Source organism: Staurois parvus, unplaced genomic scaffold (assembly GCF_062004578.1).
Source record: "Staurois parvus isolate SC_StPar_1 unplaced genomic scaffold, SC_StPar_1.0 ptg000096l, whole genome shotgun sequence".
Classification (NCBI taxonomy): Eukaryota; Metazoa; Chordata; class Amphibia; order Anura; family Ranidae; genus Staurois; species Staurois parvus.
The window spans coordinates 4,663,688-4,735,776 of NW_028317892.1; the positions used below are offsets into that span (position 1 = coordinate 4,663,688).

Here is a 72,089-nt window from a genome sequence, read left to right on the forward strand (position 1 = left end):
CTTGAAGTGGATGAACTTGACTGGCTTGCACAGAGTCCTGACCTCAACCCGATAGAACACCTTTTGGGATGATTTAGAAAGGAGAGAGCGAGACAGGCCTTCTCGTCCGACATCAGTGCCTGATCTCACAAATGCACTTCTGGAAGAATGGTCAAACATTCCCATAGACACACTGCTAGACCTTGTGGGCAGCCTTCCCAGAAGAGTTGAAGCTGTTATAGCTGCAAAGGGTGGGCCAACTCAATATTGAACCCTATAGACTAAGGCTGGCCATACATTATACAATTATCTGCAGATTTTTTGCCCAATTTCCTTTAGATTTACCTTCAACTATGTAGTGCAAGGGCCTGCCTAATTGGATACAACTGAAAGTGTTGTTTAGGTTTGTCCTCCTATTATATGGTTTTTGGTAAATCTAAACCAAAAATCTGCAGATAATTGTATAATGTATGGCCAGCCTAAGACTGGGATGCCATTAAATTCCATGTAAGTGTAAAGGCAGGCGTCCCAATACTTTTGGCAATATAGTGTAGATTTCATTGGTAATTGTACTTGGAAAAAGACAGTTTGGTTATGCCTTCTTTGTCAGTGACATGTACTGATGATTCTTTTACAAGACTTGTTTCATTGTTTTGGAATGCCCAGTGTACAATGCTCTAAATTTAAACAAATAATATATTTTTTTAAAAGCATCTACAGCATGGGTAGAAAAGCTTTTCTCCTGGCAGCATGCTGTATAGAAGGAAACATGCTGATTGGAGAGCCTGCAGCAGGGGACATGTACTGTAAGGCTGGCCATACAGTATACAATTTTCATTTAGATTTACCAAAACCATATAAAAAGAGGTCAGACCTAAACACTTCCAATTTGCAAGCAATTAGGCAGGCCATTGCACTACATAGTTGAAGGTAGTTCTAAAGGAAATTGAACAAGAAAATTGTATAATGTATGGCCTGCATAAGACTTTGCCACACCTTTTTGTTTTGCTACACCTGGATGGTATTTGCACTTTAAGGGCTCATGTACATATGCATACAAAAGGCTACTTTTGGATCTGTAATGTATACAGATATGCAAGCAGTAGTATTGTATGCTACAGCCCCAATTTTAGCTCATAGCGTTTAAATGTGTAAATCAAAATGAGAAAAAAATTGTGTCTATGGCTCAATTTTGACCATATTCATATTGTAGGCATTTAAACAGTTAAGCTATACATTTGTGCAGCGTAAATGGATGTGGCTGCTGCCTAGTGAATTCAGGGCCAGGGTGGGTTTTAAATGTAGTTAGTGGAAGTGTTGCAGGTGCACAGTGAACAGTCATTAACACAGTGACAATGGAACAGGCATAGAAGAACTATACCTGTACATAATACGCATCTCATCTCATACACGTATAAGTATGTTTATGTCCATATGAGTTGAACTGCAGTATGGACCACAGTTTATGCATCTACAGTAGCTGTATACATTTTACTTAGCCATGGCAATGAAATCTAAAGCCCTAGTCCTACAATATCTTTTGGTCTGTTAGTGTCAGGACTGTTGCAAAGATTGCTACAAATTTCTCTGATCCTATTTTCTGAGGCTGCTACACTACATTGCTATTCTGTGCAACTGCAAATCATTGCTGTGTCACCATCATAGAGGACAAACTGTAGTGCCAGTGGCCACTGGAGCGGACATCACCAATTCTCTCACACTGCATGATAATGCTAAACAGGAGCAATGAGATAGATAACTATCAGAGTACAGCTTGATTCAAAACTTCTTCCTTTTGCTCAAGGCCGGATCTAGGGGGGTGCTGGGGTGGGCTGTACACCCCAGATTTTAGTTGTGCCCCCCTCCAGGTCTCTGAGAGCACATCCACTGATCCAAGAGCCAGTCTGATGAAGACAGCTGATGTAAAGAGGCACTCTGAGGGGGACAATCCATGTAAAGGGGGCACTCTGATGAGAGCACCTTATGTAATGGGGCAGTCTGCTGGGGACACCTCATGTCAAGAGGCACTCTGATCGGGATAATTGATCATATGTCAGAGCTAATTTGCACGTGTGCGATGTGGATTGAAGCTCAGATTTCACAGCTAATTGATACAGTAGTTCATGTCAGGTTTACGTCAGGTTCAGGACAGGATTAGCTCAGGATCTTATCTTGTTCCCACATATGTGGTTCAAAAACGGTTCCCATAAAAGTCAATAGCCTATTATCCACACCTAAACCAGACCGCACTGCTCAGAAATCGGACATGACTCTTTTTAAAATCGCACTGAATCTGCAGTGAATCTGCACCACCAGTGAACCAGATATATGTGAACAGGCACCATAGGAAGCAATGTTATTTCACATGTCATGCAGGTTGGATGCAGTTCAAACTGCATCCAATCCACATTTATGTGAACAGGCACTAAAGGGACACTCTGATGGGGACAACTGATGTAAGGATAGACTCTATTAGGGACACTAATGTAAGGGAGGACTCTGATGGGCACTCTTGATGTAAGGGGGCATTCTGATGGGGACACTTGATGTAAGGATGCGCACAAATGGGAACACCTGATGTAAGGGGGCACTCTGATGGGGATACCTGATATAAGGGGGCTCTCTCATGGGCACCTGCTGTAAAAGGGGACTCTTCTGAGTAGTCATGATGTAAAGAGGAACTCTGATGAGGACTCATACTGTAAAGGAGGACTTTGCTAGGGACTTAAGAGTTAAGTGGGCACAGTTTCTGTTTAATCACCCTAATCTGATGACAACCTAATACATAATAAAGTTTCCCAGGTCATGACACTATGTGACAGTCAGTGACTCACACATAATGTTGCCATTATGCCCCCTGACATATTTTTACTGCACCCCCAGATCAAATAAGCTTGATCCAGCCCTGCTTTTGCTGCTCCAAAGTAGCACTGTGTCAGGAATGGACTTGCCAGTAATGGTGGGACTCACCTGCCTTGTGGGCTGCAGTACCAGGGCTGGCCAGCGGGTGCTCCCGGCAATCAGAGACTCAACCCTGCAGCCAGCCAAACATCTGAAACTGATCATGCAGGTGTATTTAAGGGATGGCCAGACCTGCAGTCTCTGCCTTGGTGTGTGTTTTTCCTGGGCCCTGTATCTTGTTCCTGCATTCCTGTTCCTGTCTCTGTCTCTGTCTGATTCGTTGCTGACCCTGCCTGATTCCGGACCTCTGCTGACTTCTCCTGTTTCATCCCTGGCTTGTGACCCCGACCATTCTCTGCCTGACCCCCTGTTCCTACCTGCCCGATTGGTATTGACCCGGCCTGCCTGACGACGCTTGCATTGTATATATTGTTATCTGTGGGTGGTTTGGTTCGTTTGCACTGTGTTATGTTTTAGTATTGCACTGCGTTTATGTTTGTATTGTTAGTCTTTAATAAATTGTCTTATTGTTTATAACATATCTGAAGCCTGCGTTTCCCTGCGTCAGTCACATACCTCTGGTCACACCCCGGAGCCCTGACATTACACCAAGGACAATCCTGACCAGAAGTGGCTGCACAGGGATGGGAAGGATGGATCTTGATGAGGTTGTGTATTTATATCTGCTAGTGTTTGATGACAGAGAGTATGCTTATCAGATAAGTATGCTTATCAGACTCTGAAGGAGTATCCCAGGGATGAACTGCTAGAATGTATACGGATCGCTCATGTTCTAGTAGATCAGGGCACAGAATTCTCTGAGGTGCAGCCATTGATTCAGGTTTGTGCTGAGTTGGTTTCATCTGGTACCCCCGAATGCAGGGATGAATTTTTGCTGCCATTTAGTGCAGACCAGGTAGAGTCCCTGGTATGGTTATTAGAGGATGATGTGGATTACTTCTTGGAGCATTATGCTGCATGTTCACCACAGGTATTAAGGGATTGTATAAACGCAGTGCAGTCTTTGGTCAGACAGGCTTTGTGTAAGCTGAGCTTTGTTCAACCCATACTGCAGACATGGTCAGACTTGTTGCACCCAGCCTCAGTCAGCTTGCAAAAACCCAGTCCTGCTTCAAATCTATTTCTTCAAAGCTCTATTCCTGCTTTCCCAACAGCACCTCCAGTTACAGCCCAGTATACCCTGCTATCTACCGCATGTCAGTACCCTGTTCCCACTCGCTGCACCTATCCTGCCTTTAACCCTGTAAAGAAGCCCTCTGTAGCAACTGTTCCCTCCCCTGTTCCATCCTCCAGCTCTTCTCTGTCTCCAGCTGCTCCATCCATTTACAAGCCTGCGCTTACTTACAGTACTCCGGTAACTAAAACCAGGAAAAGGCGAAAGTTCTTTCCAACCAATACCATCCTGCCAGTATCCAAACCGGTCAGCCTCCCATCTGAGAACCTGCCTTCCATGGTGCAGCCTGGCGCCTCGGCGCCCACAATTCAGCCTGATGCCTCTACCCAGCCTGATGCCTCCATTCAGCCTGATGCCTCCATTCAGCCTGATGCCTCCACCCAGCCTGTTGCCTCCACCCAGCCTGATGCCTCCACCCAGCCTGATGCCTCCATTCAGCATGATGTTTCTACCCAGCCTGATGAACTGATCCAGCCTGATGATCCTATTATGCCAGACGACTCGGTGCCCGCTGTTCCGCCAGTTGACTCAGTGCCCGCAGTCTTGCGAGGCGACTCGATACCCGCTGTTCCGCCAGTTGACTCGATGACCGCTGTTCCGCCAGTTGACTCGATGCCCGCTGTTCCGCCAGTTGACTCGGTGCCCGCTGTTCCGCCAGTTGACTCGGTGCCCGCTGTTCCGCCAGTTGACTCGGTGCCCGCAGTCTTGCCAGACGACTCGGTGCCCACAGTCTTGCCAGACGACTCGGTGCCCGCAGTCTTGCCAGACGACTCGGTGCCCGCAGTTCCGCCAGTTGACTCGGTGCCCGCAGTTCCGCCAGTTGACTCGGTGCCCGCAGTTCCACCAGTTGACTCGGTGCCCGCAGTCTTGCCAGTTGACTCGGTGCCCGCAGTCTTGCCAGACGACTCGATGCCCGCTGTTCCGCCAGTTGACTCGATGCCCGCTGTTCCGCCAGTTGACTCGATGCCCGCTGTTCCGCCAGTTGACTCGGTGCCCGCGGTCTTGCCAGACGACTCGGTGCCCGCAGTCTTGCCAGACGACTCGGTGCCCGCAGTCTTGCCAGACGATTCAATGCCTGATGACCCAGTGCCCGCGGTCATGCCAGTTGACTCGGTGCCCGCGGTCTTGCCAGACGACTCGGTGCCCACGGTCTTGCCAGACGACTCGGTGCCCGCAGTCTTGCCAGACGACTCGGTGCCCGCAGTCTTGCCAGACGATTCAATGCCTGATGACCCAGTGCCCGCGGTCATGCCAGTTGACTCGGAGCCCACTGTCGTGCCTGGTGACTCGGTGCCCACTGCCTTGCCAGATGACGCGGTGCCTGCTGGCGAGCCAAATGACCTGATGCCTGGTGACCCAGTGCCCGCTGTCATACCTGGTGAACCGATGCCCACTGTCGAGCCAGACAATCCCATGCCTGATGACCCAGTGCCCGCTGTCATGTCTGGTGACCAGATGCCCGCTGTCGGGCCAGACGATCCAATGTCTGACCCAGTGCCCGCGGTCATGCCAGTTGACTCGGAGCCCACTGTCGTGCCTGGTGACTCGGTGCCCACTGCCTTGCCAGATGACGCGGTGCCCACTGGCGAGCCAAATGACCTGATGTCTGGTGACCCGATGCCCATTGTGGTGCCTGATGACCCGGTGCCCGCCGCTCCCCCTGGGGGCCCGGTGTCTGCCGCCCCTCCTGGGGGCCCGGTGCCCGCCGCTCCGCCTGGGGGCCTGATGCCTGTCGCCCCACCTGGGGGCCCGGTGCCTGTCGCCCTGCCTGGGGGCCCGGTGCCTGTCGCCCCGCCTGGGGGCCCGGTGCCTGTCGCCCCTCCTGGGGGCCCTATGCCTGTCGCCCCTCCTGGGGGCCCGGTGCCCGCCGCTCCGCCTGGGGGCCCGATGCCCGTCGCCCCGCCTGGGGGCCCGATGCCCATCGCCCCGCCTGGGGGCCCGATGCCTGTCGCCCGCCTGGGGGCCCGATGCCTGTCGCCCCTCCTGGGGGCCCAGCGCCCGCCGCTCCACCTGGGGGCCCGATGCCTGTCGCCCCTCCTGGGGGCCCGGCGCCCGCCGCTCCACCTGGGGGCCCGATGCCTGTCGCTCCGCCTGGGGGCCCGATGCCTGTCGCCCTGCCTGGGGGCCCGATGCCTGTCGCCCCGCCTGGTGGCCCGGTGCCCGCTGCTCCACCTGGTGATCCGGTGTCCAGCTCGATGTGCCGCTGCCCGGAGTCCTGCCCGATGTGCCGCTGCCCGGAGTCCTGCCCGATGTGCTGCTGCCCGGAGTCCTGCCCGGTGTGCCGCTGCCTGGAGTCCTGCCCGATGTGCCGCTGCCCGGAGTCCTGGCCGATGTGCCGCTGCCCGGAGTCCTGCCCGATGTGCCGCTGCCCGGAGTCCAGCTCGATGTGCCTCTGCTCGGAGTCCTGCCCGATGTGCCAGTCTTTGATATCCCGCCAGTTACCAGACCCGGGCAGTGGAACATTTCGCCCAGCTAGGACTGTTTGGAGCGTCCTGAGGCCGCTCCTTGAGGGGGGAATACTGTCAGGAATGGACTTGCCAGTAATGGTGGGACTCACCTGCCTTGTGGGCTGCAGTACCAGGGCTGGCCAGCGGGTGCTCCCGGCAATCAGAGACTCAACCCTGCAGCCAGCCAAACATCTGAAACTGATCATGCAGGTGTATTTAAGGGATGGCCAGACCTGCAGTCTCTGCCTTGGTGTGTGTTTTTCCTGGGCCCTGTATCTTGTTCCTGCATTCCTGTTCCTGTCTCTGTCTGATTCGTTGCTGACCCTGCCTGATTCCGGACCTCTGCTGACTTCTCCTGTTTCATCCCTGGCTTGTGACCCCGACCATTCTCTGCCTGACCCCCTGTTCCTACCTGCCCGATTGTTATTGACCCGGCCTGCCTGACGACGCTTGCATTGTATATATTGTTATCTGTGGGTGGTTTGGTTCGTTTGCACTGTTATGTTTTAGTATTGCACTGCGTTTATGTTTGTATTGTTAGTCTTTAATAAATTGTCTTATTGTTTATAACATATCTGAAGCCTGCGTTTCCCTGCGTCAGTCACATACCTCTGGTCACACCCCGGAGCCCTGACACACTGCAACAACAAAAAAACCTGGCCCTGACCACTTCTTAATTGCTCCTGTGTTTGAGTGAAAATAACTCATCTACAGTGGAAAATCTGTCTGAGACAGAGGTGTACTTACAGGGGTCTCAATTGCGACCCAGTCCCATGCTGCAGGGGGTCCATGTGGCGCCCCTATACACCTGGTTAGGAGGAGTGGTGGGGGTGGCTGCATATAAAGGAACCAATCTCACCATGTACTTCCTGCAGCTGCTGAATGCCTGCAGGAGGGAAAGGAAAAGCCAGCATTCAATGATTGCAGGAGGAACATGGAGAGATTAATTCCTCTGTATGTTCATGTGCGCTCTCCAGCTGCCCTGAGATCTTTCCTGGCCCCCCATGCATCAGGATGGAGAGCACTGAAGGTGGTTGCAAATGTGTCATTCACTATCTTCTTCATTTTCTGAATGGAGAGTCAGTGATTTGTATCGATCACTGACTCTGTCTATTCATAACTGAAACATAGTAAACTGTATTTACTATGTTTCAGTTTGTGAATAGAGGGCAAGCTCTGTACAGTTATTCCTATCCATTTATTCAGTGCAGTTGTAGCTGTAGAGATGGAGATTGGAGATTAGAGGTGGAACAACAGAGGTCTGTAAAAAATGATTAAAAAAATAAAATAACAAGAATAAAAAAACTATTGACACCAGTGGCAGAACTACCAGGGTCACAAAGGTCAAAGGCATTCTGCCACAGGGCTCAGGGAGAAGGACCCTGGCCGAGGGTCAGGGGGGCCCTTCACAGTTTCTTGCACTGGGACCCTGAAGGTTCTAATCTTGCCACTGGTCTCAGACCAGTTGGCAGCCCAGTATTACTCATAAAAAAAACAACTGTATTATATTTTGCTAAATGAAAGGCAGCCTGATTTGTAACTGATGTGTATCTAATTTTGTCACTGATGTACTTGAATGTCTTATTTACTTAAATAAGCTATATTACATTTTCCATACAATTGTATGAGGACATTGAGAGCTAAAAAAGAAAGACAAAGCTTCCAATCCTATCCAGTTATTTAAATATGAGACTGCTCACACAAATCAATCTGCTTAAAGGAAATGTACAGTTTTTTCAATGTTGTGTTATTAGATAAACATATATAAGAAATCATACTTATGTGTACTTAGAATATGTAATAATTTACAGATTTAAAAAAAAAACAGAAATGTCTTTTTCAAATGATTGGATAATTGAAGCAAATCTTTGTTCATTTTACTGAGTGAAGAGTCCCAAGTCCTTTATTATATCAGTTTTCCTGATTTGTGTTTTCTTGTTCTTGCAGTTAACGGATTCATTGAAAACAATACACTCCTTATGTAGCTGATATCACAACAGTTGTTTAAAAAGAGATAAGAGTATGGAAGGCCATACATTATGCAATTTTTTTGTTTCCCCATCAACAATGACTGTGTTGATGGGAAATTTAGCAATTTTCTTTCCTTTAACCTATGGTTGCTCGATTTCCCCATCAACCTTTCCAAAGCTCTACTGAGCCTTCCCCACCGGCAGAATACGATGATCACTGCCGGCAGCTATAGCTGCCGGAAGAATACGAGGATCACTACTGACAGCTCTAGCTTCCGGCAGTGATCGGGCAGAAAAACAGACAGGCTGATTGTACTCAAGTTGATTGATGGCTAGACTTCAGCACAACCAGCCAGCCAAATTTTGATCCGTCTATGGCTGGCCTAATTATACATAGTCACATAGTTAGTAAGGTTGAATAAAGACACCAGTCCATCCAATTCAACCTATGTGGGTAGGTATGTGTTCATAATTGTGTTGAGTAACTCTGCCTCTAATTAACAATCTCTATATTTATTACAATAACAAATTCTGTTAGCCTGGTGATCTGGATTGTATATTACCCATATCGTTTTGCAATTGTTGTCCAGTACAATTTTGAATCCACTGCCAGCAGACAAGCCCCGATGAAGGGTGGATTCTTTTCCCCGAAACATGTTCGCCTTTTTGATTACCGTTTGGTGAAAAACATAACTATTACTGAATTGAATCAAGCTGTGTGGGGCTTCCTTCTAATACTCTACAGCAGCGTTTCTCAACCTTTTTCCAATCAAGGCACCCTTTAAAATTCCACACAATGAGGCACCACATGATAAATTGTAAAGAACTAAACTAATAGTTTTACATAACACAGCTGCATTCACTCATGTAGGACACCCAAGGTTAGAGGTGATTGCTTCTTACAAAGCAAATACACCTTTTCACACTGGCACTGACTAGTATTCCAATGTTCTTCTTCTCCCTCGCTCAGTTAAAGTGATCCCAGTGTTGATGGAGAGGGGCAAACAAGGATGCAAGCACCTGACATCCTCTTTATCAAGAAATTACATCATCCCTTGCTAGGATGCCAGTGGCTGGCCCTCACAGTGCCCAAGGTTGTAATGCACAATAAAACCTGTGGTTTGTGCAGCAAAAAGGCAAGTTTAATCCACTTGCTGGCTTGTTGACAATTTTTGGGCAGTTTGGGGCAATTTTTAGGCATTTTGCCAAGGCACCCCTGAAGAACCCAGAAGGCACCCCAGGGTGCCCGGGCACCCTGGCGGAAAAACACTGCTCTACAAACTGCTTCAGGGACTGTATGGCACACCCTGGTTGAAAAATAGCTGCCTCTGGAAAATAGATTTTGACTTCTGATTTTCTGCCTAGTTTGGAGTTCACTGCTCCACCAACACAAATCTAATAGAAAATGAAAGAAAGAGCATGTTTGAAAAAAGTCATATGATTACTGAATATGAAGTGATGCTGTGCTTTACGCATGCAGGGCATAGCAACAATTTCACATAAAGTGACCTATACCATTCCTCGTTATTGCCATCTCACAATACGTGTGCATAGAGCTTGCTGTCAACTTTTTATTGTTCTTTCTCTCATGTCACAACTCTTTAACAATCCATGGATAGCAGCTGTATACATCTGATTTACCAACTGTCACTTTAGCTCACTGTTCACTGTGACAGCGGATCACGGTGGTCACATGACCCTAAAACCCTGCCCCGCCTCCTGGCATCTGAAACCCCTTAAACATTTCAATACCGGGCAATTTTCCCCCTTCCTGCCCAGGCCAGTTTTCAGGTTTCAGTGCTCTCACACTAGTGACAATTGCGCGGTCATACAACATTGTACCCAAACTAAAATGTCATCATTTTCTTCACACAACTAGAGCTTTCTTTTGGTGGTATTTAATCACCGCTGGGGTTTTTATGTTTTGCTAAATTATCAAAAAAAGACAGAAAATGTTGAAAAAAAACACGTTTTTCTTTGTTTCTGTTATAAAAGTTTGCAAATAAATAATTGTTCTTCATAAATTTTGGCCAAGATGTATTCTACTACATGTCTTTGGTGAAAATAACCCAAATTAGGATGTATTTTTTAGTTTGTAGGAAAGTTATAGAGTTCACAAACTATGGTATAGATCTGAATATTGATCAATCTTGAAGTACTGACAGCCAATCTAATTTCTTGAGGTCCAAGAATGTCAGAAAAGTACAGATATCCCCAAATGACCCCTTTATGCAAAGTAGACAGTCCGACGTACTTCATAAGAGGCATGGCGAGTTTTTTGAAGTTGTATTTTTTTGTCATACTTTTTCGGAAAATGAAAAAATGCAAAAAATAATTTTCACTATTTCTTTTTTACATACTGTCACCAGTGCAGTAAGCGTCATCATATAACTGGCATGGCAGTGATCAGGGACACTGATTGGTGACAGTATGAAAAAAAATAAATATATATATATATATATATATATTTTTTTTTTTATTATTATTTTTAATTTTTTATTATTTTTTTTATTTTTTTTAAGATTTGTTTTTCATATTTCACTATGACCAAAGTAGTACAATGTTACCATAGTAACATTGTACTACTTGGGGGAAGTGATCAGTATTTTTTTTTTTTTTTACACAATTTGCTTATAGCAAAGAATTACTTTGCTATAAGCAAGCATTTACCTGAATGACATCAATTCACTCAGGGGTTTTTTTTGTTTTGTTTTTTTTGTGCTTAGCTGTGATTTGGCCACAGCTAATCACATGACGTATGCATGTGATCGCTGTGACCATTCACAGCTAGACACTAGTATATAATGGATGTCATGAATGAAGCCATCCATTGTATATAACTGTCATGTGACCTGCTGTGATTGGTCGATTTCGCAAGCGCGAAAAGTGCGCATGTGCGGGACGACGCCATTTGGCATCCACCAGAAATCTGATACATTTTGCCAGCCGCCTTTTGGCTATTGGCCGGGCGTCTTTTGGTTAAAGGGCGGGGAGGCACCGGCGTGAAGAGGTTAAGCACTCAGGGACCGGAGATTGTCTGTGAGGATGCCCTGGAGGGGTGAAACACGTTGACGCAATTTCCACTTCCGGTGGTTTGTGTGACGTCACTTCCGGTGAGTGGAGCACACGTGAATTAGTGGCTCTCTGGAGCCATCTTTGTTATCACTGTATACCTTTGAGGCCAAATAGGGAATATGATCATAAGGCTGATATATTGCTGATCAAATGTGAGTGTAATATGTATCGTTGGTTTTATTGAATAAATAGCTCAACAGTATTACACTATTAGTGTCCTTTCTGCTTCCCTCTGTTGCCTGCATGGTGAATCATGGAACATATTAATGAATTACATCTACCATGGGTCTGACACTCTATTGAATCTTGGATATCTCTGTGAGCACATTCCGCCAGAAATAAGCGTTTTTGACTCTTAAGCCCAAAAAACTAGGAGATCATCATATATTCTGAGTGTGGAAAACACAAGGGAAGGTCCATTGAGCACTACGTGTTGAAATTATTCTTATTTTAAAGAAACAGGATATACAATTTTTGGACTTTCTTTTCTTTGCATGTATTTCTTATATGTTTGGATATACTTTGAGTCTTTTGTGAATAATCTTCATCTGTTGTATTTCTCACAAATGTGATTAGTAGGTGGATTTGGGAAGTGCTACAAGTAGGTTGCCTCAGGGGCTCAGAGATAGGATTGCGCATTGTACATAGGTAAAGCTTTGCTTGGTCAGATGGGACACAGGACATACATCAGAATTAGATCACAGTCTGGGGAATATGAATGAAACCGGTCTCACATCTTGTGTTTTCATTGGGTCATCAGTGCCGCCTCATCAGTGCAGCTTATCAGTTCCCATCTGTGCTGCCTATCAGTGCAGCTTCATCAGTGCCCATCAATGCTGCCTTTCAGTGCCCATCAGTGCTGCCTATCAGTGCAGCTTCATCAATGCACATCCGTGAAGGAGAAAAATTACCTGTTTGCAAAATTATATAATAGAAACAAAGTAAACTTTTTTTTTTAATTTTTCAATTTTTTTGTTTATAGTGCAAACAATAAAAACCCAGTGGTGATTACCAAAAGAAAGCTCTATTTCTGTGAAAAAAATTATTAAAATTTCATATGGGTACAGTGTTGCATGACCATGCAATTGTCATTCAAAGTGTGAAAGCTCTGAAAATTGGCCTGGGCAGGAAGGGGGTAAAAGTGCCCAGTAGGCAAGTGGCTAAAGTGTATGTAATCTCTAACTGTGAACTTCTCTTATTTGCTCCAGTTTGCGCTCTTATATCAGTGTTTCTCAAGTAATGGGGGTGGACTGGGCAGTGGGGCAAGTTTCAATGTCTTGGTGTGCTCTCTAATGCCCCTATCATCACCCGAGACTTTGAGACACTTATCAACAGCAAGAAGCATCCCCAGTTTTCCCCATGGTTCAAATTAATTTCATATGTTTCAATTGCCGTTTATTTTATTGGGTTTTTAGCTCAACAGTACTTTCATTTTCACTAGCGCTGTGATTATTATACTATCCATGTGGGAAGGAAGCCATTTATTTACTGTTTGAAAAGTGTATATACACTGTAAAATACTGTACAAGTTGTTTTGTGAAATAAATTATAATGCTTCAATTATTTTTGGGTGGTGACTTAATGGCCAAGGACAAATGTAGGTCCTGAGGTTCCACAGATTGAGGACCACTGTCTTATATATACAGTTGGAAGCATTTTATTTCATCTGTTTGATAAGTCCAAAAAAACTCCTCCCACAGTTTTTACACTACAAAGACAAGTAATATATCAAAACGTGCGGATTGTTCCCGATCGGATTGCTATTACTTTGTGGAACGTTTCGCCAAATGGTTCACAAAATATCGCGGTTTTTGTGGTGAAATTTTCCCATAGGAATGAATGGAGCAATTAGAGTGGCAGCAGAGCAAAGCTACAGTGTGGAAGGAATTTTTGAAAAAGCTTGTCAAAAATTCAGTGCACACTTCCTGTGTTATATCAAATAGCCTTCCTAGTTCTTATCTTAGACTACAGAAAATGTAGTCTTTATGTAGTTGAGTGTAGAGTTTAGCAACAGACAAATAGGAGGGTCTACAAGCATATTGGATGTTGTCAGCCCACAACAGGCAAAATAGAGTGCATTTCTGGCAGATCAACAAATATTCCAATACCTGTATGTATGAGTTTTTTTTCTGTGACATATGCTTTAATTAATGACACTTAAATCATGTGTGCTAAAAACAGCTTTCCGTTTACACTTTAAAGCACATGTTGTCCAGAACCCTCCCCTCCACTATTCACTTGTGTGCTTCCAAAACAGTTTTTCACTCATCCAACTTTAATGTCATGGGTCTCTTGCCGAAGAGCAGTGATCCATCTCTGCAGTCCATCCATGCCACTGACTGGTCTTGTTACCCCTCTTGTGACATCATCATACTACTTTAGTCTTCAGGACCCTACCTTTGGATAGCCAATAGAAGGATCCATGTCACCAGGCATCGACTTGGGCCTTTGAAGAAACACGCCCTTACTCTGAAGTCCAGAAGTTAGAAGACTTGGGATCTACCATATCACAATACCATAGGTCCAGGTCAGGGGCGGACTGACAACTCAAGGGGCCCCCAGGCAATAGGGGATCATGGGGCCCCTGTGTGCTTGCCCAAACTCAAAAAAGCCTATGAAAAAGGTACCAGGGCCATCTCATGAGGCCCCCTACTGACCCCGGGCCCTCGGGCAGTGCCCGAGTTTCCAAATGGTCAGTCCGCCCCTGGTCCAGGTAAGTATCTGGGGCTGACACCCTAAGCGGGCATTTGATTCTTGGGATCAGTGTTGCTTGTGCTTGACACCTGACCTGTCATCCTGCTCTTGCATTTGAGACATGATGGCTATACCCACAGCAGGAGTGTTGGCTGTTTAACATATGGGCTGAGGAACACACTGGATTTCACCTGCACATGTACTTTATGTGAATCTGTAGAACTAATATCAATTGATTACTGTAAAGGTTTTATTTAAAATGTTCTGAGAAAGTTCATCTCTCCCTCCTCCAGAAATTGATTTTGCTTCCTTTCTTTGCTTTATTATGGACCATTGCTTCAAATTGCCTTAGCTTTCATTTCAAATTGAATATGTTATCTTCAAAGTTAACTTTATTATTGCTAATATAGAAAAAAAATCACGTCAGATACCCTTGAGATATTGTGACCTATATGAGATCCATAGGAACAGAGATATTACCTTTCCCAAGATTAGAAATGGTAAATTCTTTTGAGAAAATTATATTTTTATGTACTGTATATCTCTCTTGCTCTGGTAAACAGCCTGATCAGTACTGGGGAGAGACACATCACATACATGAGTTGAGTCCGTTTTCTATAAACATTGTATTCACTGTAAAGTATTGTGTGTATTTATGAACATTAGAAATGTAACATCGTGTATAATTTATAAACATCATGACAACTGTGTATTTGTATGAACTGATACATAACTACCATTCTAGTCTGTGATGAGCAAAATTAAAATACTGACAGCTTATGGCTATATCTACACTTTCATTATTTTATTCAATCAGTTTTGTGTAATAAATATTCAAAATGTGAATTTATTTGCAAAAAAAAGGTTAAGGACAACAAATCACTAATACCTTAACTTGATCTTCTTTCAAAAATCAGTCATTTAGACAGAAGTGTAACTAGAACTTTCAAGGCCCCGGTGCAACAAACTATGAAGGGCCCCCTGGCCGGGGTTCTTACCTCTGAGCATGGTGGTGGAACTCCAGGGTCCAGTTGCAATTGCAGGTTTTTTTTGTCATTTTTTTTTACCATTTGATTATTTTTTTTTACAAAATTTTTTTTTTTTTCTACAATTTTTGTAAGAGCCTTATTGGGGGGGGGGGGGGCTTTGGTGAGATATCAGGGGTCTAAACAGACCTCTGATGTTTCACCATTGAGACAGAGAAAGGAGATTGAGGACACAACCCCCAATCTCCTTCTCTGCAGCCTCAGCTGCACAAAATGATTGGACAGCAATAGCTCTGTACAGCGCTTCCCATCCATTCACAAACTGTAGCATAGTAAACACACTTTATTATACTTCAGTTATGAATGGACACAGTCCATGATCGGTACAGATTACTGACTATATCAATTCAGATAAGGAAGGGCCGGTAAATTACATATTTACTGGCCCCTTCTCTGCTGTCCATCCTGACACAGGAGGGGGGCAAGAGCGAGCACAGGGGCTTGGGAGCAGCAGAAAGATGTTGGATAGGAGGGGAAGCAGGGTGGCATATCAAGAAACCAATCTCTTCCAGGTTCTTCCTAACCTTTAACACAACTAGTATGATTCAGTAAAATGTTTCAAAAAGTGAGCAGTGAACCCGTTAATTTAAAGCGGAACTACACTGCATCTGACCACCACAAAGCAAAAATGCTATTTAGTTCATGTTTAAAATTCAAAGCAAACTCTCCCATCCATCCATTCATCCATGTCTCCATGCTTTAATTTGCTGAGACTTCCTGGAATCCATCTGCCCTTAGTTCAAGCAGGAGGGCGTGCTTAGCTGAGATAACCCCTCCTCCCTTCCAAAAGACTCCTGGGATGTATTACATCATTTGCCTAGGCATGAAACCAGGACGTAACTGAAGAAATGTAACAAATACCTTAAAACAAGTAAATATGATATCAATTCCTATGTATTTACTAATGCTAGCAGCATAAGGATAAAAAATAATCGATGTTGATTGAGAGAGTGAAGTGCCACTTTAACATCAAAAGCACTTGTCATTTAAACAGGATTTATCTCTGAATGCTAGAGAAAATATATTTCTAGAGAAGCTATAATGGCATTTGGTCATTTTTTTTTTTATACATTTCTGAACTGATGTTTTATAATTCAATTTTTTTTTGTAAAAAAATTGTTATGTTATTAATAAACGTTTACTATAGATTTTTTTTGAACGGCAAGTAGTTTATAAGGCATGTTTGAGTTTCTAATAAGAAAGAGCAGAAGTCTCTTTGAACATGTTGCGGGTGATTTAATAAACATGGTGCAAGCAAAATCTGGTGCAGCTGTGCATAGAAACCAATCAGCTTCCAGGTTTTATTTTCAAAGGCTAATTGAACACAATGATTAGAGATGAGCGAAGTATTCAAAAATTCGATTCGACTGATTCGGCGAATTCGTAGAAAAAATTCGATTCGAGTCGAATATATTCGCTGTGAATTTAACTTAAAAAAGGGTGTTTCTAGGCTTCAGAGAGACTTAATATTAGTGCTGAACACTGTACCTTTAATTTAAATGCCCTTGGAGTCTGCTGGGGAAGAGAAATAATACTGTCAGGCAGTATGACATGCAGATGAGTGCCGTCGATCTTAGAATCACCGCACACTTCACTCATTTGGCCAGTCACGGGGCCAAAACCAGAGTGTGGAGCCACAGTGTGGCGGTGGAGGCAGCAGCAATGGGAGGCCATGCAGCACCCTATGACAAAAATGGAAACCACCAGCAGTGTGAGGAGACCTGAAAGTGGCACATGGCAGAGTGTGGCGATAGAGACAGCAGCAATGGGAGGCCGTACAGGGACCCATGACACACTCTGGACCTGGCAGCAGCATGAGGAGGCGGTACAGGGGCCCATGGCAGATTACGGGCCTGGCAGCAGCATGAGGAGTCGGTAGGGGGGCCCATGGCAGATTACAGGCCTGGCAGCAGCAATGGGAGGCCGTACAGGGACCCATGACACAATCTGGACCTGGCAGCAGCATGGGGAGGCGGTACAGGGGCCCATGACAGATTACGGGCCTGGCATCAGCATTTGGAGTCGGTACGGGGGCCCATGACACACTCTGGACCTGGCAGCAGCATGAGGAGGCGGTACAGGGGCGCATGACAGATTACAAGCCTGGCAGCAGCAACTTGGACAGGAGGACGTTCAGTTTCTGCACCGTCTGGTGCGTGCTCGCAAACTGTTGTCTCTTGGAAACGGATTCCAAGAAAGACTGCTGACGGAATCCGTGAAGAGGAGTAGCAGGAGAAGGAGCATCTGAACGAGCGGAATATGCCAACAAGCGACAACAGGGGCCCATGACAGATTACGGGCCTGGCAGCAGCATGAGGAGTCGGTACGGGGGCCCATGGCAGATTAGGGGCCTGGCAGCAGCTATGGGAGGCCCGTAATCTGCCAGCACCCTATGACAAAAAATGGAACCCACCAGCAGTGTGAGGAGACCTGAAAGTGGCACATGGCAGAGTGTGGCGATGGAGACAGCAGCAATGGGAGGCCGTACAGGGACCCATGACACACTCTGGACCTGGCAGCAGCATGAGGAGGCGGTATAGGGGCCCATGGCAGATTAGGGGCCTGGCAGCAGCTATGGGAAGCCCGTAATCTGCCAGCACCCTATGACAAAAAATGGAATACACCAGCAGTGTGAGGAGACCTGAAAGTGGCACATGGCAGAGTGTGGCGATGGAGACAGCAGCAATGGGAGGCCGTACAGGGACCCATGAGAGACTCTGGACTTGGCAGCAGCATGAGGAGGCGGTATAGGGGCCCATGGCAGATTAGGGGCCTGGCAGCAGCTATGGGAGGCCCGTAATCTGCCAGCACCCTATGACAAAAAATGGAACACACCAGCAGTGTGAGGAGACCTGAAAGTGGCACATGTTTGGGGCATGATTCATGGCGGATTTAGTCAGTTGTGTCAGGAACTGGTGGTTTGAAATCCAGACTAATCCACGCCTGATTCATTTTCACAAACGTCAGTCTCTCCACACTTTGGGTGGACAGTCGTGTCCTCCGCGGAGTTGCAATACCTCCTGCCGCACTAAACACGCGCTCCGATGCCACGCTACTGGCCGGGCATGACAGCCTTTCAAGGGCAAATTCAGCTAGTTGGGGCCAAAGGTCAAGTTTCGTTGCCCAGTAGTCAAGGGGATTGTCTACCTCGGTTGGCAGGGTGCTGTCCAAGTAGGCCTAAGCCTGTTGTTTGAGGTCCTGCTCCAGGTCCACCTGATGCTGCTGCTGCTGCTGCTGCTGCGGCTGGTTAGTAGTTTCCTCACTGCGCTGGTGAAGAAAGCTACTCATCATCGACTGCAGACTGAGGCAGCCGCTGCTGGTGGAGCTGCCACTGCTCCTACCACCCCACCCCTCCCCTGCTGCCATCGCAGCGGAACGCGAGCGCACAGGGCCCACAGTGTCTGAGGATGGACGTTGGCGCAGACAGGCAGAGACCAGCTGACTACATAGGTGGTTTTTATAGTACGTTATTTTGGCCTCCCTCTCAGCAGGTGTGAAAAAGGCCACCATTTTGGAACGGTAGCGAGGGTCCAACAAGGTGGACAGCCAAAAGTCATCCCTCTGTCTGATGGTTATTATTCGGCTGTCGCTACGCAAGCAACCGAGCATGCTATGGGCCATTTGTGCCAAGGAATGCGAGGGACTCCCTGCCTCCATCTCCACAGCATACTGCCACGGTGCGTCTGGGTCCTCTGTCTCCTCCTCCTCCTCCTCCTCTACCAGATGCTCCTGCTCCTCCACTCCTGTCCGCTGAGTGGAAAAACCACCCATTTCACTCAATAATTTCTGAGCACCAATGTCCTCCTCTACCTCCTCCTCTTCTTCCTGTCCTGCCCCCACAGGGGTCATGTGGCGTTGAGATCTGTGCGCCACGTCTACCGCACCCTGACCAGCCATTGTTAACAGCATTTGTTCCAGGACGTGCAACAGAGGAATGACGTCGTTCATCCCATAGTCCTGCCGACTCACGAATAGCGTGGCCTCCTCAAAGGGCCTGAGCAAGCGCAGGTGTCACGCATGAGCTGCCAATGGCTGACATCTAAGTTACACAGGGAATACCTTTATCCGCTTTTAACATCAGGAAATCTGTGATGGCCTTTTGCTGTTCGTAAAGGCGGTCTAACATATGTAGGGTTGAATTCCACCTTGTTGCAACGTCACAGCATGAGGAGTCGGTATAGGGGCCCATGGCAGATTAGGGGCCTGGCAGCAGCTATGGGAGGCCCGTAATCTGCCAGCACCCTATGTCAAAAAATTCTACACACCAGCAGTGTGTGAGGAGACCTGAAAGTGGCACATGGCAGAGTGTGGCGATGGAGACAGCAGCAATGGGAGGCCGTACAGGGACCCATGACAGACTCTGGACCTGGCAGCAGCATGAGGAGGCGGTATATAGGGGCCTATGGCAGATTAGGGGCCTGGCAGCAGCTATAGGAGGCCCATAATCTGCCAGCACCCTATGTCAAAAAAATTCTACACACCAGCAGTGTGAGGAGACCTGAAAGTGGCACATGGCATGAGAGACTCTGGACCTGGCAGCAGCATGAGGAAGCGGTATATAGGGGCCTATGGCAGATTAGGGGCCTGGCAGCAGCTATAGGAGGCCCATAATCTGCCAGCACCCTATGTCAAAAAATTCAACACACCAGCAGTGTGTGAGGAGACCTGAAAGTGGCACATGGCAGAGTGTGGCGATGGAGACAGCAGCAATGGGAGGCCGTACAGGGACCCATGACAGACTCTGGACCTGGCAGCAGCATGAGGAGGCGGTATATAGGGGCCTATGGCAGATTAGGGGCCTGGCAGCAGCTATGGGAGGCCCTTAATCTGCCAGCACCCTATGTCAAAAAATTCTACACACCAGCAGTGTGTGAGGAGACCTGAAAGTGGCACATGGCAGAGTGTGGCGATGGAGACAGCAGCAATGGGAGGCCGTACAGGGACCCATGACAGACTCTGGACCTGGCAGCAGCATGAGGAGGCGGTATATAGGGGCCTATGGCAGATTAGGGGCCTGGCAGCAGCTATGGGAGGCCCTTAATCTGCCAGCACCCTATGTCAAAAAATTCTACACACCAGCAGTGTGTGAGGAGACCTGAAAGTGGCACATGGCAGAGTGTGGCGATGGAGACAGCAGCAATGGGAGGCCGTACAGGGACCCATGACAGACTCTGGACCTGGCAGCAACATGAGGAGGCGGTATATAGGGGCCTATGGCAGATTAGGGGCCTGGCAGCAGCTATGGGAGGCCCTTAATCTGCCAGCACCCTATGTCAAAAAATTCTACACACCAGCAGTGTGTGAGGAGACCTGAAAGTGGCACATGGCAGAGTGTGGCGATGGAGACAGCAGCAATGGGAGGCCGTACAGGGACCCATGACAGACTCTGGACCTGGCAGCAGCATGAGGAGGCGGTATATAGGGGCCTATGGCAGATTAGGGGCCTGGCAGCAGCTATGGGAGGCCCTTAATCTGCCAGCACCCTATGTCAAAAAATTCTACACACCAGCAGTGTGTGAGGAGACCTGAAAGTGGCACATGGCAGAGTGTGGCGATGGAGACAGCAGCAATGGGAGGCCGTACAGGGACCCATGACAGACTCTGGACCTGGCAGCAGCATGAGGAGGCGGTATATAGGGGCCTATGGCAGATTAGGGGCCTGGCAGCAGCTATGGGAGGCCCTTAATCTGCCAGCACCCTATGTCAAAAAATTCTACACACCAGCAGTGTGTGAGGAGACCTGAAAGTGGCACATGGCAGAGTGTGGCGATGGAGACAGCAGCAATGGGAGGCCGTACAGGGACCCATGACAGACTCTGGACCTGGCAGCAACATGAGGAGGCGGTATATAGGGGCCTATGGCAGATTAGGGGCCTGGCAGCAGCTATGGGAGGCCCTTAATCTGCCAGCACCCTATGTCAAAAAATTCTACACACCAGCAGTGTGTGAGGAGACCTGAAAGTGGCACATGGCAGAGTGTGGCGATGGAGACAGCAGCAATGGGAGGCCGTACAGGGACCCATGACAGACTCTGGACCTGGCAGCAACATGAGGAGGCGGTATATAGGGGCCTATGGCAGATTAGGGGCCTGGCAGCAGCTATGGGAGGCCCTTAATCTGCCAGCACCCTATGTCAAAAAATTCTACACACCAGCAGTGTGTGAGGAGACCTGAAAGTGGCACATGGCAGAGTGTGGCGATGGAGACAGCAGCAATGGGAGGCCGTACAGGGACCCATGACAGACTCTGGACCTGGCAGCAGCATGAGGAGGCGGTATATAGGGGCCCATGGCAGATTAGGGGCCTGGCAGCAGCTATAGGAGGCCCATAATCTGCCAGCACCCTATGTCAAAAAATTCTACACACCAGCAGTGTGTGAGGAGACCTGAAAGTGGCACATGGCAGAGTGTGGCGATGGAGACAGCAGCAATGGGAGGCCGTACAGGGACCCATGACAGACTCTGGACCTGGCAGCAACATGAGGAGGCGGTATATAGGGGCCTATGGCAGATTAGGGGCCTGGCAGCAGCTATGGGAGGCCCTTAATCTGCCAGCACCCTATGTCAAAAAATTCTACACACCAGCAGTGTGTGAGGAGACCTGAAAGTGGCACATGGCAGAGTGTGGCGATGGAGACAGCAGCAATGGGAGGCCGTACAGGGACCCATGACAGACTCTGGACCTGGCAGCAGCATGAGGAGGCGGTATATAGGGGCCCATGGCAGATTAGGGGCCTGGCAGCAGCTATAGGAGGCCCATAATCTGCCAGCACCCTATGTCAAAAAATTCAACACACCAGCAGTGTGAGGAGACCTGAAAGTGGCACATGGCAGAGTGTGGCGATGGAGACAGCAGCAATGGGAGGCCGTACAGGGACCCATGACAGACTCTGGACCTGGCAGCAGCATGAGGAAGCGGTATATAGGGGCCCATGGCAGATTAGGGGCCTGGCAGCAGCTATAGGAGGCCCATAATCTGCCAGCACCCTATGTCAAAAAATTCTACACACCAGCAGTGTGTGAGGAGACCTGAAAGTGGCACATGGCAGAGTGTGGCGATGGAGACAGCAGCAATGGGAGGCCGTACAGGGACCCATGACAGACTCTGGACCTGGCAGCAGCATGAGGAGGCGGTATATAGGGGCCCATGGCAGATTAGGGGCCTGGCAGCAGCTATAGGAGGCCCATAATCTGCCAGCACCCTATGTCAAAAAATTCAACACACCAGCAGTGTGAGGAGACCTGAAAGTGGCACATGGCAGAGTGTGGCGATGGAGACAGCAGCAATGGGAGGCCGTACAGGGACCCATGACAGACTCTGGACCTGGCAGCAGCATGAGGAAGCGGTATATAGGGGCCTATGGCAGATTAGGGGCCTGGCAGCAGCTATGGGAGGCCCTTAATCTGCCAGCACCCTATGTCAAAAAATTCTACACACCAGCAGTGTGTGAGGAGACCTGAAAGTGGCACATGGCATGAGAGACTCTGGACCTGGCAGCAGCATGAGGAAGCGGTATATAGGGGCCTATGGCAGATTAGGGGCCTGGCAGCAGCAATGGGAGGCCCATAATCTGCCAGCACCCTATGTCAAAAAATTCTACACACCAGCAGTGTGTGAGGAGACCTGAAAGTGGCACATGGCAGAGTGTGGCGATGGAGACAGCAGCAATGGGAGGCCGTACAGGGACCCATGACAGACTCTGGACCTGGCAGCAGCATGAGGAGGCGGTATATAGGGGCCTATGGCAGATTAGGGGCCTGGCAGCAGCTATAGGAGGCCCATAATCTGCCAGCACCCTATGTCAAAAAAATTCTACACACCAGCAGTGTGAGGAGACCTGAAAGTGGCACATGGCATGAGAGACTCTGGACCTAGCAGCAGCATGAGGAAGCGGTATATAGGGGCCTATGGCAGATTAGGGGCCTGGCAGCAGCTATAGGAGGCCCATAATCTGCCAGCACCCTATGTCAAAAAATTCAACACACCAGCAGTGTGTGAGGAGACCTGAAAGTGGCACATGGCAGAGTGTGGCGATGGAGACAGCAGCAATGGGAGGCCGTACAGGGACCCATGACAGACTCTGGACCTGGCAGCAGCATGAGGAGGCGGTATATAGGGGCCCATGGCAGATTAGGGGCCTGGCAGCAGCTATAGGAGGCCCATAATCTGCCAGCACCCTATGTCAAAAAATTCAACACACCAGCAGTGTGAGGAGACCTGAAAGTGGCACATGGCAGAGTGTGGCGATGGAGACAGCAGCAATGGGAGGCCGTACAGGGACCCATGACAGACTCTGGACCTGGCAGCAGCATGAGGAAGCGGTATATAGGGGCCTATGGCAGATTAGGGGCCTGGCAGCAGCTATGGGAGGCCCTTAATCTGCCAGCACCCTATGTCAAAAAATTCTACACACCAGCAGTGTGTGAGGAGACCTGAAAGTGGCACATGGCAGAGTGTGGCGATGGAGACAGCAGCAATGGGAGGCCGTACAGGGACCCATGAGAGACTCTGGACCTGGCAGCAGCATGAGGAGGCGGTATATAGGGGCCTATGGCAGATTAGGGGCCTGGCAGCAGCTATGGGAGGCCCGTAATCTGCCAGCACCCTATGACAAAAAATGGAACACACCAGCAGTGTGAGGAGACCTGAAAGTGGCACATGGCAGAGTGTGGCGATGGAGACAGCAGCAATGGGAGGCCGTACAGGGACCCATGAGAGACTCTGGACCTGGCAGCAGCATGAGGAGGCGGTATATAGGGGCCTATGGCAGATTAGGGGCCTGGCAGCAGCTATGGGAGGCCCGTAATCTGCCAGCACCCTATGACAAAAAATGGAACACACCAGCAGTGTGAGGAGACCTGAAAGTGGCACATGGCAGAGTGTGGCGATGGAGACAGCAGCAATGGGAGGCCGTACAGGGACCCATGACAGACTCTGGACTTGGCAGCAGCATGAGGAGGCGGTATATAGGGGCCTATGGCAGATTAGGGGCCTGGCAGCAGCTATAGGAGGCCCATAATCTGCCAGCACCCTATGTCAAAAAATTCAACACACCAGCAGTGTGTGAGGAGACCTGAAAGTGGCACATGGCAGAGTGTGGCGATGGAGACAGCAGCAATGGGAGGCCGTACAGGGACCCATGACAGACTCTGGACCTGGCAGCAGCATGAGGAGGCGGTATATAGGGGCCCATGGCAGATTAGGGGCCTGGCAGCAGCTATAGGAGGCCCATAATCTGCCAGCACCCTATGTCAAAAAATTCAACACACCAGCAGTGTGAGGAGACCTGAAAGTGGCACATGGCAGAGTGTGGCGATGGAGACAGCAGCAATGGGAGGCCGTACAGGGACCCATGACAGACTCTGGACCTGGCAGCAGCATGAGGAAGCGGTATATAGGGGCCTATGGCAGATTAGGGGCCTGGCAGCAGCTATGGGAGGCCCTTAATCTGCCAGCACCCTATGTCAAAAAATTCTACACACCAGCAGTGTGTGAGGAGACCTGAAAGTGGCACATGGCAGAGTGTGGCGATGGAGACAGCAGCAATGGGAGGCCGTACAGGGACCCATGAGAGACTCTGGACCTGGCAGCAGCATGAGGAGGCGGTATATAGGGGCCTATGGCAGATTAGGGGCCTGGCAGCAGCTATGGGAGGCCCGTAATCTGCCAGCACCCTATGACAAAAAATGGAACACACCAGCAGTGTGAGGAGACCTGAAAGTGGCACATGGCAGAGTGTGGCGATGGAGACAGCAGCAATGGGAGGCCGTACAGGGACCCATGAGAGACTCTGGACCTGGCAGCAGCATGAGGAGGCGGTATATAGGGGCCTATGGCAGATTAGGGGCCTGGCAGCAGCTATGGGAGGCCCGTAATCTGCCAGCACCCTATGACAAAAAATGGAACACACCAGCAGTGTGAGGAGACCTGAAAGTGGCACATGGCAGAGTGTGGCGATGGAGACAGCAGCAATGGGAGGCCGTACAGGGACCCATGAGAGACTCTGGACCTGGCAGCAGCATGAGGAAGCGGTATATAGGGGCCTATGGCAGATTAGGGGCCTGGCAGCAGCTATAGGAGTCCCATAATCTGCCAGCACCCTATGTCAAAAAAATCTACACACCAGCAGTGTGTGAGGAGACCTCAAAGTGGCACATGTTTGAGGCATGATTCATGGCGGATTTAGTCAGTTGTGTCAGGAACTGGTGGTTTGAAATCCAGACTAATCCACGCCTGATTCATTTTCACAAACGTGAGTCTCTCCACACTTTGGGTGGACAGTCGTGTCCTCCGCGGAGTTACAATACCTCCTGCCGCACTAAACACGCGCTCCGATGCCACGCTACTGGCTGGGCATGACAGCCTTTCAAGGGCAAATTCAGCTAGTTGGGGCCAAAGGTCAAGTTTCGTTGCCCAGTAGTCAAGGGGATTGTCTACCTCGGTTGGCAGGGTGCTGTCCAAGTAGGCCCAAGCCTGTTGTTTGAGGTCCTGCTCCAGGTCCACCTGATGCTGCTGCTGCTGCTGCGGCTGGTTAGTAGTTTCCTCACTGCGCTGGTGAAGAAAGCTACTCATCATCGACTGCAGACTGAGGCAGCTGCTGCTGGTGGAGCTGCCACTGCTCCTACCACCCCACCCCTCCCCTGCTGCCATGGCAGCGGAACGCGAGCGCACAGGGCCCACAGTGTCTGAGGATGGACGTTGGCGCACAAAGGCAGAGACCAACTGACTACATAGGTGGTTTTTATAGTACGTTATTTTGGCCTCCCTCTCAGCAGGTGTGAAAAAGGCCACCATTTTGGAACGGTAGCGAGGGTCCAACAAGGTGGACAGCCAAAAGTCATCCCTCTGTCTGATGGTTATTATTCGGCTGTCGCTACGCAAGCAACCGAGCATGCTATGGGCCATTTGTGCCAAGGAATGCGAGGGACTCCCTGCCTCCATCTCCACAGCATACTGCCACGGTGCGTCTGGGTCCTCTGTCTCCTCCTCCTCCTCCTCTACCAGATGCTCCTGCTCCTCCACTCCTGTCCGCTGAGTGGAAAAACCACCCATTTCACTCAATAATTCCTGAGCACAAATGTCCTCCTCTACCTCCTCCTCTTCTTCCTGTCCTGCCCCCACAGGGGTCATGTGGCGTTGAGATCTGTGCGCCACGTCTACCGCACCCTGACCAGCCATTGTTAACAGCATTTGTTCAAGGACGTGCAACAGAGGAATGACGTCGTTCATCCCATAGTCCTGCCGACTCACGAATAGCGTGGCCTCCTCAAAGGGCCTGAGCAAGCGGCAGGTGTCACGCATGAGCTGCCAATGGCTGACATCTAAGTTACACAGGGGAGTACCTTTATCCGCTTGTAACATCAGGAAATCGGTGATGGCCTTTCGCTGTTCGTAAAGGCGGTCTAACATGTGTAGTGTTGAATTCCACCTTGTTGCAACGTCGCAGATCAGGCGATGCTGTGGAATTCCGTTCTGCCGCTGCAGCTCAATGAGGGTGTTCTTTGCGGTGTAGGAATGGCTGAAATGCATGCACAGTTTACGTGACATTTTAAGGATGTCTTGCAGTGGGATGGTGGATTTTAAGAACCGCTTGACAACCAGATTGAACACGTGAGCCATGCATGGCGCATGGCACAACCTTCCTTGACGCAGAGCAGACACCATGTTCTTTCCGTTGTCGGTCAACATGGTTCCGATTTTCAGTTTGCGCGGAGACAGCCATCTGTCGATTTCTCTGTTCATTACACTCAGAAGTTCCTCCCCTGTGTGACTACGTTCGCCAAGGCATACCAGGTGCAGAACAGCGTGACACCGTTGCGCCCTGCACATGTGATATGCCGGTCGGGTAATGGGACTTGGCACGGGGGTGGCGGCTGAGGACACGGCGGAAGAAGAGGTGGTAGAGGCGGACATCTTTGCCGGACCAAGGACGTGCAAACATGGAGGCAAAAGCGGCGTGACCTGTCCAAGTTGCTGGTGCGGCTGTGACGGCACCACGTTCACCCAGTGGGCCGTAAATGACATGTACTGTCCCTGACCGTAGTTACAGCTCCACACGTCGGCGCTGCCGTGCACTTTGGCAGAGACCGACATGCTCAAAGACTGGCCCACCATGTCTTCTACATGTGAATGCAGGGCTGGCACTGCCTTTTTGGCGAAGAAATGACGGCTTGGCACTCTCCACCGCGGCGCGGCACAAGCCATCATTTCTCTGAAAGGTGCTGAGTCCACCACTTGGAAAGGGAGGGACTGCAGCACCAGCAACTTGGACAGGAGGACGTTCAGCTTTTGCACCGTCGGGTGCGTGCTCGCAAACTGTTGTCTCTTGGAAACGGATTCCAAGAAAGACTGCTGACGGAATCCGTGAAGAGGAGTAGCAGGAGAAGGAGCATCTGAACGAGCGGAAGATGCCAACGAGCGACAACTCCCCTCAGCAGAGGTGTTGGAGCCTTGACTGGCTGATGGAGGGCGATTGACGTCGGGTGACGGAGCAAGTAACGGAGCGGGTGATGGAGCGGGGGCTGGGGCGGGCAGAACCGCCGTACCTTTATCACGGTTTTCCCAGGCCACCAAATGGCGACGCTGCATATGCTGCCGCAACGCTGTAGTCCCAACATGGGCCCCCTGGCCACGCTTGACTTTCTGGCCACATAGTCGACATACGGCTACGTTTACTTCCTCGGGCGGCTTGACGAAAAATTGCCACACCGCCGAGTAGGAAACTTTGCCCCCGATACTCCTCACTGGCTGACTGCTGCTTCCTCCGTGCACACCGGCACCACTACTGGCCGTGGTGGTAGGCTGCAGTGGAGATGGTGCTCTACTCCGTGGCCGTTTGGCTCCACTGACACTGCTGCGACCCTGCTGCTGTCTCCTGGGCAACCCACCGACTGTTTTGCTCGCTGCCAAGCTGCCACCCTCTTCTCCTGATGATGCGGAAGAAATTGCCTGATGACGACGAGGCTGCCAAGTGCGATCAACCTCCTCATCATCAAGTAGGGTCTCCGCCTCACTACTAGCCCCCTCGGCTGCGTCTGGGTCAGGAGACAGACCTGTCTCTAGACCGGCTACCGAGCCACTCTCCTCGCCACTACTTCTTCGCCTGGCTGCTGAAAAGGCGGATGTCTCCCCCCGTTCCTGACCGCCCTCTGTTAGCTCTTCCTCACTGTACAGTGGGGCTGAGCCCACAGCATGCGATACTTCGCTTGGTGAGGGAACACCAAAGGACAGGGGCAGGTAGAGGACACGTGATTTCAGTGGGCTTGGTCCCGGGCCATGCCAACTAACGGTTGTGTCTGACGTACCCACCGACCGTTGGCTGTAGGTGGCAGAGGTGACCTGGGAAGAGGAAGACGACCGAGCCAACCAATCGACGACGGCAGGGTTGTCGGTGGAGACACGACCGCTGGATGACACCGGGAGCACTGGCCTCTGGCTGCGAATAGTGCTGCCTCGACCCCTTCCTCTGCTGCCACGTCTGCTCGCTCCTAAAACATTGCCTCCTCTGCCACTCCTCTGCATGTTGTCTGACATACTCTTTAATTAAACGATTATGTGTCCCTGAGTAACAATTCTGTGTCCCTGAGTAACAATTCTGTGTCTGTGCGAGTAACAATTCTGTGGCCCTAAGTAACAGTTCTGTGGCCCTCAGTAACAATTCTGTGTCCCTGATTAACGTTTCTGTGGCCCCAAGTAACAGTTCTGTGGCCCTCAGTAACAATTCTGTGTCTGTGCGAGTAACAATTCTGTGTCTGTGCGAGAAACAATTCTGTGGCCCTAAGTAAAGTTTCTGTGGCCCTAAGTAACAATTCTCTGGCACTCAGTAACAATTCTGTCTGTCCCTGAGTAACAATTCTCTGGCACTCAGTAACAATTCTGTCTGTCCCTGAGTAACAATTCTCTGGCACTCCGTAACAATTCTGTCTGTCCCTGAGTAACAATTCTCTGGCACTCAGTAACAATTCTGTCTGTCCCTGAGTAAAAATTCTGTGGCCCTAATTCAAGTTTCTGTGGCCCTAAGTAACAATTCTCTGGCACTCAGTAACAATTCTGTCTGTCCCTGAGTAACAATTCTCTGGCACTCAGTAACAATTCTGTCTGTCCCTGAGTAAAAATTCTGTGGCCCTAAGTAAAGTTTCTGGGGCCCTGAGTAACAATTATCTGGCACTCAGTAACAATTCTGTCTGTCCCTGAGTAACAATTCTCTGGCACTCAGTAACAATTCTGTCTGTCCCTGAGTAACAATTCTCTGGCACTCAGTAACAATTCTGTCTGTCCCTGAGTAAAAATTCTGTGGCCCTAAGTAAAGTTTCTGGGGCCCTGAGTAACAATTATCTGGCACTCCGTAACAATTCTGTCTGTCCCTGAGTAACAATTCTCTGGCACTCAGTAACAATTCTGTCTGTCCCTGAGTAAAAATTCTCTGGCCCTAAGTAAAGTTTCTGGGGCCCTGAGTAACAATTCTCTGGCACTCCGTAACAATTCTGTCTGTCCCTGAGTAACAATTCTCTGGCACTCAGTAACAATTCTGTCTGTCCCTGAGTAAAAATTCTGTGGCCCTAATTAAAGTTTCTGTGGCCCTAAGTAACAATTCTCTGGCACTCAGTAACAATTCTGTCTGTCCCTGAGTAACAATTCTCTGGCACTCCGTAACAATTCTGTCTGTCCCTGAGTAACAATTCTCTGGCACTCAGTAACAATTCTGTCTGTCCCTGAGTAAAAATTCTGTGGCCCTAATTCAAGTTTCTGTGGCCCTAAGTAACAATTCTCTGGCACTCAGTAACAATTCTGTCTGTCCCTGAGTAACAATTCTCTGGCACTCAGTAACAATTCTGTCTGTCCCTGAGTAAAAATTCTGTGGCCCTAAGTAAAGTTTCTGGGGCCCTGAGTAACAATTATCTGGCACTCAGTAACAATTCTGTCTGTCCCTGAGTAACAATTCTCTGGCACTCAGTAACAATTCTGTCTGTCCCTGAGTAACAATTCTCTGGCACTCAGTAACAATTCTGTCTGTCCCTGAGTAAAAATTCTGTGGCCCTAAGTAAAGTTTCTGGGGCCCTGAGTAACAATTATCTGGCACTCCGTAACAATTCTGTCTGTCCCTGAGTAACAATTCTCTGGCACTCAGTAACAATTCTGTCTGTCCCTGAGTAAAAATTCTGTGGCCCTAATTAAAGTTTCTGTGGCCCTAAGTAACAATTCTCTGGCACTCAGTAACAATTCTGTCTGTCCCTGAGTAACAATTCTCTGGCACTCGGTAACAATTCTGTCTGTCCCTGAGTAACAATTCTCTGGCACTCAGTAACAATTCTGTCTGTCCCTGAGTAAAAATTCTGTGGCCCTAATTAAAGTTTCTGTGGCCCTAAGTAACAATTCTCTGGCACTCAGTAACAATTCTCTCTGTCCCTGAGTAACAATTCTCTGGCACTCAGTAACAATTCTGTGGCCCTAATGAAAGTTTCTGTGGCCCTAAGTAACAATTCTCTGGCACTCAGTAACAATTCTGTCTGTCCCTGAGTAACAATTCTCTGGCACTCGGTAACAATTCTGTCTGTCCCTGAGTAACAATTCTCTGGCACTCAGTAACAATTCTGTCTGTCCCTGAGTAAAAATTCTGTGGCCCTAATTAAAGTTTCTGTGGCCCTGAGTAACAATTCTCTGGCACTCAGTAACAATTCTGTCTGTCCCTGAGTAACAATTCTCTGGCACTGAGTAACAATTCTGTCTGTCCCTGAGTAAAAATTCTGTGGCCCTAATTAAAGTTTCTGTGGCCCTAAGTAACAATTCTCTGGCACTCAGTAACAATTCTGTCTGTCCCTGAGTAACAATTCTCTGGCACTCAGTAACAATTCTGTCTGTCCCTGAGTAACAATTCTGTGGCCCTAACTAGCGTTTCTTTGTCCCTAAGTAACAGTTCTGTGGCCCTCAGTAACAGTTCTGTGTCTGTGCGAGTAACAATTCTGTGTCTGTGCGAGTAACAATTCTGTGGCCCTAAGTAACAGTTCTGTGGCCTTCAGTAACAATTCTGTGTCTGTGCGAGTAACAATTCTGTGTCTGTGCGAGTAACAATTCTGTGGCCCTAAGTAAAGTTTCTGTGGCCCTAAGTAACAATTCTCTGGCACTCAGTAACAATTCTGTCTGTCCCTGAGTAACAATTCTCTGGCACTCAGTAACAATTCTGTCTGTCCCTGAGTAAAAATTCTGTGGCCCTAAGTAAAGTTTCTGTGGCCCTGAGTAACAATTCTCTGGCACTCAGTAACAATTCTGTCTGTCCCTGAGTAACAATTCTCTGGCACTGAGTAACAATTCTGTCTGTCCCTGAGTAAAAATTCTGTGGCCCTAATTAAAGTTTCTGTGGCCCTAAGTAACAATTCTCTGGCACTCAGTAACAATTCTGTCTGTCCCTGAGTAACAATTCTCTGGCACTCAGTAACAATTCTGTCTGTCCCTGAGTAACAATTCTGTGGCCCTAACTAGCGTTTCTTTGTCCCTAAGTAACAGTTCTGTGGCCCTCAGTAACAGTTCTGTGTCTGTGCGAGTAACAATTCTGTGTCTGTGCGAGTAACAATTCTGTGGCCCTAAGTAACAGTTCTGTGGCCTTCAGTAACAATTCTGTGTCTGTGCGAGTAACAATTCTGTGTCTGTGCGAGTAACAATTCTGTGGCCCTAAGTAAAGTTTCTGTGGCCCTAAGTAACAATTCTCTGGCACTCAGTAACAATTCTGTCTGTCCCTGAGTAACAATTCTCTGGCACTCAGTAACAATTCTGTCTGTCCCTGAGTAAAAATTCTGTGGCCCTAAGTAAAGTTTCTGTGGCCCTGAGTAACAATTCTCTGGCACTCAGTAACAATTCTGTCTGTCCCTGAGTAACAATTCTCTGGCACTCAGTAACAATTCTGTCTGTCCCTGAGTAAAAATTCTGTGGCCCTAATTAAAGTTTCTGTGGCCCTAAGTAACAATTCTCTGGCACTCAGTAACAATTCTGTCTGTCCCTGAGTAACAATTCTCTGGCACTCAGTAACAATTCTGTCTGTCCCTGAGTAACAATTCTGTGGCCCTAATAACGTTTCTGTGGCCCTAAGTAACAATTCTCTGGCACTGAGTAACAATTCTGTCTGTCCCTGATTATGAATTCTGTGGCCCTAACTAGCGTTTCTTTGTCCCTAAATAACGATTCTGTGGCCCTCATTAACAAGTCTGTGTCCCTGAGTAATGGTTCTCTGTCCCTAAGTAACTTTTCTCTGTCCCCAATTATCGTTTCTGTGGCCCTAACTCTGTCCCTGTCCCTAGTACAGAGCGGTCTGCCTCTGTTCAATAACTGCAGGCAAATGAAGAATTCCAAAATGGCCGCTATTTATAGCTCGACCATTACACAGTGCTGGCTGGCTGGCTGCTGATAGGCTGATGCGATCACATGTAGTTGAGGAATGCATTATGGGTCAGCGCGCCTTGTCTGCGCGCCTTCCCAGACATCCCCGCTCCGTCGCCGCACATGTCAGCCGCCATTTTCTGAAAAATTTCGATTCGCGCGTCCGAATTAGGCTATTTTTCGGATTCGGCACGAATCGAAATTTTTCAGATATTCGACTCGAATTCCACTTCGGATACTTCGATTCGCTCATCTCTAACAATGATGTTTGAAGCTGGTTGGTTACTATGCATAACTGCACCAGATCCTGAGTGCACCAGTTTTTTAGTGAATCTCCTCCATTGCCTGCTTCTATACATCAGAAATGCAGGTGAGTACTGTCTCTGCCAGCATGGGAGGAAGTGAGCATGTTGTTCCAGAATGTTAGCTGGATGATTGTAGTTTGACCTGCTCTTCAAATCTCCTTTATATTTCTAACTGATAATATACAGGCTATTTACAGTCTAGCAGTAAATCAGACTGAAGAAAATGTGGAGTACCGTATATACTCGAGTATAAGCCGAGTTTTTCAGCACATTTTTTGTGCTGAAAAACGGCCCCCTCGGCTTATACTCGAGTCAACGTCTCCAGGTGTGGGCGGGATGACATGCCGTCCCTGTCATCTGGACACACCCCCGGGATCAACCCTCGCCGGTGATTGGCCGCCAGAACTGTAGCTCAGGAGAGGCACACAGGCGGCCAATCACCGGCGAGGAGGTGGAGCTTGGAGAGGAGGAGCCGTGCGGCACCGCGAAGATCGAGCGAATGAAGAGGAGGAGAGCGGCCGGAGAAGGAAGACATCTGACCGGTAAGTGTGTACCATGGGAAAGGGAGGGAGCGAGCGAGCCCAGGCTGGAGCAGGGGTCAGCAAGGTAAGTATCATTGGTGTCAGTGGGAGGAATAGTGCCCAATCATTGGTGTCACTAATACCAACGATGGGGCACTATTCCTCCCCCCACTGACACCAACGATGGGGCACTATTCCTCCCCCCACTGACACCAACGATGGAGCACTATTCCTCCCCCCACTGACACCAACGATGGGGCACTACTCCTCCCCCCACTGACACCAACGATGGGGCACTATTCCTCCCCCCACTGACACCAACGATGGGGCACTATTCCTCCCCCCACTGACACCACCGGCTTATACTCGAGTCAATAGTTTTTCCCAGTTTTTTGTGGTAAAATTAGGTACCTCGGCTTATATTCGGGTCGGCTTATACTCGAGTATATACGGTAGTATTCCCATGCTCACCACCTGCAGGCTGCAAGTTGTAAATATGACTTGCTTATATGAAATGTTTAACATTCTAACAAGATAAATAAAAATCATAAACATAGTGCTCAATATAATTAAAAAAATATAAACAAATCATTCGTTCAAAAATTAACAAAGATACCAGTAAGGGGGTCAAAGGCATTTTCTGTTAATTAAGAGGAAGGTTTTTTTACATATTTTCTTTACTATGGTGAGCACTGTTAGAAGCTTTCCTTAACCTAATACCTAATATCTTCTTATTAACAGTACTAACATAAGTATGAATGAGTTGGATCTTAATAGAATAATTGAGTTATTATATTTATATTTGTTCTAGATTGGGAAAAGTAAGGAATTAGACTTCAGAGTCTGTGAACATATATCTTGGGTTTTTCCTTTACATTCAAGCCACATATGAGAGCAATTAGCTATACCTTCCCCCATCCTCCCCCATCTATGTAAGAGATAAAGTTACACTCAGACTTTGAGAGAAGCAATTATCTTAGTAGAACTACAAGAGAATACCAACCCACTTTTAGGTTGGTGGGGGCTGGATTGCTTTTTCTAGAGCAGGACAAAGGTTTTAGTCACACATTCTTTGGACAGCAAGGCGAAGGGAGCTGTTTGCTCATATATACACACATTCATATTATACACACACAATTACATACAATTTTATTATTAAGAACTTAATTATACTTTTTGGACTTTATTTAAACATTCTGTATTCCAATATTTTATTTCTAATTTTATGCAACATTATAATTAAATCATCTTTTTGAGTTTATGTAAGAATTGGAAGGACTTTCTATTTGAACATTTCTCATCAATACAAGTTAATAAAATATCGAGACAATACGATATTTTACAAGCACATTTTTTTTCTAGTTCTTATTAGATCATCTCTAAAGAAAAACATCATAGCTAAGCACAGATTAAAAAGCAGCACCACCCGACAGTCTGCCTTGTGTTCCTGCTGTCTAGGAGGTTGCCAAACACCTCTCTCTCTAGTCCCCATTGCTTAAAAAAATGATGGGATGACAGTGCTCTATGAGCAGTAGAGACTGGTTAGCTCATAGTGTTGGCAATCTGACTGTTTTCTTGAGCACAGAGATTTTTTGGAAGTTCATATTTACACAGATTTCAGATGATTACAGTATTTAAACAAGTTAAAAGTACACTAAAGCTGATTTTTTTTTTAGTTTTGGACAGAAAAGGGAATGCTTTAATACTCTCTTTTTTGTCTATTGGAAGCTTTCCCTTCCTTTCCTTTTGAAAACTACTCAAAATGTGGATTTTCCCTCACTTTCAGCCCAGAGTGGCAATGGTCACCAGGACAAATGAGATGAAAATTCTTAAGTGGGGACACAGACCCCTACAAAAGCTTGATAGGGGTTTCCAACTATTTCTTGTTCTATCCAAGAAAAACGAAGACATTTGGCTTTAGCTGTACTATACATTGTGATTGAGTACATATATAGAAAATAATTATATTAGGAGGGGTAATAACAGTTCTTTTGCATAATGTAATATTTTAGGTTTACCAGACCTTTATGTCAAATAGGAGACAAGAGATACTTCCTCTTTTGAATTAGTTTACTGTATAAAAACAATAGGCAAAGAAGAAATGGGAAGTATTTTTAGAGCAGGTATTGTATGTGCTATAATATGCAGAGTGTGCATGGTTTATAGCTTTTCTTTACCATTAGTTTGTACTGTTTTATACGGGGACGTTCAAGTCAAACTGGAGCTTCTAATTTTACAGGTATAAAAAGGGATGCTAGCATGGTGGTACTACATGGAACAGTAAGTGGCAAGTGTGTCCTATTACTATATCAAAAACAGTGCAGCGCTTGAGGGAAAATAAGATACACATAAGATAATAAAATTCTAATAAAAAGTCTGTTTCGTAAAAGACGTGCCAGGTGACTGGTAGTAATCAATGGTGGTGATCCGTGAAGAATAGCAGAAATGCGCACTCACCAGAAAGTAAATAAGTATAAGCGGTGTATATCATATCCCATGGATCCTCAATCAGGAAGAAAAAGGTCTGGTCAGAATGGGTCAATCCTCCCTCTGGGTTGCATTCAGAACTTGCCCAAAAGTGATGTAAACCAGATCCAGGTAACCAGAGGTCTCCTATTGTTGGATGGATGGAAGGGGTTGCCTGCTTACAGGGGGTCTTCCTCCTCTTGGTATGGTGCCTGGGATCGTGGTAAAGGGCTCTGCAAAAAGAACTCCTTAGTAATATCAGAAGCCTGAAGTACCCTCAGAGATCGGCAGCGATTTTAGCCGTATTTCCAATTCATCAATTCCAAAGTAGTGTCATTTGTCAGTGTTCCTGTGTGAGTGTTGGACATGGATGCCGAGAGGAGCGGGTCTATGAAAATATGCTTCGGTTTGACACTACTTTGTACGCTGTATGGAGTGAATGTCAGAGAACTGTCAGAAATAGCCTATTTCTGACAGTTCTCTGACATTCACTCCATACAGCGGTTGAAACATTGTATCTATTTGTTTCCATTTATGGAAACAAATAGATACAATGTTTCAACCGCTGTATGGAGTGAATGTCAGAGAACTGTCAGAAATAGCGGAGCTCTGCAGATACACTTAGCGGAGCTCTGCAGATACACTTTTTGCCGGCTTGGAATTCTTCTTATTTTCATCCTACTTCTTCTTCTTCTTCATCCTCATCCTCATCCTCTTCTTCTTCTTCTGAGGATGAGGATGAAGAAGAAGAAGAAGAAGAAGTAGGATGAAAATAAGAAGAATTCCAAGCCGGCAAAAAGTGTATCTGCAGAGCTCCTCTAAGTGTATCTGCAGAATAGAGGAGCTCTGCAGATACACTTTTTGCCGGCTTGGAATTCTTCTTATTTTCATCCTACTTCTTCTTCTTCTTCTTCTTCTTCTTCCTCTTCATCCTCATCCTCATCTTCTTCTTCTGAGGATGAGGATGAGGATGAAGAAGAAGAAGAAGTAGGATAAAAATAAGAAGAATTCCAAGCCGGCAAAAAGTGTATCTGCAGAGTTCCGCTAAGTGTATCTGCAGAGCTCCGCTAAGTGTATCTGCAGAGCTCCGCTAAGTGTATCTGCAGAGCTCAGCGGTTGAAACATTGTATCTATTTGTTTACATTTATGGAAACAAATAGATACAATGTTTCAACCGCTGTAAATGTGAATGTCAGAGAACTGTCAGAAATAGAGGAGCTCTGCAGATACACTTAGCGGAGCTCTGCAGATACACTTTTTGCCGGTTTGGAATTCTTCTTATTTTCATCCTACTTCTTCTTCTTCTTCTTCTTCATCCTCATCCTCATCCTCAGAAGAAGAAGAAGAGGATGAGGATGAAGAAGAAGAAGAAGAAGTAGGATGAAAATAAGAAGAATTCCAAGCCGGCAAAAAGTGTATCTGCAGAGCTCCGCTAAGTGTATCTGCAGAGCTCTGCTAAGAAATAGCGGAGCTCTGCAGATACACTTTTTGCCGGCTTGGAATTCTCCTTCTTCTCATCCTTCTTCTTCTTCTCATCCTTCTTCTTCTTCTCATCCTTCTCCTTCTTCTCATCCTTCTTCTTCTTCTCATCCTTCTTCTTCTTCTCATCCTTCTCCTTCTTCTCATCCTTCTTCTTCTTCTCATCCTTCTTCTTCTTCTCATCCTTCTTCTTCTTCTCATCCTTCTTCTTCTTCTCATCCTTCTCCTTCTTCTCATCCTTCTTCTTCTTCTCATCCTTCTTCTTCTTCTCATCCTTCTCCTTCTTCTCATCCTTCTTCTTCTTCTCATCCTTCTTCTTCTTCTCATCCTTCTTCTTCTTCTCATCCTTCTCCTTCTTCTCATCCTTCTTCTTCTTCTCATCCTTCTTCTTCTCATCCTTCTCCTTCTTCTCATCCTTCTTCTCATCCTTCTCCTTCTTCTCATCCTTCTCCTTCTTCTCATCCTTCTCCTTCTTCTCATTCTTCTCATCCTTCTCCTTCTTCTCATCCTTCTTCTTCTTCTCATCCTTCTCCTTCTCCTTCTTCTCATCCTTCTCCTTCTCCTTCTTCTCATCCTTCTCCTTCTCCTTCTTCTCATCCTTCTCCTTCTTCTCATCCTTCTCCTTCTTCTCATCCTTCTCCTTCTTCTCATCCTTCTCCTTCTCCTTCTTCTCATCCTTCTCCTTCTCCTTCTTCTCATCCTTCTCCTTCTCCTTCCTAATCTCCAAGGGCATTTAAATTAAAGGTACAGTGTTCTGCACTAATTTAAAGGCTCTCTGAAGCCTAGAAACCCTTTTTATAAGTTAAATTCGTAGCGAATAAATTCGCATCGAACCGAATTTCTTCCTCAAATTCGGCGAATCAGCCGAATCGAATTTTTGAATAATTCGCTCATCTCTACTCCTAATGATAACAGTATTTTTTTTAAACATAAAAAACTTACAATGCACTGTTCCAAATTATTACGCACAGTAAGTTTCAAAACACTTTATAGGTTGTAAAGAACTGAAAATTGTCATTTGTTGTGTTTGCTGCATATTTACTGAAATCAAAGGCTATTTCAATCAAACTTTTAACAACATTTTAACTTTTTAAACATTTTAACAGGTCACATTACATTGTAACATAGGACCCCTTATTTGATAGCAGCTTCACAAGTCTTGCATCCATTGAACTTGTGAGTTTTTGGACAGTTTCTGCTTGAATTTGTTTGCAAGATGTCAGAATAGCCTCCCAGAGCTGATGTTTGGATGTAAACTGCCTCCCACCCTTTTGCCTGAAGATGCTCCACAGGTTCTCAATAGGATTGAGGTCAGGGGAGGATGGAGGCCACACCATGACTTTCTCTGCTTTTATCCCCATAACAGCCATTGATGCAGAGGTATTCTTTGCAGCATGAGATGGTGCATTGTCATGCATGAAGATGATTTTATTACGGAAAGCATAGTTCTTCCTTCTGTACCAGGGAAGAAAGTGGTCAGTCATACACTCCACATACTTTGCAGAGGCCATCTTTACACTTTCGGGGACCCCAAAGGGGCCGACTAGCTCTGTTCCCATGATTCTGGCCCAAAACATGACTCCACCACCGCCTTGCTGACATCGCAGCCTTGTTGGAACAGGGTGGCCGTCCACCAACCATCTACTACTACATCCATCTGGACCATCCAGGGTTGCACGGCACTCATAAGTGAACAAGACTGTTTGAAAATTAGTCTTCATGTATTTTTCTGCCCAATGCAGCCGTTTCTGCTTGTGAGTATTGGTTAGTGGTGGCCGAATAGAAGGTTTATGCACAGTTGCAAGACTCTGGAGGACTCTACACCTTGATGTCCGTGGGACTCCAGAGGCACCAGCAGCTTCAAATATCTGTTTGCTGCTATGTAATGGTATTTTAGCAGCTGCTCTCTTGATCCGATGCATGGATCTGGCAGAAATCTTCCTCAATGTGCCTTTATCTGCACAAACCCGTCTGTGCTCTGAATCAGCCACAAATCTCTTAATAGTGTGATGATCACGCTTAGGTTTTCGTGAAATATCTAATGTTTTCATACCTCGTCCAAGGCATTTAACTATTTCACTCTTCTCAGCAGCAGAGAGATCCTTTCTCTTCCCCATATTGCTTGAAAATGGTGCTCTGCTTAATAATGTGGAACACCCTCCTTTAGAGTTTTTCCTTAAATTGGGCTCACCGGCCAATCTAATTATCACAGGTGTCCGAGATTGTTTTCAGTGATCAAAAGAGCCCTGACACACAATGCCATCCATGAGTTAAACTGAAAAACAAAATATTTAATCTTTGTGACACTTAAATAGAATTTGCATAATAATTTGGAACAGGGTATATGTCGCTTTTTTATTGTAGGCTGTAATTTTTAGGAATAATGCACTGAAATCTGTACAAACAAGAGTCTAGTAAACATCCCGGATATGATAAAACTTGAAACACGTAATCATAAATTATAATATAATAGATAATCATAAAAAATAATAATATAATAATAATAAATTTAATTCAATAATATAATCAAACCAAAAACACTGAAATTTGAAATATAGCGCCAAGTTCACACATCGCTGAGCAAAGTCGCAAAATCGTTTTCAGTGTCTAATGACGAATTTCCCCACGAATCATCACTCAATTCTGCAAGTGGTTCTAATTTACTATCGCTGAATTCCAGCTAGTCTAAAACCGCTTTTGACCTAAAGGGAAACTTTTTGGATGCCATGGACTTTTCTAAGTTTCCAGGCCAAAAGAACGGTAAAAATGTAGGCAGGGCACAGGACAAAGCACTAGGGACAAAATGTATGTGAAATGGTTTGATACAGTAATGTTTTACTATGTGATTTTAGTGTATTAGTGAATGTCACTTTTTAAAATTTTCAAATTTCCCGCCGCTCACAGGGACCGGAACACGGAAGACGGATGCCGGAATTGGCCAGAGGAGATGGCCGGGGATGCTGCAGGGGATACATCGTGGGAGCACAGGACAAGGTGAGTGCTGCAGGGAATCCCTGAGCAACGCTGCAAGGTATTCCTGAGTGTTGCTCGGGGTGACCGCTTGTGGTACTGAAACTTTACCCTGAGCTACACTCGGGAATACCACCAGGGAGGTTAAATACATATACAAAAATGTTTTGCCTTTTATTTATCTTTTAAACTAAAACGGGTTGTTTTACAAGGTAAGGGTTCACATATACTTTAAGACAGGCTATTGCTACTGTCTGTGGCTGTTTAACCAGCAAAACAAATTGTTAGACCCCTAGTACCCAGCTTGGTCTTTTTGGTATATGATGCGTGGCCCTCAGACCTCAGCAGTCTGTAGTTGAGAACATTGATTAGGGTAATAGCATTGATCTCTACTAGCCTCAAGTAATAGTTTAGTAGTGTCTTCTTCAGCATATCCCCAGCCACAAATGTAGCAATTCCACAGCTTCTGACCCTCATCTCCTCTATTAAGTCTGCAGTTTCTGAATTGTCCTTTCAAGCATTACAAATACTGAACATTATGTGCAACCCTCTGGTGATGTCAGGGCTGCATTTGAGGCCCCTTTTAGATCATAAGTTGACAACCACTGCTTTAGACTTTGATCAGCTACCATAATAATGCACCTTCAATCTAATGGGTTTTATATGAGGCAATAGCAAGACATCAACATTGAATTAGAAGAGGAATTTTACCCATAACAACTTGATAATAATATTCTTTAGCAAGGAACATACATTCCACATTAATAATATTGCTACCAAAATGAATGTGTGCTGGAAATTGCCTCCAGCATATTTCCTGTTACCTTTTGCTGGAGGCTGACATTTTGCTCAAGCCCAGAGCCCCTGAGCAGCAGTAAATGTTTAGGCTGTCAGCAGATCAGCCTCTACATATTCAGCAGTGGCAAAACATAGAGAGTAACTGAGCATGTGCAGAGCAGGGTGAGACAGTGGAGAAGATATACTAAAACTCGAGCACTCAGAATCTGGTGCAGCTGTGCATGGTAGCCAATCAGCTTGTTCAATTAAGCTTTGATAATAAGACCTGAAACCTGATTGGTTTCTATGCAGAGCTGCACCATATTTTGCACACTACAGTTTTAATAAATCTCCCCATGAGTATTACTGGATTTTAAACAGCATAGGCACTTATTGTTAATGTTTTACATAGCTATACCTGCAAACGTGATCTAGCAGGACTTCATTTTCCACTTTAAGCAATACTGATTCAATCTATTTACATTCATTTGTATATGACATCCATTCAGGTCAAAAGACACTACAATGTGGTAATGTACTGTATATCATTGGTAATATACATTATGATAATAAGGATCAAACAGCTGTATGCAGGTTGGGTGAATGGCTTTATATTTTAAGCAGCATCTGTGCCGATAAGCAGCAGTTCTGGATGCACAATTGGCCACTGGGACGTAAAAGAACAATCTGCATGTGTTCACCCGCTATCCTAAAACTAATCTTAAACCACTAGCTTTTTGGATTTGTGACAGCATATAAATACATTCTGCTTTAAAACATCAATAGGATACTATAAGTCACAGTGAATTAGGTGAAATTCAAATGTGCAGTAAGTTCAACAATAAGTAGTTGTTCAGTTTTGCCATAGCTTCTGTTTACAATTTCCAATAACTTACTTGCATTTCCAAGGCAAATGCATGTTACTTATCAATTCATCTCCAAGGTAAGCCTGTGAAATGAATGAGTGTTGCACATCTGGATCATTTCATAGTTCATACGACACAATCAAAGTTAGACCATATGATATAATCAAAACATAAAGCTTTGAAATCATTCAGATAATACAGACTCTTATTAGCTTTGCCCTTCTCCAGCTGTCCATGGCAGTAACAGTGTTATCGAACTCAATCTAGTGGACTTACTGAGAGCTGTGATACTATAAAAATGTGATGACTATGCAGTGGTTGTGATAGAAAAATTATTATATTGGATTTGTAAAGGTCTTTGCTTGAATACAGGTCACCAATACATGCGTTTTCATTTGTCTGATACCCTATCACGCATAATAATAAAAATGTAGTTTCCATACATTAGTGTGTCAGATTTTAAAGACCATCTCTTGCTTTGTTACTAGACGTTAGGCTCGCCATACACTATACAATTTTCTGTCCAATTTCGGCCCAATTTCCTTTAGATTTACCATCAACTATGTAGCACAAGGGCCTGCCTAATTGGATACAACTTAAAATGTTGTTCAAGTTTGACCTCCTATTATATGGTTTTTGGTAATTCTAAAGCAAAATTCTTAAGAAAATTGTATAATGTATGGCCAGCCATAAAATCCAAGTGGCGTTCTCCTCTGGGCTGCCTAATTGGATACAACTGAAAATGTTGTTCAGGTTTGACCTCCTATTATATGGTTTTTGGTAACTCTAAAGCAAAATTCTGAAGAAAATTGTATAATGTATGCCCAGCCTTAAAATCCAAGTGGCATTCTCCTCTAGGCTGCCTAATTGGATACAACTGAAAATGTTGTTCAGGTTTGACCTCCTATTATATGGTTTTTGGTAACTCTAAAGCAAAATTCTGAAGAAAATTGTATAATGTATGGCCAGCCTTAAAATCCAAGTGGCGTTCTCCTCTAGGCTGCCTAATTGGATACAACTGAAAATATTGTTCAGGTTTGACCTCCTATTATATGGTTTTTGGTAAATCTAAAGCAAAATTCTGAAGAAAATTGTATAATGTATAGCCAGCCTTAAAATCCAAATGGTGTTCTCCTCTGGGCTCTGAGTATTGATTATTGAAGATCTAACCCCAGTCACTAAAATCTTCTATACATTGCCTTGAAATAGTATTCATACCCCTTGAAATTTTCCACATTTTATCCACGTAAACGGAAATGTATTTTATTGGGATGTTATGTGATAGACCAACACAAAGTGGCACACAATTGTGAAGTGGAAGGAAAATGATTTTCAAAATTTTTTTACAAATAAATATCTGAAAAGTGTGGCGTGCATCCACTTCATGTTGGTCACATAAAATCACATAAAATTCCACTAAAATAAATTTTCGTTTTTGGTTGTAACATGACAAAATGTGAAAATTTTCAAGGAGTGTGAATACTTTTTGAAGGCACTGTAAGCTTGAACATGTTAATGTTGTTTCAAAAGTTGTTTTCAATTTATTTAGCTTTCATAAAAATAATACCTGGGTGATCCTTTTACAAACATCCTTGTAGAGGCACTACATGTTTTATGTAATGACAAATGTCTCCCAATTGAATTCCCGAGTTGTAAACCTGTCACATTATCCCGTTGTGGAGGATACAAGCGGCTATGCTGACATACAGGGTTTGATTTACTAAAGCTGGAGAATGCACAATCTGGTGCAGCTGTGCATGGTAGCCAATCGGCTTCTAACTTTAGCTCGTTCAATTAAGCTTTGGCAATAAACCTGGAAGCTGATTGGTTTCTATGCACAGCTGCTCCGGATTTTACACTCTCCAGTTTTAGTAAATCAACATCACACCGTGTAGGCATGGTCTACTGTTGTCGCTATCAGGAAACTGGTCCACAGCAATGACGTGCAGTAGATGCTGAAACATATGCATATTGACAAGGAGTAATTAAAGGAAGCTGAAGAACAGCAAGCAAAAAAGGATGAAAAATGGTGAGAACAATTTATGAAACTGTTTATGGTACACAGTGCTTTAGCAAAGGAAATATCATCCATTAAAGGTTAATGTTGTCTGGAAAATATACTAAGCTCCAGCACTCCCCCCCCCCCCCATTCAGTCTGGAGGAGAAAATTGCCCCATCGACTACTAGCTTCTTAAGGTATTTAACCTCCCTAGCAGTATGATTATGTCCATATTTCTGTGCTGAAAGCGGTACCATTATTTTGCATGGAAATATGTCGTTTTTTTATTGTAGGACTGTAATTTTTAGGAATAACTCACTGAAATCTGTCCGAACAAGAGTCTAGTAAACATCCCCGGTAGGATAAAATTTGAAACACAAAATCATAAATTATAATTTAATAAATAATCATAAAAAATAATACATTTAATTCAATAATATAATCAAACCAAAAACACTGAAATTTGAAATAGAGCGCCAAGTTCGCAAATCACTGATCTTAGATATAAAATCGTTTTCAGTGTCTGATGACGAATTTCCCCACGAATCATTATCACTCAATTCTGCAAGTGGTTCTAATTTACTATCGCTGTTCTCTAGCTGGTCTAAAACCGCTTTTGCCCTAAAGGGACGCTTTTTGAATGTCATGGCCATTTCTCAGTTTCCAGGCAGAAAGAACAGTAAAAATGCAGGCAGGGCACAGGACAAAGCACTAGGGACAAAATGTATGTGAAATGGTTTGATACAGTAATGTTTTACTATGTGATTTTAGTGTAGTTTGTGAATGTCACTTTTTAAAATTTTCAAATATCCTGCTGGTTCCGGCCCCCGCTCGCAGGGACCGGAACCTGGAAGACGGATGCTGGCATTGGCCGGAGGAGATGGCTGGGGATGCTGCAGGGGACACATCACGGGAGCGAAAGGACAAGGTAAGTGTTTCAGGGAATCCCTGAGCAACGCTGCAGGGTATTCCCGAGTGTAGCTCGGGGTTACCGCTTGTGGTACTGAAACTTTACCCCGAGCTACACTTGGGAATACCGCCAGGGAGGTTAAAGAATAAGTAAACTCAATATTTAATATTTCTGATACTGTTTGTGCCTGCTGTACCATGTACTTGTATGAAAAAGTATCCTGTTCTCTTTATATTGCTCCCTTTGTGTGAAATAAGCAGAGGAACACACCATGGGCAGTTCTCTGGTTGTGCTGGGAACTCAGCCTGCTTTACTTCAATGATCAGACTTGTCCTGACAACCACCCCCCGCAGAGCTTTTTACTAGGAAGATTAGTGTAGTGCTGTTTCTCCTCTCCTATCTCTTTTGCAGCTGAGAAAAGAAGGAATGTGATCACTTCTAAAAAGAAAATAGGGAGAAAATAATTTTTATTTTTTGTTATATCTACACAAGATACAAGGTAAGAGTTTACATATAATTTAATAAAGGGGGAGGTAGCTTCTAATAATCAAAAATATATACTGATTGGGGAAAGCTTACAGTGAACATGGCAGATCTGTGGACAATTAAATAGTTGAATATTGCCATCAAGTAGAAAAACATCAAACATGCCCTTGCCAGTTTTCTTATGAACAAGCTTGCTTGCTTGTTCATATTCACAACCTATAAAGCACCACTTTATATCTAAATTATTTTATCTTTTTTTTTATAATGTTTCAGTGTTGAGGGCTCCTGTACTGTTAAAAAGTCCAAAGGGTGTAAACTAAAAAAAAAACAAATTAGAGGACATCTGAAAGATAAAGTCTTGGAAAGAAAAAGGCTTATTTTTTTTGTTTATTTTGTTGTTCACTTTTTAAACATTTTTTTCACTGTATTTTGTATTTGAAATATGAAGACTAAAAATCTAACCACTTTTTTCCACTTGTTTTATGTCTTCACTGAAATGAAAGGCCTGGACCGCAGGAAGGATAAAACATGAGATGTACCAATTTTATAGCAAGTGTATAAAAATAAAAAAAAAAACACGTACAGTATATTCAAACAGATCAGATCATGAAAAATGGTAGTAAGCATTCAGGAAATATGGATGATTAAGACAAACAGTCAAATTCAAACTGGAGCAAGTATACAGTAGATCATTGTAAGTGTGCCAGGACCGTATTTATCATTAGGCACAAGTGCCATCTGCCTATAGGCAGCACAGGCAAAGATGCATAATTTCCCTTTACATTGTTTTCCTATCATTGCTAAAAATATAGTCATCTCATATTGACTGAATTTATACATTGGTACAGTATTCTAAAATAGATATGGATCAGTAAAGTGATCTGTTTAAAAGAAGTGATTCTGGCATAGGGGTATTGTTACAAAGTGTGTGTGCTTACAGGCTTGTAGAAATCCATTTGTGAGATGTACTGAATCCCAACCTCTCTTGGTCAACCCACATCTTGTAGGAGAAGATGTTTTGATTGGCTGCAACCTCTGCTCGACAAAAGTTTTCCAAATGTTCGAGATAAGGCAACCTAACAGTCGAACTGAGCGAGCAAAAGAAGGTGGCTACATTCCTACATATAGTACAGTGGAACCATTGAGAAACCACCATCTAACAAGAAGTCCCATCAGAGCAGCACAAAATCAAGGCATTTGGAGAATTAGAGGAGGCTGGAAGCAATAGAAGGGACATACACACACAGATTTTTTTTTAAAACCAAAGTTTAGTGTCACATTAAGCTGTTAGCCTAGTCATAAAATATAGCTCATCTCATTATTGCAGGGGGAGACAGGCACACACAGCAGGGAAGGTTGCAACATGTCAGCTGTTTGCTAAGATTACTTATCCCTTTTGCAAACTACTGTAAAATTAGCCCAAAACTTTTTCAACTTCATTACCATAATGATTTTGACTCTGCAACTTTTAGACTACCCCTATGACTGTGAACATGAGGTCACATTGTCACCAAATATAATAAAACTCATTTCTCATTTGCATAAGTGCTACATTGATTTCTAGGTTTTAACATTTTTAATACATTAATTTAAATATGTGCTCTCTTACATACACTATGGATTGCCTTTAAAGAAATGTATTTTCATAACATCTAATCACAAGATATTACTGGGTAATAGCAACATATCCTTAGATGAATTTGGGCTATTGGCCTGCCTTTTTACATTACTTTCTTTAATTCAAATGAGCCAATTTAGATGTTCAGCAATCACTGTGACAGTAACTGGAGAATTTAAATGTACAAATGCTGTCCAGGCATAATTTTCCTTGGTTGGTAATGGCTGAAGAACCTCTAATGCTGCAGTGCAGTTGTTTACATTGTGCAGATGGGTAATTACCATATAAATATTAAAAAGTGCTGCTTTGGATATCACTGGTATTAGCTGTAGAGACTAATGGCTGTATAATGTGATGGGAGCAGGTAATTAATCAGATCACATCAGCTGCTCACCATACTGATTTTTTAATAGTGGCCATAGACAGGTCTTTTTCCAATATAAGTGAATGGCTGTGTGTTAAACTTTCTGCTTCAGCTCCTATGTCTGTGCTGTCTTCAGCTAAGCTGGGCCCACTCAGGGGAGCTACTGAAATAAAGAATAAAGTTAAAGGGGATCAGGAAGGAAGTGTTTTTCCCCTGCAGGAGCAAATTGGATCATGCTTTGCTGGGGTTTTTTTTGCCTTCCTCTGGATCAACTGTGGGTATAGGATTATAACTTTTTTTATTTGTATGGTTGAACTAGATGGACTTTAGTCTTTTTTCAGCCAGACTAACAGTGTAACTATGTAATCATGTAAAAGCTAACCACTTGCTAAACACTGTTGTGTATTTAAAAGGGATATAGATATTGGTTTTTTATAATGTCTCCTTGATTATGGTCAGGATTGAAAAAATGAAAAAAATACTTTATGTTTAATAATATTAATATTCGTTAATAATATTGTGCATTCTTTTTGAAGTTGGGAGGTGGCATTTAATTCTCTTTTCACATATGTACCTCTAATTACACCATTTTGTTCACTGGCTCTGTAGCTCAAGTGGATTTTTGTAAACTTTATCCACAAAGACTGAAGTTTATGCTGGACAAACAGAGCCAAAAGGCTGGTAGCCTTTCTCATGTACTAAATGTTATCTGTATATAAACAGTGAATGAAAACAGACACAAGCAACAGTTTAAATATATGTAAAGAAACACCGCTAAAAATAAAATGTAACCTAGACCATTATATTTTTCATTTGTCTCAATACACTTGTTCTTCGCTTGATAACAAAAGTCATATGCAGGATTTTTTTCTCCACAGCCAGAAGTTATTTATATGGACACTATACTTGACTATAAAAATATTATGCTAATATATATAGTAACCTCACCATGACTTTGTTGTAGGTGCTAGTGAGCTCAGAGCCAAGGTGTCTGGGATCCTTCTTCACATGCTTTTGTGACATCAGAGGCAACTCAGAGGTGTTTAACATGACCCACAATCTTCACTCCTTCATTGATTCACCATTTCAGTAAAGTTCTGTAGTGCAAAAAACTATCTGTTCCTCCACTAAAAAAGTTACCAACTGGATGAGTCCTAGCACCCTTGGCTCTGAGCCCACCACCGCACACAGAGAGAGGTAGAGTTGCTATGAAGGGTTTCCTAAAACCAACAAAAAATGTTTTTTGGACAGGTTTGAAAACCCTGTCTGAACACCATTTTCCCACCTTTTCCATTCATCTAGCTTGGCACGTTTAAGGTACCACTAGTCAACAAGCATATCTGTGGTGGCTGGATTGCATGTTTATGACTATAAAATAACTATCCACAGTGCCCATAGTGGTCAGGTTCTTCTTTGAAAGCAAAACATCCCTTTCAGACACTTTCCTGTATGATGCTCAATGTGATGAAAATTGTCTGAAGATATTCTTATGTATTTGTATGGTGCTCTGTGATCTTTTGGAGAACGTGTATGGTGCTCTGTGATCTTTTGGAGAACACCCAAATCTTAGATACCCAGGCTTTTGCATGATTGACTGACACAACTGATCAGCTCATGGTGTGGTTTAGTTAGAACAAAAAGTAAACAAATTCAAAATAACTGGTACATGTCAACAACTTTGAATGTGTATTGTTAGATACAGGGGCGGACTGACAACTCATGGGGCCCCCGGTCAATAGGGGATCATAGGGCCCCTGTGTCCTTGCCCAAACTCAAAAAAGCCTATGAAAAAGCTACCGGGGCATCTCATGGGGCCCCCTACTGACCCCAGGCCCTCAGGCAGTGCCCGAGTTCCCAAATGGTCAGTCCGCCCCTGGATAGATAGGTGAAGAGATAGATAGATAGATAGATAGATAGATAGTCAGACTATATGGCTAAAAGTTTTTTGACACCTGACCAACACACCTACATGCGCCATGAGCATTATTATTGAGAACTCTCTTGCCTCCTTTCCCCTTTGCAGTTAAAGTGGTATTAAAGACTAAACTTTAAACCCCCCCCCAAAAAAAAAAAACTTATACCCACTTACTTGTTCTTTGCAACAATAGAGCTGACCCTAACCTCTTCTTTGGCAGTTACCCGCCGGCACTATCCATTCCTTCTTCCTGCTGGTGCCCCCATAGCATTAAGTACGCATTTGGGATACCCATGCTGGCAAGCTCCCGAGCCACGTTTATGTGTCCATAAACACACACAGCATGGCTCAGCTACGCCCCTGACAGGATTAGACTGACAGCAGCAGGAGCCTATGGCCTGTGTCTCCTGTGTGTTTAGGAAGTCTGTGGAGCGGTTGTGCAGATGGGACAGCGCTGGATTGGTGATAAAAGGCACGTAAGTGTTAAAGGACGGGGGGGAGAGGGGAAAGGTAGTAGGAGGTTTTTTTAAATTAATACATAGAATGCAAGAGGAAAAAACTCTTTTCACTTCCAAACAACCTACATTCCTCTGAGAATGCCTTTCACAAGATTTTGCACCTTGCCTTTGGGTATATGTGCCCATTCAGCTAAAAGAGCATCTATGAGATCAGGTGAGGACATCTGACCCACAAATGTCATTCCAATTCATTCTAAAGGTGTTCAGTGGGTTTGAAGTCAAGGTTTTTTATAGGCCACTAGAGTGCCTGGCACTGGTGCTCCAGAGCACACTCATATTGGACTAGAAAACAACTTTCTCCAAACTGTTGCCACCAGGTTGGGAGCATACAAATTTCTAAAAAGTACTGGTATACCATAGCAATAATAGAACACTTCACTGCAAAGGCCTGAATGCAATAATGTGGAGGTGTGTTGACAATGTACTTTTGTCCATATATTGTAGAAAGATCAATAGATCGATACATTCATTTTTACTCAGATTTTGTGTATGCTTAGTTCAGAATATTTTCAAACATAAGGGTCAATTTACAAAGGTTTAAAATATGTAAAGCCAACATTTCATATTCCTGAAATGTGCCTGCTGTACCATGTACTTGTATGAAAAAGTATCCTGTTTTCTTTGTATTGCTTCCTTTGTGTGTTCCTGCCAGTCCCTTTGCTTTCCCATTAAAAACTGACCACACTAAGCAGGAGAACACACTGTGGTCAGTTGTTTAGCTATGCTGGGAATTCGGTGTGCTCTTCTCCAATGATCAGACTTGCCTTAACACACACCCCCACCCCCCACACAGCCTTTCACTGGGGAGATCAGTGTGCTGCTGATTCTCCTCCCCTAGCTCTCTATGAAGCTGAGAACAGAGGGAACATGATCAGTTATATAAAAACAACTTGATTAATTAAAATTAGAGAGCATGATAGCCAATCAGCTTCTAACCTCAGGTTGTTTAAATAAGCTTTGACAAAAATAACTGGAAGCTGATTGATTTCAATGCAGGGCTGCACTAGATTTTGCATTCTCCAGTTTTAGTAAATCAACCCCAAAGTGGTTATAATGTTTTTTTTTAATCTATATACAAATGTTTTGCCTTTCATTTCTACTGAATAGGTTGTTTTACAAGGTGAGGGTTTACATGCACTTCAAAATTTCAAAATAAAAATACTTATCCTGGTGTGTTTGCTTTGTGAATTGAGCATAAAATCTGTGTATTTCATCCATAAATGTGCCTTCCTTTCAGGTGTTGCAGATAGTGCAGCAGTCATATGGGTAGTCCCTGACCAAATCTGCTTCTTCCTTATGGTACTAGCTGTGTGCTAATGTTACAATTTGATGTAATGAATTCACATCCCTTTTTTGCTCTGTAATCTGCCATTTGTCCCTCTAATCGTTTTATCAGCTTGCTATTACAGACTGTACCCAATGTGGTTAAAAAATTTGCAACCCAAGGTTTCTGCATGGTATATGAGGTGATGATACATTTTTATAGCAGTAATATTTGGTAGACACATAAAAAGTGCCACATCAGTGACTGATGTCACAACTGTAGCAAGCCCAAGCTTGTCTCAAGATTTCACCAAAATTATATTTTCAATGAACATGTTGTATTTAGCATCCTACTGCCATACGGTGAATCAGCTTTCACGTCGATGACATGCATCATCAAAAACATGATCAGTTTGAAGAATCAGCATTTAACAAATACAGCAATCAAAATAAAACAGTCAGCAAGTAGTTCTTATGATCAGTTTGTACACTGAACAAAAGCATGCAACATGGACATAATGGCTGTAACTTTATGAATTTGTATTAATTAAGTGGTAATATGTCTACACAGACTGCAGATGTCTTCATGCAACAGTGTGATTGATCTATACATTCAGCATAAATAATATACCCTAATGTTGGTTTTATGACTCTACATAAAACCAGTGCTCTAATAACACTTAGAAATTGTTCAATCCGAAAATAAAATGTATACCCAAACTACGCCGCATCTTTTGGCATCAAAAATATTTTCTCAGTTTTTAAATTACAAAACAAATATTCTAGTAATTCATAAAGTGCCTCAAGTACTGGTCGTTTTTCTCTGGATCACATTCAGTATATATTATTTCTGATTCAGCTTACAAAAATTGTGGCGTGGCGTGAGCATAAATGATAGCACTAACTAATAAATATCTATTTGCTTCCCGCGTGACTGCTCTGGGCAGGCACAAGTACAGTACACAGGAGCTTTTCTACCTTTAAAGTGCAACATTTGCCATTTGGAAACATAAAACAGAACTGTCTTGTCTAGCAATAAAATTATTATCAAATATTGATTCTTTGCCAAACAGCATAACGATTCTCACCATAGTATAATTATGCCATTGTTTTTAATACAAAGGATATTTTATGACAATCATATAGGGCAGTGACCTATATAAAAGAACAAAGTGAAGTCATAATTGAAAATAAGTGCTGCAAAGTTAATGCCAATACGGTACAGTTCTCTACTATCAGAGAACAGACAGGACCTCAGGCATAACAACTGAAGGCATGTTAAGTATCTGTGTTGTCTTCAGCAAGCAATCAAATGTTAGATTTCATTTTCTAAACTGACACTTGCAATCTCAGTAATGTCTACAATACTCACTGTTTTCACTTTAAGGGACCATTACATGTTTGCTGTGCATTAATATGCGTTAACGTGAATTTTGTTAAAGAGGTAGTAAACTTCCATTAAAAAAAAAAAAAAAATCCCCGGGTAGTTCAAGTCATAATGTGCTAGTATGCATACTAGCATATTATGACATACTTACCTTAAAATGAAGCCCTCCAGCAGCAAGCTGTCACCACTGACAGGGCTTTCATCTTTACCTGGTCTTCTTTCAGGGTTCGCAGGCTGTGGCCGCTTGAATGGCCGAGCCGCGATGACGTCACTCCTGCGCATGTGCACGGCAGTCAAGGCCATGGCACAGAGCTCTGAATGGACAGCACAAGTATGCCATGCCTTTAAAATGCATGCGTCGGTGACGTCTCATGTGAATATCTCCTAAACACCTCAAGTTTAAGAGTTATTCACTGTACCTACAGGCAAGCCTTATTATAGGCTTACCTGTTCAAAAGTTCAAATGCAGGGTTTAGTACTGCTTTAAGGCAGCCCATTCAAAATTAAGGGGCTGCCAGCACTTCCTCACAGGCTTAAATTCGCACATGATCCTTGCATTGCAGATTACAACAATGCAGGTACGTTGGAGTGACATTTAAACTGAAGATCACTGCAACCAGAATGTATTATGCGCATTAAGTTATGCCAGCCGTACTCTAACACAGAAGTGTAATTCTAGCTTACAATTAGCCCTAATTTACATCTGTAGCAATAGGTATTGTGGAAAAACTCTTCTTCAAATTTTAAACAGAAGCACTCTTTTCCTATGATTTTCTAGTTCACCAGAACCTTGGCAGTCTACCCACCAACAGGGCTTTCTAAACTGTTAGGAGCAGACTGAAACCAAACTTTAGAGTCTTTGTTGTGATCACTACAGATCTTTGAGCGTACAATACTTCATTGTATAGTGCATGCTGCTAGATAGGAAAGGAAGGGCTTGTTTTAAAGCTACTTTACCGCTTGCTAAGAATATATAAATACTTTGATGTGCATCGTCTAGGCGCAGGTGCCCTTTAAGCACAGGATTCACTATAGTTTAATTAATACTAATACAACTAGCTCTTAAAGCTCTTAAATGTAATATATTGCAGCTTACCATTCATTAGATGTGGTGGCTGCAATAGTTTAAACCTTTCAGGCTTTTTCCCGTTTTCACCTAGTGATCAGGCCAGTAACACAATTCCTCTGGAGTGCCTGCACTCTAGATGGAGGAGCAATAAAAACAGCGTTGGACAGTAGCATTTTCTGTCAAGGGGGAGGTTAGTCGTGCAGTAACAAACTTAGATACACTAACAATTTGAATTCGAACTCCAGCTAACATTTTTTAAGCAGTTACAGTAACAGTTTTTTTTTCCTTTTGCCAGTAGTAATTTTTTTGTCTCAACCCTCTAACTGCTACATCTGCAGGACAGCTTGTTCTGTTGAAAAACAACAGACTTACTGGCTGGATCATCAGGTGAAAATAAAGGAAGGAAAGCCTAAAATAGGAAACCAGTATAGTTATCACATCTAAGAACTGGGAAGCTGCAATGTAATAAATGTTTTCTTAAGGGTTTAACACCACCTTAACATAAGGCTAGTATGGAATCTATAGAAAAGAACACTATAACATTTGTAAAGGAATCTGAAACACCTGCTTGCTATTACTCAGATGGTGTGCGCAAGGCAGGAACGGTGTACTTTGGTAATAGTCTGCCTTCGTCTGCTTTCATGGCAGCACTGTGTATGTGGGTATGCATATGTTTTCTCTTTTTATGTAATCATGGAACTTCATAGTGAGATCTAGCATCCTGATATTGTTCAGGTGCTAATCACTATATAAAGGGCGATAATTACAAATGGACAGGGTCACACAAGAGCTTTTCAATGCATTAATTACATGAGTGTAATTATCAATTAAACAATCTACAGGCATTCAAAAACTCTTGTATGATGCTGCCCTTAAGGACAATGGCAGACTGGACACCCAAAGCTTTTTTTAAGCAATGAAGAACTGAATAGCTTCTGCCTGCTGAAGTGCATTAACTCAGCATTAAAAAGGCTTCAGGCTGTTACTATCACAGGAGCATGGGGAGTGTGATCAAAAAATTTTACATGCTGTGGTCTTATTTTTTAATAGATAGTTTTCCCGCTTCTCTCACGTGACAGCATTGCAGAACAGCAATGGGCAGACATCATTATTCTTTTTTAGAAGCCCCCATTCCCCATTATGTTTAAGGTACACGCCACATACTGGGTTACTGTAAAAAACAAAACAAAAAAAAACATATTTCTTGTTTAGACAGGAAAATGGGCCTTGTGTCTTTTTTTTGGGGGGGGGGGGGGGAGGACATCTACGCATTAATTAATATTAAATATTTAAGATGAAAGACATGCAACCTAATTTACTAAGGAGCACATATTTTTCATCCATTCACTTATCCTGACTACAGGAATAAAAAATATTTTAATTGCATTTAATTTCTTGTTTTATAAAAAAGCCATTAAAGATGAAAATCCGGAAGAAACCTTAAGTGTAGTAGCTGCGTATATTTAAATACAAGTGATACCTATATGAAGGTATCACAAATCGTTTACTTGTATCTGCGTGCCTTCACTCTTGAAATATCCATGCATAATGCTTGATCTAAGTAGATGCTGAACTTTGGATGGCTGCCCATCATGCAAGCTGCATTTCTGTAGACTTGTTTGTGAAAGTGTCATCTAAATCGCGGTGCTGTGTGCCAGGTTTCTACACTTCGTATGATGTGATGTGAGACTACTCTGAGGAATTGTTAACTGACAGCGGGGCTGCTTCATTAATATCTGTGCTGAAGTGCTTGAAAACAGTTCCATCCTTATACCTGTGACTCCTACAAGTGTTTTAAAGCCTAGGCTCGAGCATTCATCCTGAGAAGAACAAACACCCTTCTTTGCAACAACACGTCTGATTGTTCAACCCACATAACATGTGATCAGATGCCAAGCCAACAAAGACACGGACCTTTATTAACTCTGTTTGTGCTGCAAAGACATGAAACAGTGGCATCAGCACAATCTTTATTCCATCCAGCATTGGGGCCCTTGTACCTCCTTGCAGCAGGACCAATACTAGCTCCGGCCCTGTTTAGGGCCAGAGAAGCTCTTTGCATATATTTTTTTTTCTTTCTTCACACATCAATCATACTTTGAGACATTTGCTTTTCTTTTTTTGAGGTTAAAACAAAATACACTATTTGATGATTCATTAAATTGGGCATAAATTGTGGAAGAATTGAAGCATTTACTGATAAAATCTTGAGATTCGATAAAGATGAGTAATCTCATCAGATGTGAAATAAAAAGCCTATTTATACTGACATAATAATTTTGTAGCTAGACACTGTAACCATGGCAATAGTGACGAATACCAAAATTGAGATTTACACTGGTATGACAAAATAAATGTGAAGAGGAGGAAAAACTGATTGATCTATACCATTTGCCACTAACTCCATACATATAAAATAAATTATTTTGGTTGGAGTCAGGTGAATACAGTGCATCCCTTGAGACCAGCAAAAACACACGCTCACACACATACAAACACACCAGTCAACATGGTTAAGCTTTCACCCCTTACCATACATTGGTTATGAACATTGTCTGTACACAACCATTTAGATATATTGTGGTAGTCCTTGTATAATATCTCCCTGTCCTATTTGCAGGCATCAGTGATTGTCAGTGCAGATCATGAAGCAGTATGGTCTCTGTACAGAAGTCTGGGTGATGTTATGTGGTGGTGGTGGTGGTGCTGCTGCACAGCTCAGTAGCAGGGTATATTTCATCATATGGAGGAGGCTGCTCATTAGGCAGAGGGTAACAGTAAGGGTATGAAGGGTTTAAATCAGGATCCATGGGAGAGTAACCAGGTAGCTCCAGAGACGGGTGACCCCCACATTGCACTTCCACTCCTGCTTCATCAAAGAGGTGAAATACCCCAACGTTAATGTAGGACACACTTTGGAAGGGGAAGTCTCCAGGCGAGAAGTCATGCTCCTCATTTGAGAAGATGGAACCCCTGTTCTGTCGCTGGAAGCGCCTTCCCCCACATCTCCTTCGTCTCCTCCGCCGCTGCTGGGAGGATTTGTAGTTTTTGACCAGCAACAGGTTGATAAGACCCAGTAGACATTCCAAGGAGTTAAAAATGGTAGATATGACCAAACCCCGCTGGTAATCCTTCAGCTTCTGGCACTTGGTTGAACTGCTACCTGCGCCAGGTGTTGTTTGTTGCAGGCAAAAGTGTGAATACTTCCTTTCCACGAGCGACACAGTGTCCCCATCTATCACTGCCCCAGCAAAGGCGCTCAACACACCCAACATGAACACCAGTACTCCAAGGAGGAGGAAGTTCTGACTGCTGGGTTTACTCTCCCCTGCCGCATCTTCACGGCAGCAAACCAGGGCAGATCCCAACAGGGAGAGACCCACTGATAGCAGCAACCCGGAGTAGAATGCGCCGGCAGCCGTACCCAAACGAAATGGCTCACCCTTCAGCTCAGAGCCCAGAGAGAAGCACTTGAGGCCCACAGCGGCGGCACTTAGGGCGCAGGCAAGCAGGAAGCAGCTGGAGAGCGCAGCGCAGGCTCCCCGGACACCCCACTTCATCCTCCGCGCCGACCTCTCCTCTTTCAGCACCCCCTCCTCTCCTTCTCCTCTTCCTCCTCCTGTGCTCCGGCCGGCTCTCTCTCCTCATCCTCCCGTATCCTCCTCCCCAGCTGCCCTTTCCAGGAAGGAGGTGGTGGGGTCCGGGGAGGACATGCTTTAGGGAGAGAGCCTGTAGAGCTGCATGCACTAGGGCTTAGCCCAAGGATCCTGGCTTTCCGAGTCCAGTCAGCAGCAGAAGCAGCAGCAGCAGCAGTTGTAGTGGCATACAGCAGCACCGCTCTCTCTCACTGCACCTTCCCAGCCTCTGCACATTGCATTATCTCATTGCTCTTAGAAGAGGATTAAATATTGATGTGAGAGAGGGGGGAATACAGGCAATGTGCTGAGGAATAGACAAGAAAGCCTGTCAGACTTTACACCAGCCAGCTCTGCTGCACACCAGTCCGTTTTAGGCTAGGAGGAAAAAAACAATCACTTAGCAGTTGATGTCATAAAGCCCACACAGAGCTGGTTCCCTCCCCCAGAATTGCTATCTTTAACCTGCATATCTTCAAAGCAGGGAAGAGGTTAATGGTGCAAGAGACTAGTTGTATGAAGAGAAGCTGCTTGATTGTGCGGATACTGCATTGTGACAAAAGCCCAGAAATAGGGGAACCGAATATGTCACGGCTAACCCTTAAATCTCTGCCATCAATGAAACATTTCAAGAGTTAATTGCTATTTTCTTACAAGGATTACATATACTTTTTCAATTAAATGCAGTGGTGAATCACGCTGAAACACATTCTGGCTAGCTCTCATTTAAGTGGCTAGTGAATGTTTTGTATAGCATCGTGAACAAAGGGTGTAGCGAATTCTAGTGTATAGCACTGCAGCATGGAATGTTTATTCTGCTGCTCAAACTTTTTGTATTCCTGAGTGACTACATAATAATCTATTTTACTGAACACAGCCAGCATGTTAAGTTTACAGGCCTTAGGCACATTCTGTACTGGAATTGTGGCACTTTCTGAATTCCATGATGGTAATAAGGATTTTTACAATCCTTTGTAACAACAGAAAAATACATGTTTGTAGTGTGTATGTATTTTTTTAATATAAATATATATATATATATATATATATAATTTAAAAAATTATATATATATATATATATATATATATATATAAATATATCACGTTTATACGTGATTTTGCATTTCCGGGTAGGGGGGATTTTGCGCCCTACCCGCACCGCCGTTGGCCCCCAGTGTCAGTATGCCCGCTGCAGTCCCACAATCCCGCTATAAGTCGCTGATCGCCGCCATTACTAGTTTAAAACAAAAATAAATTCCAGTATTGGAATTTATAGATACCATTTGTAGATGCTACAACTTTCACGTAAACCAATTAATTTACACGTATTGGGATTTTGTTTTTAGCAAAGACATGTAACAGAATACATTCTGGCCTAAATTTATGATGAAATTTGATTTTTAAATTTTTTTACTAGACGTGTTTAACACCAAAAAGTCAAAAATATTTTTTTTTCTCAAAATTTTGGGTCTTTTTTGTTTAAAGTGCAAAAAATAAAAACCCGCACAGGCGATCCAATACCACTGAAATAAAGCTCCACTTGTGGGAAAAAAGGAGATAAATTTAATTTGGGTGCAGCATTGCATGACTGCGCAATTGTCAGTTAAAGTAACTCAGCGTCGTATTGCAAAAAATGTCCTGGTCAGGAAGGGGGGTAAATCCTCTGGAGGGCAAGTGGTTAATCTAATTTTATACTGAAATGTTGCAATCTATGGAGAGCTACTCATACCATTTGTCAGGGTGACCACTGAGTGGATTCCAGTTTTTTTACATTAAAAGTTTCAGTCATGCCAAAACATTTGTCTAGTTGAAGGGTTAGATCTCCTCTTGGGTGTTCCCTGCTATTTATGGCTCCATTACAGAGATGTACCCTATATTTCCTGCCCTACTCAAGACAGAAAGTGAGGGAAAATCTACAACAGCAAGACTTACAGAAATAAGAACCCTACATGAGATTTTGCATTCCCTTACTCTACTAGAATTATTATACATGATTTATTTAGTATTAACGGTTTGTGCAGCGCTTTACATGAGGGCAGACAACACAGTTACAATATAGGAGGAATCAGAGGGCCCTGCTCATTAAGAGCTTACTATCTAAGAGGGAGGGTCAAGTGATACAAAAGCTGAGGGGGATGAGTGGATGGAGAAAATTAAATGCCAGTTGTTAGGTGGAGACAGAACAGGCTTCTCTGAAGAAGAGGGTTTCAGGGATACTCTAAAAGCAGAGTAGGAGATAGTCGGCACTAAAGAAAATGTCCATCTCTGATGCTATTGGGGAGTTCATTTCAGTTTGCCATCTCTTTTGTTTCCACAGTTGCCAGCAAGAGGGAAAGATGTTCCATATATGGTGGACCCATCCACATGCATTAAGCCTTTATTACGTTAGTAATATGATTCTCCAATGAATTGAATGTGTGAAGAAAGAAGGATCCCACTAAGGCAGTTTTTAATAAACCCATTTAAGCATCAAGTCTGGCAGATTTCCTAAACTATGCTCTGCACAGCCAGGCAACATGTATTTTCCACACTTCCATCCACAGTCAGTGAACAGTCCATGAGCTTGGTTTTAGTTATTTTATTAGGGGAAAATAACTTAGATTGGGTAATAGGGATCATGGGATGCCCAACTTGGCTGAATCTATACATGGGGACAACTTCCTTCTTATTACAGAAACAGATCCTGGACTGTTCTTTTCCTTGAAAGTCTTTGCGGATCAAAAGTAAAAGCCACTTATGGGCAAGGGACTCACAGCCCCACCTAAAAATCAGCTTAACTTGTAACTACATGCAGAGATTTCTCCTCTCTCCTATAGAACTGTTCCCAGCTTCACAGCCTGCAGACACTACCAGCCCTGCTGGCTGCTTAGAAGATCTCCTAAAACAAGGATAAAGGATTGAGTCCAGTGCTGTCCTTTAAAACTTTGCTACATGTGGCAATCTCTCCCCTTGTAAATCCCAGAGCATGCTGATGTACTCACTCTGTTCTCCTTGCTCCCACTGCTCCTAGGCCTTGATCCTGTTCATGCCATACTGCTGAATGGACCTTCCTGAGCCAACCCAAGCCCAGCATAGAGGCTGGCCCCCCTCGACCTACGGGGACCCCTCCCAGGCCCCTGACGGTCTCTTCAGCACTTCATCTTCCACCCAACATCACAACCGTCCTGACTATTCCATATTTATGGACTGGTCCACAACTTTACCAGGGCCTCCAAACCTGAGATTGGTTGGATTCCCATAAACATGTAGATTAGGTCTCCACTTCTTCCACCTACCGGAAGCTTCTGGAAGGTTCCAATGGCCCTCCAGAACTAGGTGGAGGCGATAGAGTCACAACCTGTTAAGCCATTCAGCTTGGTCTGCAGTAATCCGACCTTAATCGCAGACTCACACAGTTACCATGGGTCATACACAATAGATTTGCCTACACTATTCTAGTAGCACACTAGAGGGTGCTACATATATGTTTTTTGAAAGTATATGACCTATTCAATAAAGAGATTGTAGTCCCAATTTTAAAAATATGGCGCACAATATTTTTGCTATAGTCTTTCGACATATTTAAAAAAAATCACTAACTTTTTAGTGTACAAAAACACAACCTCCGAATCAAATATAAAAAAGTGTCTCTTCAGTTAATAAATACCAAATATTTCCAACATCTATATCATATATATTTATGAAACAATACAAAAGTATGATTTGAAAAATTGTAAACAGGCAATACTTTAAAAACCCTTGACACTTGTAGTAACACGCACTAAAACATACGCACACATTACCACAATGCATGGTAACACCCATGCTCTATCTGCAGAGGGTTCTGGTGTCATTCATTGTGAATGGGACCCCAGTGCATATATGGTGTTCTGTGGTGTCTTTTTTAAAAAGGAGGTTTTCATCCTTTGTGGTGTGTTTACAACCTATTCATAATAATTGGGACGCTTTAACACAATACACATTAACCTGTGTGATAGCACACAATAACATGTGTGCATTAATGCACTGCTATGGAACTCTTGAATGTGAAAGGGTCCTTCACTCATCAGTTCAGCCTCAGTTCAGTGGCCCTATAATATATTCTACTATGTCTGGGGACATCTAATTTATTGAAATCCGTCCATACATCTGTGTCAGGGGTCTTTTTTGAACAAATGTGTTTATACATTTTTTTTTTAATTCATCTTTAACCACTTTAAAAGCACACTTTCACCCATTCTTGCCCAGGCCAATTTTTGGATTTCAGCGCTCTCACACTTTGAATGACAGTTACTCCTTCATGCAACACTATACCTGAATAAAAATTTTAGCATATTTTTAGACAGATAGAGCTTTCTTTTGGTAGTATTTAATCACCATTGAGTTTTTTATTTTTGCTATATAAACATTTTGAAAAATTTAGGCCAAATGTATTTTTTCTTTGGTAAAATAACCTAAATCAGTGTATATTATTTGGTCTGTGTGAGAGTTATAGAGCAGGGATCTACAAACTTTCCAAGCAAGGGGCCAGTTTATTGTCCTATGGGCTTTGGGGGGGGGGGCCAGACTGTGGCCAGTGGAAGTAGAAAATGCCCCGGCATCAGTGCCCCATTATTGGTTTTAATGGGAGGAATAGTGTCCCATTGTTGATATCAATGAGATGAATAGTGCTCCATTGATGGTGTCAATAGGAGGAATGGTGTCTCATCATTGGTGTCAGTTGGTGGATAAGTGCTCCAAGGGCCAGAAGGGCAAGCTAAGGGCCACACCCAACCCCTGGGCCACAGTGTGGAGACTACTGTTATAAAGACTACAAATTATGATATACACATTGCAGTGATCAGGGATACTTTAACTGGTGTGGTGGTGATCAGGGACATTTTAACAGGTGTGGCGATGATCATGGACACTGTAAGTGGTGTGGTGGTGATCATGGACACTGTAACTGGTGTGGTGGGTATCCAGGACACTGTAACTGGAGTGGCAGTGATCAGGGACATTGTGATCGGTGTGGCGGTCATCAGGGATACAGTAACTGGTGTAATGGTGATGTAACTGGCGTAGCAGTGGTCAGAAATGTGTTACTGGTGTGGCTGTGATCAGGGACATTGTTATTGGTCTGGTGGTGATCAGGAACACTGTTACTGGTGTGGTGGTGATCAGGGACATTGTTACTGGTGTGACGGTGATTGGAGACATTTTAACAGGGACATTTTAACAGGTGTGGCAATGATCAAGGACACTGTAAGTGGTGTGGTGGTGATCATGGACACTGTAACTGGTGTGGTGGGTATCCAGGACACTGTAACTGGAGTGGCAGTGATCAGGGACATTGTGATTGGTGTGGCGGTCATCAGGGATACAGTAACTGGTGTAATGGTGGTGTAACTGGCGTAGCAGTGGTCAGAAATGTGTTACTGGTGTGGCTGTGATCAGGGACATTGTTATTGGTCTGGTGGTGATCAGGAACACTGTTACTGGTGTGGTGGTGATCAGGGACATTGTTACTGGTGTGACGGTGATCGGAGACATTGTTACTGGTTGGAAGGGTCAATATGACTCTGATCAGTGGCAGTGATCAGGGGTAGAGATGAGCGAATCGAACATGGCGAAGTGGAATTCGTTTCGAATATTGGGAAATATTCGATTCGCGCCGAATCCGAAAATTAGCCAACTTCGGATGCACGAATCGAATTTTCCCAAAAATGGCGGCGACATGTGTGGCGACGGAGCGGGGATCTCTGGGAAGGCGCGCAGACAAGGCGCGCTGACCCATAATGCATTCATTCATGACATGTGATCGCATTAGCCAATCAGCAGCCAGCCAGCCAGCACTGTGTAATGGTGGAGCTATAAATTGCGGCCATCTTACAATTCTCCATTAGCCTCCGGTCATTCAAGAGAGACAGACCTGTCTGTATTAGGGACAGAGTTAGGGCCAGAGAGACTTTAGGGCCACAGAATCGTTACTTAGGGACACAGAATCGTTACTTAGGGACACAGAATCGTTACTCAGGGACACAGAATTGTTACTCAGGGACACAGAATTGTTACTCAGGGACAGACACAGAATTGTTACTCAGGGACACAGAATTTTTACTCAGGGACACAGAATTGTTACTGAGGGACACAGAATTGTTACTGAGGGACACAGAATCGTTACTCAGGGACACAGAATTGTTACTCAGGGACACAGAATTGTTACTCAGGGACACAGAATTGTTACTCAGGGACAGACACAGAATTGTTACTCAGGGACACAGAATTGTTACTCAGGGACACAGAATTGTTACTGAGGGACACAGAATTGTTACTCAGGGACACAGAATCGTTACTCAGGGACACAGAATTTTTACTCAGGGACAGACACAGAATTGTTACTCAGGGACACAGAATTGTTACTCAGGGACACAGAATTGTTACTGAGGGACACAGAATCGTTACTCAGGGACACAGAATTGTTACTCAGGGACACAGAATTGTTACTGAGGGACACAGAATTGTTAATCTGGGACACAGAATTTTTACTCAGGGACAGACACAGAATTGTTACTCAGGGACACAGAATTGTTACTCAGGGACACAGAATTGTTACTCAGGGACACAGAATTGTTACTGAGGGACACAGAATCGTTACTCAGGGACACAGAATTGTTACTCAGGGACACAGAATCGTTACTCAGGGACACAAAATTGTTACTCAGGGACACAGAATTGTTACTGAGGGACACAGAATCGTTACTGAGGGACACAGAATTGTTACTCAGGGACACAGAATTGTTACTCGGGGACACAGAATTGTTACTCGGGGACACAGAATTGTTACTCAGGGAAAGACACAGAATTGTTACTCAGGGACACAGAATTTTTACTCAGGGACACAGAATCGTTACTCAGGGACACAGAATTGTTACTCAGGGACACAGAATTGTTACTCAGGGACACAGAATTGTTACTGAGGGACACAGAATTGTTACTCAGGGACACAGAATTGTTACTCAGGGACAGACACAGAATTGTTACTCAGGGACACAGAATTGTTACTCAGGGACACAGAATTGTTACTCAGGGACACAGAATCGTTACTGAGGGACACAGAATCGTTACTCAGGGACACAGAATTGTTACTGAGGGACACAGAATCGTTACTCAGGGACACAGAATTGTTACTCAGGGACACAGAATTGTTACTGAGGGACACAGAATCGTTACTCAGGGACACAGAATTGTTACTCAGGGACACAGAATCGTTACTCAGGGACACAGAATTGTTACTCAGGGACACAGAATTGTTACTGAGGGACTGTTAGGAATGGACTGGCCAGCAATGGTGGGACTCACCTGCCTTTTGATCTGCAGTACCAGGGCTGGCCAGCGGGTGCTCCCAGCAATCAGAGACTCAACCTTTCAGCCAGCTAACACCTGGAACTGATGATACTGGGGTATTTAAGGGATGGCCAGACTTGCAGACTCTGCCTTGGTGTTGTGTTTGTCCTGGGCCCTGTATCTGTCCTGCATCCGGTTTCTGTTCCTTTGCTGACTTCTCCTGCTCTGATCCTGGCTTGTGACCCTGACCATTCCTCTGTCTGACCCTCTGTACTACGCTGCTTGCTACCTGTTCTGATCCCTGGCTTGTGACCCGGACCATCCCTCTGCCTGACCCTCTGTACTATGCTGCTTGCTACCTGCTGAACCTGGCCTGTGACCCCGACCATTCTCCGCTTGCTCCCCCTGTACCTACCTGCCCAATTGATATTGACCCGGCCTGCCTGACGACGCTTGCTTGTATATACTGTTATTTGTGGGTGGTTTGGTTTGGTTGCACCGTATTATGTTTAGTATTGCACTGCGTTTATGTTTGTACTGTTAGTGTTAATAAATTATATTGTTTATAACATATCTGAGGTCTGCGTTTCCCTGCTTCAGTCACACACCTCTGGTCATACCTGGGAGCCCTGACATTACACCAAGGCCAATCCTGACCAGAAGTGGCTGCACAGGGAAGCCATCTTGGCTTGTTGATGGGAAGGATGGATCTTGATGAGGTTGAATATTTATATCTGCTAGTGTTTGATGACAGGGAGTATGCTTATCAAACTCTGAAGGAGTATACCCGGGATGAACTGCTAGAATGTATACGGCTCGCTCATGTTCTAGTAGATCAGGGCACAGTGTTCTCTGAGGTGCAGCCATTGATTGAGGTTTGTGCAGAGTTGGTTTCATCTGGTTCCCCCGAATGCAGGGATGAATTTTTGCCACCATTTAGTGCAGACCAGGTAGAGTCCCTGGTGTGGTTATTAGAGGATGATGTGGGTTACTTTCTGGAGCGTTATTCCACATGTTCACCACAGACACTGAGAGATTGTATAAACGCAGTGCAGTCATTGACCAGACAGACTTTGTGTAAGCTCAGCTTTGTTCAACCCCTACTGCAGACATGGACAGACTTGTTGCACCCAGCCTCAGTCAGCTTACAAAGACCCAGTCCTGCTTCTAACTCTACTCTTGTATTCCCAACAGCTCCTCCAGTTACAGCCCAGTATACTTGGCTATCTACCGCATGTCAGTACCCTGTTCCCACTCGCTGCACCTATCCTACCTTTAACCCTGTAAAAAAGCCCTCTGTAGCAACTGCTCCCTCTCCTGTTCCATCCTCCAGTTCTTCTCTGTCTCCAGCTGCTCCATTCGTTTGCAGACCTGCGTTTACTTGCAGTGCTCCAGTAGTTAAAACCAGAAAAAAGCGAAAATTCTTTCCAACCAATACCATCCTGCCAGTATCCAAACCGGTGAGCCTGCCTTCCGTGGTTCAGACTGATGCCTGTACGCAGCCTGATGCCTGTACTCGGCCTGAAGCCTCTACGCGGCCTGAAGCCTCTACTCGGCCTGATGCCTCTACTCGGCCTGATGCCTCTACTCGGCCTGAAGCCTCTACGCGGCCTGAAGCCTCTCCTCAGCCTGAAGCCTCTACTCGGCCTGATGCCTGTACTCGGCCTGATGCCTCTCTTCAGCCTGAAGCCTCTACTCGGCCTGATGCCTCTACTCGGCCTGAAGCCTCTACTCGGCCTGATGCCTCTACTCGGCCTGATGCCTCTACTCGGCCTGATGCCTCTACTCGGCCTGAAGCCTCTCCTCAGCCAGAAGCCTCTACTCGGCCTGAAGCCTCTACTCGGCCTGATGCCTGTACTCGGCCTGATACCTCTCTTCAGCCTGAAGCCTCTACTCGGCCTGATGCCTCTACTCGGCCTGATGCCTCTACTCGGCCTGAAGCCTCTACTCGGCCTAATGCCTCTACCCAGCATGATGAACTGATCCAGCCTGACGATCCTATTAGGCCAGTTGACTCGATGCCCGCTGTTGATCCAGATGATCCGGTACCTGATCCGGTGCCCGCTGTCGTGCCAATTGACTCAGAGCCCGCTGTCGTACCTGGTGACTCGGTGCCCACTGCCTTGCCAGATGACGCGGTGCCCGCTGGCAAGCCAAATGACCTGATGCCTGGTGACCTAGTGTCCGCTGTCATACCTGATGACCCGATGCCCGCTGTCGAGCCAGACAATCCGGTACCTGATGACCCGGTGCCCACTGTCGTGCCTGTTGACTCGGAGCCCACTGCCTTGCCAGATGATGCGGTGCTCGCTGTCGAGCCAAATGACTTGATGCCTGGTGACCCGATGCCCGCTGTCCAGTCAGACGATCCAATGTCTAACCCAGTGCCCGCGGTCATACCAGTTGACTCGGAGCCCACTGCCTTGCCAGATGACGCGGTGCCCGCGGTCGAGCCAAATGACCTGATGCCTGGTGACCCGATGCCCGCTGTCCAGCCAGACCATCCAATGTCTGACCCAGTGCCTGCGGTCATACCAGTTGACTCGGAGCCCACTGTCGTGCCTGGTGTCTCGGTGCCCGCCGCTCCGCCTGGGGCCCGAGACCTGTTGCTCCGCTTGGGGGTCCAGCGCCCGCCGCTCCGCCTGGGGGTCCGGCACCTGCCACTCCGCTTGAGGGCCCGAGACCTGTCGCTCCTCCTGGGGGTCCGGCGCCCGCCGCTCCGCCTGAGGGCCCGAGACCTGTCGCTCCATCTGGGGGTCCGGCGCCCGCCGCTCCGCCTGAGGGCCCGAGACCTGTCGCTCCTCCTGGGGGTCCGGCGCCCGCCGCTACGCCTGGGGGCCCGAGACCTGTCGCTCCATCTGGGGGTCCGGCGCCCGCCGCTCCGCCTGGGGGCACGATGCCTGTCGCCCCGCCTGGGGGCACGATGCCTGTCGCCCCGCCTGGGGGCACGGTGCCTGTCGCCCCGCCTGGGGGCCCGGTGCCTGTCGCCCCGCCTGGGGGCACGGTGCCTGTCGCCCCGCCTGGGGGCCCGGTGCCTGTCGCCCCGCCTGGGGGCCCGGTGCCTGTCGCCCCGCCTGGGGGCCCGGTGCCTGTCGCCCCGCCTGGGGGCCCGGTGCCTGCTGCTCCGCCCGGGGGCCCGGTGCCTGCTGCCCCGCCCGGGGGCCCGGTGCCTGCAGCCCCGCCCGGGGGCCCGGTGCCTGCAGCCCCGCCCGGGGGCCCGGTGCCTGCTGCCCCGCCCGGGGGCCCGGTGCCTGCTGCTCCGCCCGGGGGCCCGGTGCCTGTAGCCCCGCCCGGGGGCCCGGTGCCTGCTGCCCCGCCCGGGGGCCCGGTGCCTGCTGCCCCGCCCGGGGGCCCGGTGCCTGCTGCCCCGCCCGGGGGCCCGGTGCCTGCTGCTCCGCCCGGGGGCCCGGTGCCTGCTGCTCCGCCTGGTGGCCCGCTGCCTGCTGCTTCGCCTGGTAATCCGATGTGCCTCTGCCCGGAGTCCTGCCCGATGTGCCTCTGCCCGGAATCCTGCCCGATGTGCCTCTGCCCGGAATCCTGCCCGATGTGCCTCTGCCCGGAGTCCTGCCCGATGTGCCTCTGCCTGGAGTCCTGCCCGATGTGCCTCTGCCTGGAGTCCTGCCCGATGTGCCTCTGCCTGGAGTCCTGCCCGATGTGCCTCTGCCTGGAGTCCTGCCTGATGTGCCTCTGCCCGGAGTCCTGCCTGATGTGCCTCTGCCCGGTGTGCCTCTGCCCGGAGTCCTGCCTGATGTGCCTCTGCCCGGTGTGCCTCTGCCCGGAGTCCTGCCCGATGTGCCTCTGCCCGGAGTCCTGCCCGATGTGCCTCTGCTCGATGTGCCTCTGCCCGGAGTCCAGCCCGGTGTGCCGCTGCCCGGAGTCCTGCCCGGTGTGCCAGTCTTTGATATCCCGCCAGTTGCCAGACCCGGGCGGTGGAACATTTTGCCCAGCTAGGACTGTTTGGAGCGTCCTGAGGCCGCTCCTTGAGGGGGGGGTACTGTTAGGAATGGACTGGCCAGCAATGGTGGGACTCACCTGCCTTTTGATCTGCAGTACCAGGGCTGGCCAGCGGGTGCTCCCAGCAATCAGAGACTCAACCTTTCAGCCAGCTAACACCTGGAACTGATGATACTGGGGTATTTAAGGGATGGCCAGACTTGCAGACTCTGCCTTGGTGTTGTGTTTGTCCTGGGCCCTGTATCTGTCCTGCATCCGGTTTCTGTTCCTTTGCTGACTTCTCCTGCTCTGATCCTGGCTTGTGACCCTGACCATTCCTCTGTCTGACCCTCTGTACTACGCTGCTTGCTACCTGTTCTGATCCCTGGCTTGTGACCCGGACCATCCCTCTGCCTGACCCTCTGTACTATGCTGCTTGCTACCTGCTGAACCTGGCCTGTGACCCCGACCATTCTCCGCTTGCTCCCCCTGTACCTACCTGCCCAATTGATATTGACCCGGCCTGCCTGACGACGCTTGCTTGTATATACTGTTATTTGTGGGTGGTTTGGTTTGGTTGCACCGTATTATGTTTAGTATTGCACTGCGTTTATGTTTGTACTGTTAGTGTTAATAAATTATATTGTTTATAACATATCTGAGGTCTGCGTTTCCCTGCTTCAGTCACACACCTCTGGTCATACCTGGGAGCCCTGACAGGGACACAGAATTGTTACTTAGGGACACAGAATTGTTACTCAGGGACAGAGAATTGTTACTCAGGGACACAGAATTGTTACTCAGGGACAGACACAGAATTGTTACTCAGGGACACAGAATTGTTACTCAGGGACACAGAATTGTTACTCAGGGACACAGAATTGTTACTCAGGGACAGACACAGAATTGTTACTCAGGGACACAGAATTGTTACTCAGGGACACAGAATTGTTACTGAGGGACACAGAATTGTTACTGAGGGACACAGAATCGTTACTCAGGGACACAGAATTGTTACTCACTGACAGACACAGAATTGTTACTCAGGGACACAGAATTGTTACTCAGGGACACAGAATTGTTACTCAGGGACAGACACAGAATTGTTACTCAGGGACACAGAATTGTTACTCAGGGACACAGAATTGTTACTCAGGGACAGACACAGAATTGTTACTCAGGGACACAGAATTGTTACTCAGGGACACAGAATTGTTACTGAGGGACACAGAATCGTTACTGAGGGACACAGAATCGTTACTCAGGGACACAGAATTGTTACTCAGGGACACAGAATTGTTACTCAGGGACAGACACAGAATTGTTACTCAGGGACACAGAATTGTTACTCAGGGACACAGAATTGTTACTAAGGGACACAGAATTGTTACTCAGGGACACAGAATTGTTACTCAGGGACACAGAATTGTTACTGAGGGACACAGAATCGTTACTGAGGGACACAGAATCGTTACTCAGGGACACAGAATTGTTACTCAGGGACACAGAATCGTTACTGAGGGACACAGAATCGTTACTCAGGGACACAGAATCGTTACTCAGGGGCAGACACAGAATCGTTACTCAGGGACACAGAATCGTTACTCAGGGACACAGAATCGTTACTGAGGGACACAGAATCGTTACTGAGGGACACAGAATCGTTACTCAGGGACACAGAATCGTTACTGAGGGACACAGAATCGTTACTCAGGGACACAGAATTGTTACTCAGGGACACAGAATCGTTACTCAGGGACACAGAATCGTTACTGAGGGACACGGAATCGTTACTCAGGGACACGGAATCGTTACTCAGGGACACAGAATTGTTACTCAGGGACACAGAATTGTTACTCAGGGACAGACACAGAATTGTTACTCAGGGACACAGAATTGTTACTCAGGGACACAGAATTGTTACTCAGGGACAGACACAGAATTGTTACTCAGGGACACAGAATTGTTACTCAGGGACACAGAATTGTTACTCAGGGACAGACACAGAATTGTTACTCAGGGACACAGAATTGTTACTCAGGGACACAGAATTGTTACTGAGGGACACAGAATCATTACTGAGGGACACAGAATCGTTACTCAGGGACACAGAATTGTTACTCAGGGACAGACACAGAATTGTTACTCAGGGACACAGAATTGTTACTCAGGGACACAGAATTGTTACTCAGGGACAGACACAGAATTGTTACTCAGGGACACAGAATTGTTACTCAAGGACACAGAATTGTTACTCAGGGACAGACACAGAATTGTTACTCGGACACAGAATTGTTACTCAGGGACACAGAATTGTTACTCAGGGACACAGAATTGTTACTGAGGGACACAGAATCGTTACTGAGGGACACAGAATCGTTACTCAGGGACACAGAATCGTTACTGAGGGACACAGAATCGTTACTCAGGGACACAGAATTGTTACTCAGGGACACAGAATTGTTACTCAGGGACACAGAATTGTTACTGAGGGACACAGAATCGTTACTCAGGGACACAGAATCGTTACTCAGGGACACAGAATTGTTACTCAGGGACACAGAATTGTTACTCAGGGACAGACACAGAATTGTTACTCAGGGACACAAAATTGTTACTGAGGGACACAGAATCGTTACTGAGGGACACAGAATTGTTACTCAGGACACAGAATTGTTACTCACGGACACAGAATTGTTACTCAGGAACAGACACAGAATTGTTAGTCGGACACAGAATTGTTACTCAGGGACACAGAATTGTTACTGAGGGACACAGAATCGTTACTGAGGGACACAGAATCGTTACTCAGGGACACAGAATTGTTACTCAGGGACACAGAATTGTTACTCAGGGACAGACACAGAATTGTTACTCAGGGACACAGAATTGTTACTGAGGGACACAGAATTGTTACTCAGGGACACAGAATTGTTACTCAGGGACAGACACAGAATTGTTACTCAGGGACACAGAATTGTTACTGAGGGACACAGAATCGTTACTCAGGGACACAGAATTGTTACTGAGGGACACAGAATCGTTACTCAGGGACACAGAATCGTTACTCAGGGACACAGAATTGTTACTCAGGGACACAGAATCGTTGAATTAAAGAGTATGTCAGACAACACGCAGAGGAGTGGCAGAGGAGGCAATGTTTCAGGAGCGAGCAGACGTGGCAGCAGAGGAAGGGGTCGAGGCAGCACTAGTCGCAGCCAGAGGCCAGTGCTCCCGGTGTCATCCAGCGGTCGTGTCTCCACCGACAACCCTGCCGTCATCGATTGGTTGGCTCGGTCATCTTCCTCTTCCCAGGTCACCTCTGACACCTACAGCCAACGGTCGGTGGGTACGTCAGACACAACCGTTAGTTGGCATGGCCCGGGAGCAAGCCCACTGAAATCACGTGTCCTCTACCTGCCCCTGTCCTTTGGTGTTCCCTCACCAAGCGAAGTATCGCATGCTGTAGGCTCAGCCCCACTGTACAGTGAGGAAGAGCTAACAGAGGGCGGTCAGGAACGGGGGGAGACATCCGCCTCTTCAGCAGCCAGGTGAAGAAGTACTGGTGAGGAGAGTGGCTCGGTAGCCGGTCTAGAGCCAGGTCTGTCTCCTGACCCACACGCAGCCGA

General features: G+C 45.6%; 1 protein-coding gene across 1 annotated transcript; it reads right to left on the reverse strand.

Annotated features, from left to right (window-relative positions):
• Window positions 1–45,972: 45,972 nt before the first annotated feature.
• Window positions 45,973–57,617, reverse strand: TMEM271 (transmembrane protein 271). Its single transcript, XM_089670858.1, has one exon. The coding sequence runs from the start codon at window positions 57,145–57,147 to the stop codon at window positions 56,272–56,274; it is 876 nt and encodes a 291-aa protein (XP_089526984.1). The 5' UTR covers window positions 57,148–57,617; the 3' UTR covers window positions 45,973–56,271.
• Between the last annotated feature and the right edge of the window lie 14,472 nt (window positions 57,618–72,089).

Excerpts from the sequence above, each read along its gene's own strand:
- TMEM271 (XM_089670858.1), bottom strand. The coding sequence starts at position 57,147 with ATGAAGTGGGGTGTCCGGGGAGCCTGCGCTGCGCTCTCCAGCTGCTTC.